At 39.0% G+C, this 57,271-nt stretch overlaps 1 long non-coding RNA gene across 2 annotated transcripts; it reads right to left on the reverse strand.

Annotated features, from left to right (window-relative positions):
* Positions 1-504: 504 nt before the first annotated feature.
* On the reverse strand, positions 505-49,381 carry LOC117079385. Of its 2 annotated transcripts, none has more exons than XR_004435412.1 (3): positions 49,164-49,381; positions 25,773-25,914; positions 505-912 (listed from the first exon to the last, which is right to left on the reverse strand). It is a non-coding gene; the product is annotated as an uncharacterized LOC117079385 (long non-coding RNA). The 2 variants fall into 2 exon arrangements; XR_004435413.1 differs by lacking the exons at positions 505-912; positions 25,773-25,914 and adding exons at positions 44,575-45,997; positions 47,010-47,097.
* Between the last annotated feature and the right edge of the window lie 7,890 nt (positions 49,382-57,271).

Here is a 57,271-nt window from a genome sequence, read left to right on the forward strand (position 1 = left end):
CCCAGTGGAATGCCTGGGCTGTGACATGATTCTGAGTGCATGCTTTTTGGCCATGTCTCTTCACTCTTTATTGTATAACTCATGAGGAGCCTGTGAAAAATGGGCATGTGTTCATTTACTCGCATTTATAGACACCTGCTCTGTCTAGTAGATATATAAGTAGTGATAATATAATTCTTATACTCAGTATTAATGCAATTCACCTGTTTGCAATCATAATTGAGGATAATATAATTTTTATACTTAGTATTAATGCAATTTGCCTGTTTGCAATCATAATTGGCAGCATGATAGCATGTCATTTGGGAGCTGTGAGAAGATGAGCTTCAGCATTCTAAACTACACTAGACAACATTACTGTCTAGTGGCTAATACATAAGTGCACACTATAAGATAAAAATAAGTACTAATGTGTACATGAAACTCTAATAAGTATGTTAACCTAGACTACAAACAGAGAGAGGCTCTCTAAAAGAAAAAATATTTATTTGGAATACAGCAATGTAATGGGAACACACATGCCATAGTAAACAATGTGCATATTCAGGAAGACAAAGGAAGACAAAAGTTTTTAAAGGAAAAAATGAGGAGGACTTGATAACTGTTTCGAAATCATTATCTTTCACTACAAAGACCAAAGCCAAGAGGGATGAGTCTGAGGTTGGAGAGGCAGATGCTGGGCAGATGTTCTTGCAGAAGGATCTTTCATGTAAGGTTGTGGTGGCATTTGTGCAAAGTCATGGTTGTTGCAGACTCCTTCTCATTATCAAGCATATATGTGTGAGAATCCTCTCTTCATGGTCTTCCCTGGCTCTATTTGTCAGTTTTCTTAACGTTAATGACTTGTTAACGTTAATGACTTCTTTTTGATTCTGACAACTTTCACAAGGATAAACATTTCCTATGGGCTTTCTGTAATGCACAAGCAGTATTATTGGTAATTATGAATTCTAGAAACAAATAAATGCTAGACTAAGTGAAACTTAACAAGTTCCTCTATTGCAGAAATTCTCTGAGCCTTTAATATGCTTATGTGAATGGTTAAGCTTCCAAAGGGGGCCATAGAGGTCAGTATTTTCTAAACTTTATTTTAGAAACTTTTACTTTCAAAAACAAACCTGGCTGATGTTCACAAAATATAAGGCAGTGTTCTTTTGTAGTCGAGCTATGATGTTAGGAACAAAATGTTGGTACTTTCCCTGCTGTTCTTTCTCATTGTTGAAATGGAGTTAATCACCCCTGTCTGTCAAAGACTCAGGACGCCTGTTGGTAAGTTGGGTTTGCATAATCACATAAAAGCATTCTAAGTGTAAGGTATAACAATATTTTTGAGCTGTACATCTTATACAGAATCCACTTTATAAAACATACTCACAGCTTTATAATCTGTAAACTTTGCTTGCAGATTGAAGGCCAAATTTTCAAAGAGTAGCTTTTCATTTGCATCCTAAAGGAAGTGCAGTGGCAAACATTTCATGTGCAGCTTGCTGGATTGGCAATTCTTACCAAGGCAGCTGAGAGCTGCTGCTTGTATCTAATGAAAAAAGACTGCTTAAAATTATCTCCAGTTATACAGTCTTAATCTTGAAAAAATTACCTATTAGCCAAATATTTGCATTCCTTTTCACTTGAGATATTTCATCAGAATGTGATTTAAACATTTAATGACTCACAATAGAAAATATCCAGAGTGTTACTGTTGGAATCAGATTTTGAAGCCTGCTCATGTAAAGGTCTAGGAGCTGAAAAGAGCCCATTTTACAGATGCATGTCCCACCTATAGGTTGCTGAGTAAACTCTGTTTAGGGATGGAGAAAAGAAAGACTTAGGGGTTGAAACATTTTAAGTGAATAAGAACAATAGAATACCAGTGCCTACGTATTTACAAGAAGGAACTCTGGGCCGGGCGTGGTGGCTCACGCCTATAATCCCAGCACTTTGGGAGTCTGAGGCGGGTGGATCATGAGGTCAGGAGATGGAGACCATCCTGGCTAACATGGTGAAACCCTGTCACCACTAAAAAATACAAAAAAAAAAAAAAAAAAAAATTGGCCAAGCGCGGTGGCGCGCACCTGTAGTCCCAGCTACTTAGGAGGCTGAGGCAAGAGAATGCCGTGAACCAGGAGGCGGAGTTTGCAGTGAGCTGAGATTGCGCCACTGCACTCCAGCCTGGGTGACAGAGCCAGACTCCGTCTCAAAAATAAATAAATAAATAAATAAACAAACAAACAAATAATAATAATAATAAAGAAGGAACTCTGAAGGACGCGAATTAAGAAACATTACCATTTAGTTTTTGAAATTGTGGTAAAATACACATAACACAAAATTTATTATTTTAACTATTTTTAAATGTTCCATTTAGTGGCATTAAGTACATTCACAATGTTGAGCAACCGTTATCACTATCTAGTTGCAGAATTTTTTATTACCACAAATGAAAACTCCTTACCCATTGAGCAATGACTCCCCATTCCCCACTCACTCAAGCCTTTGGTAACCATTAGTCTTTATTCATTTTTCTGATTTTCTTGTTCTGAATGTTTCAAATAAATGGAATTATACATTATGTGGCCCTTTGTGATTGGTTCCTTTCATTTAGTGTACTATTTTTAAAGTTTATCCAGTATGTTAGGAAAAAACTCAAACTGTTTCCTCTGCTGTTACACCACAGCAATCATCAACACAGAGGCTTAGGTGACCAAATTTGGGGGAGTTTCTCCTCACAAATCAAGCAATCAGTTATCTAGCAGACTCCAGTAGGCTGTTCAGGTGTCTTCCAATTCAATTCTGACACTATCTACCTGGAGATAGCATCAGAGCCCACAGGCTGAGGAGGTGTCAGTCCTCCTGCCTCTCCACTTCAAGACATGTTGCAAGTCCAGGCCTCTGGAACTTCTGACTGATTGGCTTTAACTTGGGGTCTCACAGCTCCTTCTTTGGGTTCCATTAATTTGCTGGAAAGGCTCACAGAACTCAGGGAAACACCTACTTAATGTTTACTGGCTTATTACTAAGGACATTTTAAAAGATGCAAATAAATAGCCAGATGAAGAGCTACATAGGGCGAGGCCTGGAAGGGTCCTGAGCGCAGAACTTCTGTCACTGTGGAGTTGGGGTGTGTCACCCTCCCAAGCACATTGATAAGTTGTTGTACACCTTCTTCTAAGCCTCCATTTGTTCAGCTATCTGGAAGCTCTCCAAATCCTGTCCTTTTAGGTTTCTATGAATCTTTATTATACAAGCATGATTGATTAAATCATTGGCCATTGGTGATCAAGTTACTTTCAGCCTCATTCCCCTCTCTGGAGGTTGGTAGGTGGTACTTAAAATTTCAGCCTTCTGGGCACTGAGCTGACTTCCCTGGCAACCAGCCCCTCATCCTGTGGTTTCTAGGGGTTTTTCAAAAATTGCCTTATTAATGTAAGCTCAGATGTGTTGAAAGGGCTTGCTGTAAATCACAGAGGACTCTTTCACCTTTATCATTCAGAAGCTACTTTAGTAACCGAAGTCAAAGGGCCAAATACTTTATCAAAAGATACCCGTATTGCTTAAGTCACTTACGAAATGACAAAGCTTACTGGAGCTGAGGGCCATGGGTTGTTTTCACCTTTTTGCTATTGTGAATAGTGCTGCTATGAACATTCTTGTTTAACATTTTGTTTGAACACTGGTTTTCAATCATTTGGGTATTCTGCCTAGAAGTAGAATTGTCAGGTCTCATGGTAATTCTATGTGTGACTTGCTGAGAAATCACCCAACTGTTTTGCACAGAGGCTGCTCCGTTTTACATTCCCATCAGCAAAGCATGAAGTTTCCAACTTCACTACATTCTTGTCACCACTTGCTATTTTCTATTATTGTTATTACGATTATTACTATTTGGAAATAGTCATCCTAGTAGATGTGAAATGGCCTCCCATTGTGGTTTTGATTTGCGTTCTCTATTGACAATTGTCACTGAGCACCTTTTCATGCACTGGTCATTTGTATAACTTCTTCAGAGAAATGTGTATTCAAATATTTTGTCAACTTTTAATTGGGTTGTTTGACTTCTGTTGCTGAGTCCATTTTATTTTTTAAAAAGAGAGATTTATTGCCCATCTATTTCGGATACTTTGGTAGGTGGAATGATCTCCTGAAGATGTCCAAGTTCAAATCCCCAAACCTGCAAGTATGATGCCTTATATAGAAAAAGGGACTTTGCAGATGTGATTAAGTTAAAGATTTTGGGATGAGAAGATTATCCTGGATTACCCGGGTAGGCCAAATCTAATCCCATGGATGCTTACGAGAGAGGCAGAAGTGTCAGAGTGAGATTATGTGACAATGGAAGCAGAGCTTGGAGTGAAGTGCTTTGAAGATTCAGGAAGAGATCACAAGCCAGGTGGTCTCTAGAAGCTAGAAAAGGCAAAGAAATGGGTTATCCCCTAGCACTTCCACTATGGAATGCAGCTCTGCCAGCATGTAGATGTTAGCATAGTAAAACTCCTTTCTGACCGCTGACAGTCAGAACTGTAAGATTATAAATTGATATTGTTTTGAGCCATGGAACATAGGGTAATTTACTGCAACAGCAATCAGAAACTATCCGGTATTTTTGAAGACAAGATGTATATTTTGAAAGTGTAGTAAAAAATTTAAAGCTCTTTGGAAAGAGATGGGAGAAAGATTTGCATGGTTATCCTGATCCTACAGAGTCCTCTACTAAGCATTTTAATAGAAATGTATTCCTTAGATGCAGGAGTTTTAAATAAAAATGTACATTTGTGGAGAAACAATAAGTAGGAGGAAGGCAATCTATTAAGATAGGGACTTTTCAATTTTGTTGTAAAATCTACTTACTGCTCAGTAGAGGTCAGTAATGGAACACGACAGAAAAAGATAAAAAAATGAAAACTATAAATATGGAAAATTTGGAGACATTAATATTAAAGTTTTATGTATGATTCTCAAAAAATCAAGTTAGAGATATGCCTTGTCTTAAACTATACATTCTTAAAATGTGTGTGCATTTGGTTTTTAAGAAGCCATTTTTATGAAAGCATAATTTACTGTCAATAAAATTACCTCTTTTAAGCAAAAAATTCAGTGACTTCTGAATAATGTACATGCCCATGAAACCACCCCCACAATCAAGATGTAGGACATTCCTATCACCTCCAAAGTTTCCCTGGGTCCCTTCTCAGACAACGACTAATTTCTTGCCAGGACGATATATTTTTTCTTTGGGAGTTTGTATGGATGCACATTAAACCTTTAATTTTATATCTTAAATAATTTTAAATGTGATAAGAGAACCACCCATTAAACTATGACCAAAATCCTAGGTGAAATATATCGTAATTTAAAAAATATTAATCCTCTGAATTATTCTTTGTGAATTAAAAAAAGACATATATATTTGTCTTGCTAAAATAATTAAGTTGTTTTTTCTCTTTTCCATATTTCCATATTTTCTACTTTAAATTACCTATCTATAAAATAGCAAAACAGTAAACTAATAGTTTAAAAGTTCTATTACATTTTTTATTTTTGAGACAGAGTCTCATTCTATCACCCAGGCTGGAACGCAGTGGCACAATCTTGGCTCACTGCAACCTCTGCCTCCCACGTTCAATTGATTTTCCTGCCTCAGCCTCCTGAGTAGCTGGGACTATAGGTGTGCACCACCACACCCAGCTAACTTTTGTATTTTTTGTAGAGACAGGATTTTGCCATGTTGGCCAGGCTGGTCTTGAACTCCTGACCTCAAGTGATCTGTCCACCTTGGCCCCCAAAACTGTTGGGATTACAGGCATGAGCCACTGCACCCAGCCTAAAAGTTCTATTAATATTTTAATATGAAAAATTTCCTTGGTTGCTTTAGAATCAAGGTTGATGCTTATTTTTCAAGCAGTCATGGTTGTTTACAGAGCAAATGTGGATTATAGGTAAGCAGAATGGAACATTTTGGAATGATTCCCAGCTAAGGTACATGAAAATGATGTTTAAACAAGCCCTGCTATTTCCCAAGAAATGCTGCTTAAAAGTTAAGACAAACAATCTAGTAACAGGCTAGATATGTGGTCTATCTTAGAAGGGCACTACACTGATCAAAAAGTAGACTTTTAAAATTTGTACCCTGTGTATATGCACACATTTGCACTTCACATCTTCCAGCTGTAAGACATACTGAATATAGTAAATGCTAATGCTCCATTTGGCTGTTACTGGTTTCAGCAGTTTGGGGGCTATTACTTTTTAACTTGAGAAAGAGGTTATACAGTAATATGTATCATACATGGGGCTTAATTGTAAACTCATTCTAATTTCTTTTCTAAAATATGTGTTTTTATTCAAAGTTATACATCTTTGACCTCTGATTTGTTTGGATCACCTTAATAAATGAATTACAGAAAAAAGTATTAAAAAGTGTGCACTATTAGACTTTGAACCACTTTACCACTATTTGCCCTTCCGTCATTCAGGATGCAGAAGGGAGGGTCAGCAGCTTTCCTAAGCTGACAACCGTGACTGCCAACAAAGCTCTACAAAGTAATCAGTAAAACACACGCAATTAACAGACCACGGAGAAGGGACTTTCATATACTCATCAAATAAGAGTGCTCAATCCTCTTGGACTTCCCTGAGAATCAGAGCTACTTTTCAGTAACCTGGCAGTTCTCAAAGATAATCTGTAAATTCCAGCTTCTGAGAAAATGACCGTTTCTGACATCAAATGTTGGAATGCTAAAGTTAAGAAAAGCAGTGAAAATAGAAGCGGCAGTTGAAATGGACCACTGAGACCCACAAATGATGAAAGTGTCAAGTAAAAAGTTGGCAATATTGAGTAAAAGGCTGGGCTGAATAACACAGCGTAAGTTCAATGCTACATGAGGGACACTGGAAACCTGCAGTGATGCTGGTGATGGGCTAGGTCTGTGTTGCTTTGGTGGGTGGTAGTCCTACTGTGTCAAACCACTGGAGTAGCTCCGTGGGGAGATGTGTGTGTGTAGACAGTCCATGATGGTCTGGGTCTTTCAGCCTGAGCACCAGGAACGCTGATGGCAGGAAAAGACTGATGTCCCAGCTGAAGAAGTCAGGTAAAGAGAGAATTCAACCTTCTTCCACCTTTCTGTTCTCATCAGACCCCTCTGTGGATTTGATAACGCCCCCCTACACTGCGGAGGGCCATCTGTGCTACTCAGTTCACCAATCTAAATGCTAATCTTGTTCAGCAGCACCCTCACAGACAAGAACTAATGTTTTGGCAGTTATCTGAGCGTCCTTTAACCCAGTCAAGTGGACACCTAAAATTAACCATCACCATGGATAATCTACATTTTTCCTCTCTCTTTTTAGACTAGACGAAAGGGCCTTTTGTCATCAGTAGAAATGGCACCAGGGTCTGACCCAGTGCAGGGGAAGGGGCATGCTCTGACTAAACTGCTAGTGGGAAAACCATCCAGTCTGCTGGCCTCTCAACACTGCAGAACTTCTGCTACTTTAAATGTTTCATAAGAAGTTTGTGGCGTTTAATACCCCTCCAAGTACTTCTATGCACATCATTGGAGATGGCGTAGTGAGGAAGTGATTTTCACTTTGTTCTTCAGATCCCATGGTGAGGGAGGGGTTTTCACTTTGTTCTACAGATCTCAGTCTTAGCATCCACACATGACTTATACCACACCAGCTGGGGTTGTCAATCTATTTATTATGAAGCTGGGTACTCTTTAGATAAAAGGCTTTAACTGCTGAAAAAAAAGTTTGGAAAATATGAATAAAATGCCTTAAAAACCTGTATTTTACTCCTGACTTTGCCCTGTCTAGCCCTGTGACCTTGGACGTTTAGCTCATCTAAACCTTAAATTATCTATCTATAAAAGAAGAGTTATAACGTCTCACAGGGCTCTTATGAGAACGAGAGTTGATGAACATAAAACTTTTGCTGCAATGCCTGACACTTAAGTGATCAAAACACAGTGGTGGTTGTTAATACTATTGTAATTTTATTAGATCTAGAAGTTTACGAAGGGTTTGGAGTGGTCCTCAGCATTATGAGGTCACAGTTATCCTTGTGTCCAGCTTTAGCATAGAGCAGAGTCTGCTCCTTAATGCATCCCTGGATCATTGCAGACCCTGCCTATAGAGGCCTGGGGTCACTTTGGCAGCACTTTTGTCAAGAAAGTAGAGTTGTGGACAACCAACTGCACAGGTTGAGAGGTAAGAACTTATTATTATTATTATTTTTTGTATTGAGAGTAAGCTCTGGGGTGACATAATGGTGTAGTTTGCTTTAGATACTAATCTTTTTAATAAACTAAGCTGGGTGAGCAGGTGTTTTAGAAAAATATCTTAGGATCCTAGACAGCTAAAAAAGCCATAGAGAAATCATTACAGGATGCATTTTGGTTTTGTGAATTATATTTAACACAAACTGATTAGTTCATAAAATGATTTACAGATGTAATAATAGCTATCATATTTTATCACTTTACTTGCATTTTTAAATTCCCATTCCCATAACACACTGCAAGGCAACATTGTAGATACGAAAACACTGCCCTAAAATCAGAAGCACAAGGTGAAAAAGGACCCAAGTCTTTCTGAATCTAAAACTCTTACAATTTTTGCTTGACGCCTGAATGTGTCAACATTCTGGAGGATGGGAGCCCCTTATTGGGCATAGATGCTCCATGTCTATCTGTTTAGGTAGGACTGACACTTCACTTTCCCTGGTGCCTTGCCCCAGTGCCTCCTCTTCACAGGAGATTTGATCACATATGGGCATCAGACAGGTAGAGATCACAGCATCTTCCTCTGTGCCAGTCTTGGGACTACAAGAGATAGACTCACCTCTCTTATTTTCTCCCACCCATTCCTCCCCTACCTAGTCCTTAATTACAGCATAATCAGACATACTGTTACAGAGAACACCAACATTTAGAGTCAAGGAAATATATTTATACTGGCACCATCCCTGTGGCTTATCCCTGAAGACGTCCTCATAAGGGTTGCTATCTAGTTAATATTGTAACGTCAAAATTTAAACTAAAAGGAGATGTGCACTCTCCTAGATGCACTTAGATTTGGTGAATATTGAGCCACACCCTTTCCTTTGTTGTTGGCACAGAGGCACGATATCTCTGTAGGAAGATAATTGCCAATGATTGAGTCATTTTTTTTCTAGGAAATCTTACAGCCTTCATCACTCGTCAGGAGAGTGGCAGTCAAGGAGTAAGACTCAATGAAAGGTTAGTGCTCGGTTCAGAGCCTAAATCCTTACTTTGGTTTGCAAGTGAATATTTGGGAAGAGCCCATGGCCGGGAGAGAGAGCTAGTGGCCCGAGAAGAGCAAACAAACAGGGATGTGCCACCTATCACATTGGGCTGCCACTGGCAGAGCTGCTGAGTCTGCAGGTGCAGTGATTATGCTGTGAAAGATTCAAGCAGGACAATCCTATGTAGCAGTGACCAGGGGGCAGGCGAGTGGTGTGACTCTGGAAGGGGTTCTTATTTTCAACTGGGATTCCAACAAGATAATGACTGTTGGTACTAAAAAGAGCTTGAAACAATTATCTTTCCAAAGTTTTCCTAGAAAACTGATGAGAGCAGGATGTTGCCATAGAAAACTCTAGACACAGGTCAAAAGGCATTTGGCTTGTAACTATCACTACAGAACCAAGTAAACAGTCAAGAATAATAAATGCCTGGAATAATAAATAGCAGCATAATCAATTGGTAAAAAGCTTCCTAAGAAATCACTGTTGAGCATTTGCAGATATAAAGGTTGAGAATTTAGTACAAATAATAGTAAAGTCCCTAAGGGAGCATAGAAAGAGGGGATAGCATTGTGTTCAAGATCATGTTTCACAATTATTTTTCCACTAGGTGAGTTATCATTATCCACAGCTTGTTTTTCTTCTTTCTTCCTTCAAAATATCCCAAGTTAACATACTCATATGAGCCCCCTTCTTGAAGAACCAGGGTCCAGGCATTGTGTATCTCAGGGATCTGGTCAGGTTCAACGGGAAGTTTCAAAGATTCAATGGGTGTGTATGAAGAGGGCCAGTCCTCCATGGCCTGCACTTTGTGGAACCCAGGAGGGTGACCTAAATGGCAGGTCCATAGGGAAAAATTTCTAATGAAAATCAGGTAAATTATGGAACGGTTGGCTTGAGGGAGCCAGACAAAGTGGGAGGATCCAGGTTTGAGGAAAAGGCACAGAATTTTAGGGAAATGGATGAGAGCAAGTGGATTGTGAGCAGTGGGTGGTTGGGAGAGCCTGAGGAAAGTTCCTAACCTAACAAAGTAGCCGCAGCCTAGTCACAAGGACACTGGGCTTCGGGCATTGGTGGTAGGAGGAGAGGTACTGGCAACCTGGACACGGTAGAGTGTTTCAGTGCTGCACTGGTGGGTGACTGCCCTCTGACAAGGCAACAGTGGTTTACTCTTTTTCATAATTCTGTGGGTTTGCAGTCTAAGTGGTTCTTCTGCATATCATGAATGGCTTGACTGGAGCTGGTGGCCAGGCTGGCCTCACTCACATGCCTGACAGTTGGTTCTGGCTGTTGACTATGACAACTTTGTTCACCCCATGTGGCCTCTCATCTTCCACTAGGCTAGACTCAGCTTCTTCACAATTACTGGTAGCAGCCTTCCAGGAGAGCAAGAGCAGAATCTGCCAAATTTTTGAAGGACCAGGCTTTGTGATTTGTAGGATGCCTTATTTTACATTTTGTTGGCCAAAGAAATTTTGAGTCAGTGCAGATTCAAGGGAGCAGAGCAGTAGACTATCTTTTGATGGGAAGAACAGCAACCACACATTGCAAAAAGAGTGTAGACATGGGGAGGTCTGGTTCATTGGGGATCCTCATTGTAACAATCTAACACATAGAGTATTTTTCTTAACATGGCTTATCTCTTTTGGGGTTTTCATTATGTTACATAGATCATCCTGGTCCTTTATGCTTATTTTTGATGTCACATAGGCCTTTCAAAATTTATTCAGTAAGCATTTATTAGGCTCCTGATATTTTCTTGGCAGTGTGCTAGATTCTGGGGATATTATGGTGACCAAGATTAGAGGCAATGTTAAAGGAATTTTCTTTTTTATTTCCTACAAAATCAGGGAACAGTAAGTGTATGGGTGGGGTAGGAAGGGGGAGAAATACAACAGGCTATAACAGGATAGAAGGGTGGCAGTAGAAAGCCAGCAACATGGTAAAGCTGGTTGGAAGAAGCAGGATTACATTCTCTGATTTTTCTAAAAGCTACCAATATGGGATGATCTCATTGTTCCAGACATAACATTAATTTTTCTTTTTTTTCTTTCGGGAATAATCTGACTTTAAAAAAAGGAGTCAGTGCTGAGATTTCTTGGTTCTAGTGGAAAGTAGTTTTTAAAAATTTAATTGACAAAAGATATATATTCAAGTACACAATGTGATGATTTGATATACATGTACATGTATAATGACAGCCACAACCAATTAATTAATGTAACCATCACCACCTATAGTTACCCTTTTGTGTGCATGTGTGTGTGTGTGTGTCTGTGTGTGTGTGTATACATGCATGCATTGAGGACACTTAAAATCTACTCTTACAAATTTCAAGTAAACAATACAATATTATTAACTCTAGTTCCCATATTTTACATTAGATTTCCAAAACTTATTCATCTTTTTTTTTTTTTTTTTTTTTGAGACAGAGTCTTGCTCTGTCACCTAGGCTGGAGTGCAGTGGCGCAATCTCGGCTCACTGCAACCTCCATCTCCCGGGTCCAAGTGATTCTCCTGCACAGGTGCATGCCACCACGCCCGGCTAATTTTTTGTACTTTTAGTAGAGACTGGGTTTCACCGTGTTATCCAGGATGGTCTCCGTCTCCTGACCTCATGATCCGCCTGCCTTAGCCTCCCAAAGTGCTGGGATTACAGACGTGAGCCACTGCGCTGGGCCAGAACTTATTCATCTTATAACAAACTTTGTACCCTTTAACCAACATATCTCCATTTCCCCTTTTCCTGAGCCCCTGACAACCACCATTCTACTCTCTGCTTCTCTGAGCTAAAAACTTTTTTAGATTCCACACATAAGTGATATCATACAGTATTTCCACATATAAATGAGACCACATAGCATTTTTTTTCTGTGACTTTTTTATCCCAATTACTATAATTGTCCCCAAGGTTCATCCATGTTGTTGCAAATGACAGGATTTTCTTCCTTTTTATGGTCGAGTAATATTCTACATTTTCTTCATCCATTTATAAATTCATGAACATTTAGTTTTATTCTATACCTTCGCTCTTGTAAATAGTGCATCATTATTTATAATATCCAAGGTATGGAATCAAACCAGATATTAATTCAACATACTAATTTCATTTTCTTTGGATACATACCCAGAAGTGGGATTGCTGGATCATATGATCTGTGCAGCTTTGTGTTGGTGCCTATGCATTTCAAGTACCAAATACCTCTTTCGATCTATGTAGCTGGTTTCCGTAGATAAAGGACTTCTTCTATTGGGTCATCAGGCTGACTCTGAGATTTCCTCTGGGATCCCAGTTGAGCAGGGTTAGAGCTGGGTCATGTGGCTTCTACTGAGTGCATAGTGAGGTATAGGGTAGGTGAGCCTATTACCAGGGACTCAAGCAAACATGGATCCTGTCTGGGCTCTGGGTGGACTGGGCTGCCCCCAGAAGCATGGCCAGTAGGACTGGTGCTGAATGAGGGTCTACTTCAGAGTCTGCAGATGGCAGGCCTATAACCTGGTATATGGATAGGTGTGGCTTCCTCCAGGTTTCTGGATTGGTTTGCTCTGGGTCATGGGGTGGGTCCCTGGGCAGGCAGTGCTGACCCTCAGCCATGGCTGAGAGGGGCTGGACCTGAGTCACGGGGCTGCTACAGGGTCCACAGATAAGACCGAGGTCTGCAGGGCACAGATCCTTTGGGGACACAGATGGGTGTGTCTCTCTCTGAGGTCCTGGAAAAGCAGGCTGCTTTCAGACTGTAGCTGAGAGGAACTAGAGCTGAGGCTCAGGGCTATTTCAGGATCTGTTGATAGTGGAAAGTAGTTTTAATGCCCTGGGCTGTCTCCTAAAGAAAGAAAATGTCCAGTGATGACTCAGAACTACAATAAGCCAAATGTGGGTTATCCACGACATTTCCCAAACTCAGAGTTCAGGCCAAACCTGTTCATCCAAATAATTGTGCCCTAAGCCTGCACTCCTGGAGCAATCCCATATGGACATGGAGCCATGGCCTATTTCCTGGGTATGGCAGTGAGAGGAGAACCTCCTGCACTGGCAAATCTGATTGGTGCAAATGCGCCATCTGTCGCTTGTCTGGCCCACAGCTACCCCTCCAAGCATGCCAGTGTGGGATGAAACATGGAAAACAGAGCCCGGGTCTGTTCAGTCCTTTGTTATGCTGATATGGCTGCCAGGTTGCTTCACACTCAACTATGAACCACCAGGGCTTAAAACAAGCAGAATCTCATAGTTTCTCAAATCTTATGCCTTATGTTGTGAAAAAAGTCAGAAAATACACTGTCAGCTGGCACAATGAAAATCTAAGTGGATTTACTACTTTTTAAATAAGATTAAAACTCTGATTATGATAATTTAAATAATCTATTTTCATAACACTTCATCGCAAAAAAAAAAAAAAAAAACAACTCAATGTTTTCTGGACTTTCTTTGTGAATTCTTTTTTTTTTTTTTGAGATGGAGTTTCACTCTTGTCGCCCAGGCTGGAGTGCAATGGCCTGATCTCGGCTGACTACAACCTCCACCTCCTAAGCTGAAGCAATTCTCCCGCCTCAGCTTCCTGAGTAGCTGGGATTACAGGCAACCGCCATTGCTCCTGGCTAATTTTTATATTTTTAGTAGAGATAGGGTTTCACCATGTTGGTCAGGCTGGTCTCCAACTCCTGACCTCAAGTGATCCACTCACCTTGGCTTCCCAAAGTGCTGGGATTACAGGCGTGAGCCACCACACCCAGCTTTCTTTGTGAATTCTGTCAATATTTTTCTGAGGCAGATGGAGAACGAATACCTCTATTGCAGGTGCTCAGAAAATCTACTGTGGGGAATCACATTAAGAAGAACCTAGCACATGTCTTGCTCTACACAAGCACTCAGGTACCCTGTACTGATGTTAGAACGGTCCTAGGTGGGCATTTGCTTTCTGTGAAACTGCAGCTGCCTTTCCCACAATCTTTCAGAACATCTGCCAGTGCTACCCAAACAAATCCTGGTGTAATTAGGCAGTCCTAATGTAAATGCTTAACAGAGGCATGGCATTCTTGTTTGATTGCTTTGCTGCTGCAAAGAAATAGGGCCTAATTTAACATTAAGCCTGTCATTAGTGAACAGTGCTCTTTTGCTAGTGTAAACAAAATCCCTTGCATTTTGATAACATATTCAGAGTTAAAATTAAACTAAGCTAGAAAATTATAACTGTAGGGTAACAACTAAATCATTCTCACAGAGAGTGTTTGTAAAACGTAAGGTGAGGGCTGGACATGATAGCTCACACCTGTAATCCTGGTGCTTTAAGAGGCTGAGATGGGAAGATTGCTTGAGCTTGGGAGTTTGAGACCAGACTAGGCAACATAGTCTGGCAAGACCCTTGTCTCTACAAAAAATAAAAAAATATTAGCCAGGCGTGGTGGCGTGCACCTGTAATTCCCGCTACTTTGAAGGCTAAAATGGGAAGATCACCTGAGAGGAGAGCAGAATTGTATCACTGCACTCCAGCCTAGGCGACAGAGTGAGATCTGTCTCAAAAACAAAACAAAATAAAATAAAATAAAATAAAATAAAATAAAATAAAAAGTAAGTTGACATCACAGTGTAGTAGGATTGACTTTATGGGAAGGGGGTAGGGGCACCGGCTGTAAAATCTTTTTGCCCTTTACATTGGGGGATCTCTCATGGCTTCTGGTTATTTATTTATTTATTTATTTATATTTGTTTGTTAATTCTAATGCACTTGTGGGGAATGTGAGTGGATACTAGACAGGCTATGTATTTTATTTAAGAGAGGAATGGTGTAAATAATACAAATAGGCCTTGGTGTTCATCTTCTTGTAGTCTTATAAACCAAAACAATTCTCCATCTTTTACTTTCCAAGTAGGGGAAGTGGAGTTGGTCAGTGTCTCAATGTTTGTGGACATTTATTCCTAAGTGTTGCTGTAAGGGCTTTTATTGATAACCAGGGCAGCTCTCTTCTCATATATCTCAGGCTGTAGACTGAGGTCTGAGCAGAGGCTGTCATTCTGTTTAGTAGTTACTGACAATGACAGACCTAGTATATCACCATGGGAGGGAGTGGATAACATATGGTGAGTGAACAAGGCCATGTAAGGAGGAGACCAAGAAACCAAGGGATCAGGGTGTTGTAAGGATCATCTATGTTGTAGATTAAAACTTCCAAGAATGAAGTCAGGAGAGAGTCTCAATTCTAGGGAAGAATGATGGAAGCTAGAAGCTCCCATCACTAGGAAATGTAGAGTAATGACCTGGTGGTCTATAGGTGACAGGAAAAATAAGGAGTTAAAATGGTGTTATTTTATGACATAATCTTCAAAGCTGCAGTGTTTCAGAGAAAAAGGAGGGAGAGTCGTTTAAAAGTGGGAAGGAGGAACAAGAAGAATATCCTCCCCACCTTTCAGTAGAACTGTATAAGGATGGTGGCAGAAAAATAGGCATTTCTTAGAAGGATTACAGGAGAAGTAATATTTTCAGGGAAAGCCAGGTTTTTGTTCTATACAGAAGGTGAAATGAATATTTACTAAATGAATAGTTACAGATAATTGTAAATTAACACTTACAATTAAGTGTTAATTCACTTAAATATGGGGGATTTAAGTGAATTAACACAGGAACAGAAAATTAAGTCCTGCATGTTCTCTCTCAGAAGTGGGAGCTATAGATTGAGCAGACATGGGCATTAATATGGGAACAATAGACACTGCAGATTATTGGGGGTGGGAGGGAATGAGAGAGGCGTGGGTTGAAACTACCTATCCAGTACTATACTCACTACCTGAGTGCAATATACCCATGTAACAAACCTGAACATGTATTTCCTGCATGTTAATAAAAGTTGAAATTTAAAACAAAAGGAACATAGGGAATTTGCAGATAATGGATGGTGAGTTCTAAAAAGCACAGTAGAAGGATTTCTGGAATTTAAGATGGAGAAAGGTGAGAAAAGAAGAAATAAAAGGGTCAGCGAAAGGCTAACAGGGATTGGAGACTGGCGGATGGTTGAGGGATGACTGAGTCCAGTCTTGGGTGACAAAGGGAAAAAAGGCATGAGTTTAATTCCAAAGCATAATCAAGGCAGAGACTATGGTATTGGGGGATAAAAAAGTGTTCATTTCAGCAGCTTCCTGTTCATCTCTGATGAGGTGTAGAAGGTCTAAGGAGGAGACTCCTGTTTGATTTGTAATACCTGTTGGTGGAGAAGGAAGTGTGTATTTTCCATCTTCCTCCCTTTGGATGGAAGGGAATCTTCTGGGGAAAGCCTGATGTACCCCACTCAGCCAGGCCTTTTCACCCCGATGACAGAGACAGAAGAGTCGTGTGGGGATGGTCTCCTCCCAGTTAGCTGGTTCATTTAAGACCCTGGGGTAATATGATGTACTACCTGAACTGTCAAGGATTTCAGGTATTCTCTAAATTCACAGGAATGTAGAATATTGACAGTAAAATAAATCTAAGATAATTTCAGGCTCAACCCTTCAGTTTCACAAGAGAGAAAACTGAGTCTGAGAGGGTCAAGCACCTTGGCTGAGGTCTCTCCTACTAATAGAATTGGGAGGTGAAGCCAGCTGGACTTCCTGGGTCGAGTGGGGACTTGGAGAACTTTTCTATCTAGCTACAGGATTGTAAATGTACTGATCAGGGCTCTGTGTCTAGCTAAAGGTTTGTAAACGCACCAATCAGCACTCTGCAAAAATGGACCAATCAGCACTCTGTAAAATAGACCAATCAGCACTCTGTAAAGCGGACCAATCAGCAGGACGTAGGCAGGGCCAAATAAGGGAATAAAAGCTGGCCACCTGAGCTGAGCCCGCAGGGGCAACCTGCTGGGATCTCCTTGCATGCTGTGGAAGGTTTGTTGTTTTGCTCTTCACAATAAATTTCGCTGCTGCTCACTCGTTGGGTCCACACTACCTTTATGAGCTGTAACACTCACTGCGAAGGTCTGCGGCTTAGCTTCAGAAGTCAGCCAGACCACAGACCCACCGGGAGGAACAAACAACTCTGGACGCACCAGCTTTAAGAGCTATGACACTCACTGTGAAGGTCTGTGGCTTCACTCCTGAAGTCAAGTGAGACCACGAGTCCACTGGAAGGAAGAAACTCCGAACACATCTGAACATCTGAAGGAACAAACTCCGGACACACCATCTTTAAGAACTGAAACACTCACCACGAGGCTCCGCGGCTTCATTCTTGAAGTCAGCGAGACCAGGAACGCACTGGAGGGAACCAATTCTGGAAACGGAATTATAACGGAGATATCCTGATTTTAGGCAATGACTCCGGCATTTCAACAGCCCTGTGTCGGCGCTGAGATGTTCATAGTTTTAATTCAAAAACAATCTTTGCCAGTCAGAATATATACAGACATTTTAGTTTATAAACTATAGTAAAAACTTTACTATAAAACTTTTCTTTTTAAAGCTTATGTTTTGATAACAAGGATAAAGACTTTGCTTATATTTCAAGCATTTTTCGCAATATATGAAATATCATTCCATAGACAATTTGGCATATGTTCAAGAGGATGGTCTTCCAGGGCACAAAAGCTTTCTCTCTGAAGTTGAGAAAACTGTTACATGGACAATGACTGTACCTTCAGAAGGGTTTCTAAACTTCTGAGGATAAAGTAAATTCTCTCCTTCAATGTCCTTAGAAATACGAAACACGTTAAGTCATCAAGATTTCTGAATTTTATAGCTGTGTTTCTTTAGTCAATAGTTTTTGAACTCTCTTTTTTTTTTTTGAGGCGGTCTTTCCTGGGTAACTTGGGACCCTACTTCATCTCTTTAGAACAAAAGTGGACAGTCCTCCACAGATACTGTATATCTGAGGACATTTTATATCAATGTAGCTATACAGTAGGTGGTCTTTTGTGACTGGTTTCTTTCACTTAGCACAATCTTTTGATTGCATTCCTTTTGATGGTTGAATAATATTCCATTGCTTGGATATGTCCCATTTTGTTTATACATTCATTGGTTGATAGAAATTTGTACTGTTTCCACATTTGGGTATTGTGAGTATTACTTCTATGAACATTCTTGTACAAGTTTTTGTTTGACACTTGTTTTCATTTTTTTGTGTGTGCATATACCTAGTATTAGAATTTTTGAGTTATATAGCAATTCCATAAATAACTTGTTGAAGGTTTGCCAAATGTTTTCCAAAATATCTACATCATTTTACATTTACACCAGCAATGTATGATGGTTCTAATTTCTCTGACTTCTTTCCAATACTTGTTCTTGTCTTTCTGATTTTAGCCTTTCTAGTGTGTGTGAAGGGCTATCTCCTTGTGGTTTTGATTTGCATTTCCCTAATGACCAATGATGTTGATCATCTTTCTGTGTGTTTATTATCTATCTATTATCTATCTATGTGTGTATATATATTTATATATGTGTTTATAGATATCTTTTTTGGAAAAATGACTATGCAAATCCTCTGCTCGTTTTTTAATTGGATATTTGTCTTTGTATTGCAAGTTGGGTTAATTCTTTGTATATTCTGGAAACTAGACTTTTATTGGAGATATGATTCGTGAATATTTTCTACCATTCTATGTGTGTTGTATTTTACTTTGTTAATATGTAAGTGTTATATCTTCTTGATGGACATTGACACTTTATAATGATAAAATGTCCTCCTTTGTCTCTAGTACAATTTTTTGAAATTAAATTTTATTTTGTTTTCAGTTTTGGGACATATGCACAGATGTGCAGTTTTGTTACATAGGTAAATGTGTGCCATGGTGGTTTGCTGCACCTGTCTACCCATTGCCTAGGTATTAAGCCCAGCATGCATTAGCTATTTATCTTGATGCTCTTCCTCTCCCTGGCCTCCCCAACAGGTCCCAGTGTGTGTTGTTCCCCTCCCTGTGTTCACGTGTTCTCATTGTTCAGCTCCCACTTATAAGTGAGAATATACGGTGTTTGGTTTTCTGTTCCTGTGTTAGTCTGCTGAGGATGATGGCTTCCAGCTCCATCCATGCCCCTGTAAAGAACAGAATCTCGTTCCATTTTATGGCTTCATAGTATCTTGTGTTTCTTTTTGTATGATATTATTATAGCCATTCCAGCCTTCATTTGGTTAGTGTTTAGATGATACATGTTTTTTTTTCAGAAATTTTGCTTTCAAACGATTTGTGTTTTTGGATCTAAAGTGTACCTCTTTTAGACAGTGTATAGTTGTATCATTTAAAAAAATTCATTCTTCCAATCTCTGCCTTTTAATTGGAGTGTTAATTCATTTACATTTGATGTAATTACTTGTATATTAGGATTTATGACAGCCATTTTGCTGTCTTTCCTATATCTTTTTTCTTGGCCTTGTATTTTTCTATTACTGTCTGTTTTGTGTTAAATAGATGCATTATTCTATTGTACTATTTTACTTTTCTTATTTATTTTGCTGAAATTTTTCGAGTTATTTTTTAGTGCCTACTATTACAATTAGTGGATCGGGTTAACAAATCTAGTTAACAATAAAATCAGCTAAATTTCAATAACATACAAAAACTTTACTCCAGTCTAACTCTATTTCTTCCCTCCTCCTTTTTGCTATTATTGCCTGTAAATTATATCTTTATACATTGTAAGTCAACAGGCACACTTGTGTAATTATTGCTTTATGCAGTTGTCTTTTACATCAGATAGGGGAACAAAGGAGTTAAAGACAAAAAATACGTTTACACTGTCTTTTATTTTTACCTATGTAGGTACTTACTGGAACTATTTATTTCTTCATGTTGCTTCAGCTTACTGTTTCATTTTAGCCTGAAGATATCCCTATAGCACCTCCCTTTTTTTTCTAGGCCAGGTTTGCTAGCAACAAAATTCTTTCAGTTTTTGTTTATCTGGCAATATCTTACATTTTCTTTTATTTTTGAAGGATAGTTTTGTCGAATATAGAATTCTTGGTCTAGGGTTTTTTTTTCTTTCAGCACTTTGAATGTGTCATCTCACTGCCTTTTGGCTTCCAGTTGTTTTTGATGATAAGTCAAATGTTAACTTATTGGGGAATTTTTTGCAGGTAATAAGTTGTTTTTCTCTTACTGCTTTCAAGATTTTTTTTCCTTTCCAACTTTTGACAGTTTGACTATAGTGTGTGTACATGTGGATTTCTTTGAGATTATCCTTCTTGAAGTTTGTTGAGCTTCTTAGATTCATAGATAAAACATTTTCATCAGATTTGTAAAGGTAGCCATTATTTCTTCAATTGTTCTTTATGCCCCTTTCTTTCTCTTCTCTACTTTTGAGACTCACATTATACATGTGTTGAGATATTGAAAATATCCGAAATGTATCTGGGGACTCTTAATTTTTTAAAATTTCTTCAGACTCGATCTAGTTTCAAATTTACTTAATTCTTTCTTCCGCTAGTTTACATCTGCTCCTGAGACCCTCCTATGAATTTCACATGTCAGTTATTGTACTTGTCAAGTCTGGCATTTCTATTTGGCTGTTTTTTTTAAAAAAAATTCTATATCTTTATTGTTAGTCTCCATTTGGTTATTCATATACTCCCTTTTAATTCTTTAGACATAGTTTCTATTTATATATTACTGTATTTGTAATAGCTGGTTTTAAGCATTCGTCTACTAAGTCCAATATCTGGGCTTCCTTGCATAATATTTCTATTGAATACATTTTTTCCTACTGTGCATGGGCCATACTGTGGTTTTGTATGCCTCATAGTTCTTTGCTTAAAGCTGGACATTTAAAATAACAATATGTGGCAATTCTGAAAATCAGACGCCTCCCTTGTCATCATTTTTCATTGTTGCTATTTGTTTTGGTTGTCGTTATTTACTGTTTAGTGACTTTTCTGGCCTAATTCGTAAAGTCTATAAGCTTTATCACGTGCAATCACTGAAATCTCTCCTTGGTTAACTTAGTGGTCAGCCAATAATTGGGCAGAAGGTTGGTTAAGTGCTTTTAACTAATAAGTGTCCTATCCTTTCCAAGGGTCTCTCAGTGAGTATGTGTGTGTGTGTGTGTGGTGTGTGTGTGTGTGTGTTCATGTATGTGTGTATGTTAGAGTATGCCTCAAATGGAAGTTGACAACTTTAACTTAGCCTTCACCCCTGCTTTCAAAGAACCTAAAGGTCGTGAAAAGGGATATATTAAGGCAGTCTTAGGTTTTTCCTGAAAATACACATAGCGTCACACATGCATGTGACTTTCTAGATCTCCATGAATATGTCAGAGCTTTTCCAAGAACTTTGTGGACATCTTGTCCCCTGGACCTCGTTTACGTTTTTGTTGTTGTTGGCCCACCTTTTAAAAATCTCACTTTTTTGAGTTTTAATTTTAAAATAACTTTTATGTAATAAAAACTGAAAAATACTCTTTGGTTGAGTGTTTTTCCTAGGCAGAAGCTACTCAGATAATCTGTTGACATTTTCATAGACACATTTACTCACATTTTGTATGTATAGATGATTAAAAATCATATAAATATTAGTCTTTTACTTGTCCTTCTCTACTGGCAAGTCTTTGGAGACAGGAATTATATCTTGTTTACCATTCTATGTACAATAAGCTAGCACATTGGTTGATGCATGTTATTCGGTCAATAAATAGATAGAGGCAAATTTTAGCAGGATAATTTGTTGAAGAAAATATTATGATTGATTTTCTTTTAAAGAAATGCCTAAACAACTAAATGCGTTCATACTTGGTGATAACTGCAATGTGAGATAAATTGCCTTTGTCATTTCTGTAAAAAACCTATCTGAGTGACTCATGCCTATAATCCCAGCAGTTTGGGAGGCCAAGGCGGGTGGATAATTTGAGGTCAGGAATTTGATACCAGCCTGGCCAACATGGTGAAACCCCATCTCTACTAAAAGTACAAAAATTAGTCAGGTGTGGTGGCACATGCCTGTAATCCCAGCTACTCGGAAAGTTGAGCCAGGAGAATCACTTGAACCTGGGAGGCAGAGGTTGTAGTGAACCAAGCTTCCGTCACTGCACTTCAGCCTGGGTGACAGAGTGAGAGTCCGTCTCAAAACAAAACAAAGAAACAAAAAAACAAAAACCAAAACCATCTGAGCTAAAATTTTCAAGTGTGTGTATTATTTCAAACAACTTCTGATGCATTCCATAGAAGTTCTCATGTTTCAGCATGCATTGTTTTCATGAGATATTTCTGTGCACCATGGAAGAAACTCCTTGCTAGCCAGCATCGAGCAGTTCAGTTGATAACTGAAAATCTTTAATTGTCAGAAGAGGAAGGTATTTACAAGACTAACCTGTCACTAGTCTGGCATACAAAAATTCACATGATGCTTCTGTCAAGCGTTCCATTGATACCTTCAATAGAAATGTTTTGAAATTTGTATGTTATATTTTGTCATTCTTCAGATAGAAAATCCCTATGTGGAAAATAGTACTTAACGTTATTACTGTATTTCGTACATGTCTAATGATGTTTTTCAAGTGAAATCAATAGGTATCTAAAATCATCTTTTCTTTTTGTAACCTCCAAATTTACTTTAAATTGAATTCAAAATTTGCATCTGTGCTATTTTCATTATGCATATAAAAGAATGTGCATATTAGCTTGTGCACCAACCTAAGAAAAATGTAATGTAAAGTTCCATACTTTTCTTTTTATCAAGTGACTGCTTTAACTTTACAGGAATTGAAAATTTGCAAGGGAGGCATTTGTTTTTATGGAAAACTGTGGGAAGATATACTTTCTTCATTGCTGATATATTTGAATGATATTTTTGAGTCCAATTTCTTAATTGATTGAAAATGAATACACCCATATATACAATGTCAAGAAGCGAAACATCTCATTTAGATACATTACGGGAGAAATTGGTCCTATTTTAATGGATATATCATGAATAAATCTGAATTCGTTAAATGTTTGCCACTCCCTCAAAATCTTCCAGACTTAAAAAGTTCAAGTCATATAATTTCTATAATATGACTAACATTCAGAGTAATTTTATATTAATTATATAAGATATAAACCAGAATGTCCTCCAAGCATATACAATGTGTGGTGCTTGAAGCCAGAGAGATTGTAAAATAAGAGAAGAAATTCAGTCATAGGGCTGACCTTTTGCTCCATCAAATATAAACTGTAATTTCAGCAGTCTGATATGGCATTCTTTTCTGGATGAGACTTTATGCCATTATCAATATAGAGTACATTGATAACAACTTAGTAGCACTCAAAGTAGATGAATATTTAAGTAGAAAAAATGAATAGTAAGTTGTTTAACCTTATTAAAAATACCAGTTTGCTGGGTCCATTGGCTCATGCCTGTAATCGCAACACTTTGAGAACCTGAGGTGAGAGGATTGCTTGAGCACAGAAGTTTGAGAACAGCCTGGGCAACATGAGGAGGTATCGGCTCTACAAACAAAACAAAACAAATAAACAAAAAAGTAGCCAGGTGTGGTGGTGCATGCTTGTGGTCCCAGCTCCTCAGGAAGTTGAGATGGGAGGATAGCTTGAGCCCAGGAAGTCAAGGCTGCAGTGAACCGTGATCACGCCATTGCATTCTAGGCTGAGCAACAGTGAGACCCTGTCTAAAATTTAAAAAAAAAAAAAAAAAAAAAAAAAAAAAAAGGGCAAATTGATTGGAGGCCTATTATCTATCTAATTTTTAATTGATTATTATACCATTACACAATCCCAGCATGATTAGCAAAAGCAACTGAGAAAATATCCTATGAAAGAAAAAGAAGTTAATTCTCAATGTTTGAACTTAATACATGATATGATCAATTCATCAGAAAATACATGGAATACAGCATCGATTTACTTATTTTTTTGCCAGCTCTCTCATTTAATGGCTTCTGTGGTGAAAGTTAAGCTTCTCAATAGCAAAGAGACTACAGAAATAGATGTTAGGCACATACATTTGAGAGTCCTAGTACTTGGGTTTAAAACCCAGCTTGTCTACTGACTAGCTGTGTAACCTTGGGCAAGATGACTTAACTTCTTTATTCTCAGTTTCTTTTTCTGTAAACTAGGGATAATATTAAATACCTCACATTGTTGGTATGAAGGTTAAATGAAAAAAATACGTCAATCATTTTGAACAGTGCCTGGCGTATAATAAGTACTATATGGGCTTGTCAATATTACTATTATTAAATTATTTTATAGAAGAGAACACATTAGAAATTAATCTATTGTCACAGCTAAATAATATCTTTATATATTGCTTTTACTTTATCTACTCACCACTAATTTAAAAATAGATACTGTTTTTATTTCTTCTGAGCTTTTTGTAGAATGGAGGCATCTGGGACATTTTCACCAAATCATTCATCAGAAGGTCCATTACCATTAGTTGAACTAATGGCTACTTGCACCATTAGCTTAAATCAACTAACAGGCAGCAGCAATTTCCTCAGTCTTTTTTTATGAGTGACTTTTTTTTTTTTTTTCTGCTTGGACACTTATTTGGGTTTAAATCTAAAAGAGTCATTAAGGATTTTCTGTACTCATATATTGTAAGAAATCTTGACAAATACTCATATTCTAGCTAATTTCCTGCTCCAAATTCATTTCCTGCTCCAAATTCAGTGCATATCTTTTAACAGCTTTTACTTAAAGAACAGAGGGAGAAAAGCTAAACTATTGGAGGTCAGGGCAGATGGAGAGTACATATGCACTGTTTTTCTGATTGTGGTGAAGTAATAGATTTAAATTTTTTTAATTTCTAAAAATTTCCACCTTGTCGCTGACTAATACTTTTATAAAATACAATAGAATTGAACTTCTAACAAAGGTGATCATGTGAGTAGATGACATAGTAATGCCAAATTGCCATAAAAATTTCTAAGCTTCTACTTTTAAATTCCATATTTTGAAATGCACTGGTAACAAATACTTTATGTGCTGGTACCTTGGGGAGCGCTCATATAGAGCACATTAAGATGGGCATATTGCCAAGGGTTACTTTAGGACATTGGCTTCTTAGGTAAATGGTAACAAATTTCCACCATCTTCCACAGAAGTGGCTTTATATAATCACTTACTACTCATTCAGTATTTAAATTCTAATTTGAAACTTAAGTATAGTAACAGAAAACAATTCAGGATTTGCCTGTGTACTAGGGTGGGAGGATATAGACTAGAAAGGGTCATAAGGAACTTTCTGGGGTACTGAAAATGTTCCATACCTTCTTTGTGTTGGTGGATTCACTGATATATACATTTTTAAAACTTTTTGAATTATATGCTTAAAATGAGTGCCCTTTATTGAATGTAAATTGGTGGATTCACTGATATATACATTTTTAAAACTTTTTGAATTATATGCTTAAAATGAGTGCCCTTTATTGAATGTAAATTATATCTCACTAAAGTTGGTTTAACAATACAGATTTTAGAAAGTATGTTGTTTACTTTGTGAGGAATGAAGAAATTGAGGAATAGACCTGGTTCTTTACTTACTTCCAAGATAAAGTATTGCGGACATACATCTTTTTCATTTTGCTTCTTACCATAACCCTGTTGTCACTCACCATGCATCAGGTGGCACTACCTGGTGACAAGAACCCCATGGCGCTGGCAACTTCTGCATGTGATAAAAGTGGCTGTTGTGCTCATTGCATCATCTTTCTTGGCCTGAAGGAAGTTCCCTTTCCATTGTCACAGAAGTTATTTCTTTAAAATGAAAATATCCTAAGTTTTTTCATAAGAAAATTTGAACTCCTTTTAGAACACATTGTTGTTTGAAGGTGAAGTAAATTTGGGTTCTTCTCAAAGAGTAATTTTAAATTAAAATTTTAAAACACCCAAATAAAATTTTAACAAATTACACAAAGTATAAACATTTTTTGGGAAGGAGTAACCGTGCATTAAAATATGGAAACTTCAGATTGATCTGTTAAGAAAATCACGGAATAAATATACAAAGTTTCTCCGTAGTTTTTATATCACAGACACATTCATGATTTTGTTACTGGCAAAAGGCTATTATATATCCAAGTTGACAATACTGATTGGTTACTCAGCATAGGCTAAGAATAAAGTTTTCTCTACATAATCACTAAGGATTTTAAGCAAGTTTCTTCTATCATAATAGCATATGATACTAAGCATTGAATGAGCTGTAAAAGTCTTTTAACAAACAAATATATCGTGGACTACCTAAAACCTCAGACTATATGGCGAAGCGATTCTTCTTCTAAATAGCATATAGGAGTGCTCATTTTAAGTTGCCGAAATTTCTTATATTCTGTCTCTGTCTAACTATCTATACATCTATCTTTCTATCTTCCTGTCATCTATATACACATAGGAGAAATATTTTCTCTATTTTGGTGGGTTGTTGCCCTAGTTTCAATAATTGAGTTTTGTATTTAAAGTAATACTTGCTTTTTTCCTGTTTATTACATAGAAAAGTGTAAGAAAAATTGATATCACTCTTAACCCATAATACAGAGATAACCAGTATTAACATTTTACTATGTATCCTTTATTTTTTCCCCCACCGACCACATACACATATGTAAGTAGCAAATATGAGGTCTGGCTTTCTTTAGTCAGAAAGCCAAATTTATTATTTGATAGGGCTTGGCTTCATTCTCACCCAAATTTCACCTTGAATTGTAATAATCCCCACATGTCAAGGGCAGGGCCAGGTGGAAATCACTGAATCGTGGGGGCTGTTTCTCCCATACTGTTCTCATGGTAGTGAATACGTCTCACAAGATCTGATGGTTTTATAAATGGGAGTTCCCCTGCACAAACTCTCTTGCCTGCCACCATGTAAGACGTCCCTTTTCTTCTCCTTTGCCTTCTGCCGTGATTGTGAGGCCTCCCCAGCCATGTGGAACTGTGAGTCCATTAAACCTCTTTTCTTTATAAATTACCCAGTTTTGGGTAGGTCTTTTTTAGCAGTGTGAGAACAGACTAATACATTATTATATATCAGGGGTTCAGATAATGGAGAAGCGTTGAATAGAGGACAAGAACCCAGGGAGCTCTGGAGGACTAAACAACATGCTCTTCCACCTTGTTCACATAGCAAATGCCAGCTTATGAATCAGACTCCCAACTGTTGCCTCCTCCTTCAGTCACTTTAATTGCAACCAAATAATACAATTTTCTGTAACCCAGAGAGAGAGAGATGGAATCAGCAATTCTGGCTTCCACAATGGGAGGCCACTACTTCTCTCCCTGGACTCTCATGGTGGAGAATTCCCCAGAGGAGTTTGGGATGCTGGAGGAAGTGGGTGGTTGGGTGATAAATAGCTAGAAACTTACCAGTGACCACTATGGGCCTCACATTTGCCCATCCAACATCCACACACACTATCTTAATATATTCATACATTAAAACCTGTCTCCGCCTAGCAGACGGAGACATCTCTCACACAACTAACAGGAAATGATCCAAAGTTGAGTTGGTTCCTACAGGTAGATCTGAATAATCCCGGGATAATTATGTGCAAAATGGCAAACTTAACTACTCACAAGGTATGTATATTGAGAGACTGAAAAAAGAGGAGAGAAATGATTAACAGTAATATAGCCATGACATGAAAAGGAGGGAATGTAGGAGGAGGGTATAGTCTCTGCTTCTACAATTTATCACAAAGCTTTTCCTGATAGCTTTTATGTCCTTTCTTTACTATTCGTTCGCTGTTCCTCTTGCCTTCAGTCTTCACCTCAGCTAGTCTGGGTTTTTCATAATGGAGTGACCCAAACATTCATTCTTGAGGTATCTGCATTCAAGTGGATTACACTCGTGTAGGACTGCCCATGCCTCCTACTCAATTATGTGTTTAAACCTGGCAGTACAATGAGGCACCTCAGGATTTCCCTGGTTTCTCTTCTCCCTGTGCTCAGTGTGAAATAATCACTGCATCTTTTCCCCCTTTATACTCAGAATTTTACTCAAGTCAATTGCTGACCCCTCCCATACTTGTTTTTTCAGTGGCATAAGAATCTTAACAATGGTCAAGCGTCAATAGCAGAGATCTGCCTCCATTAGATATTTTGACAGAGTGGGTTTTCAAAAACGGTCACATAAATATATCCCCTCTCCCATGCTCTTTTTATTTTGTAACTTTGATAGTCCTCGATCAAGATGTGGGGGTCTATGTTCCCTTCCCTTGAATCTCAGTGGGCCATGGCTCCCAGGGAAGTAATGCTGCGTGACTTCTTGGACTTGGATATGAAAGGCAATAGAGATTCCATGTGGCTTTCTCTCTTTCTCAAGACATATGCTTGGAAGAGGCACATATCATGCTTGGCTGGGTAAAAGAGGTCCAGTTATTCTGAAGCCACCATGCAGGAGTGATCTTGTAGAGAGACCACAGAGCTAGAAATGCTCAATGAGTTCCAGCTACTCCAGTCCTCACCTATTTGTGTCTTCCCAGTTGAGAGTTCAGACACGTGAGTGAGTGAGGTTGCAGATGATTTCAGCCCTTAGCCTTTGGACCTCTTCAGCTGTCGCTTTTCCTGAGAAGCCCATTCTAAACAGCACAGTCATGAGGAAAGTAAATGTTCTTGATTTGTAAAGCCAATATATACTGGGGAAGGATTTATATGGAGAAATAGATAACTCAAGTAGATATTATAATCTGTAAACCAGCAAAGCCCAGAGTTTCTGGGATAGAAGGCAAACATTTTGTGAAAGGGTAATTAGATGTAATTGTGAGTGGTACAACCTCCACTTCCACTCCTTGGCACCTGAATCTGGATATTCTAGATATGGGAGAAAGCATTATATTACCATATTATGTTCACTGGTTCAGATAATTTTCTATATCCTGTGAGAGAGAACCAAACATTTAAAATTAGAGCTAGCATTGCTACTGATAACTTGATAGATCATTACAGGGTTGTACAAAGCCAGCTACTTCTGGAGAATGAAGATGCATATGAATTCCACGTGTGTTAGTTCATGCCGTATTTCTATCATTGTAAAGTGAAGTTCTTAGAAGCAATGCTGTGGCCAGTACTGTACTTCTGTATCAGGTACTTGTTATTCTGCAGATGGTGGTGTTGGCTCTGTTGTGAGAGGTGTGGAGAACAAATCTAAACCCAGAATAAGTGTTTATTCCATTTAATGCCAGTGACTGCCTTTTTCATGGTGGAAAGAGTCCAGTGTAAACAATTGCCAAGCAGCTGCTTAGTTACCTTGAAGCACGAGATCTTATCAAGCGTTCAAGATTAGTCACTACTTCTGGTAAGCTGTGTATTTGGCAGAAGCTCTGGTCAGGTAAGCAAGTTATGAATGTATTTATATCCTGTGTTCCTTTGCCCATGGCCACTGCTTTCATGAGTCTGTTGAATAAATAGGTGGGGTGGGGGGGGAATACTGAAGAAGAAATTAATAGAAATAGTAGTTTTGTCCACTTGATTCATGGAAGACTTCTCTATAGTAGTGGTCTTTTGGCAGGCATTCATATGAGACACAAATATTCTCACACTCTCTCACCTTGAACCCATTCTGAAAGGTCCAATTGCGTGCTCCTTCCCCAAATCACTTTGTCATCAATCCTCTCTTCTTGCTTTTTCCAAGCCCTTGACCCTCTGGTCAAATGTTTTCCATTGCTCATAATTTAATGTGGATATTAACAATTCATCTCTTCTAGAAAAAGTGGACATTGAGGTGTGCTGTTCAAAGTTCTGCTCAGTGAAAGTGTTTCACTTCACCATTGTCCTCTAAGCTCAGCCTGAGTGGCCTGTACCACTGCACAGGTCTCCTCTGGCCTGTATCAGTATTGGAGGCAGACCTATCTGTAAATTAAAGTCATGTTTCTTCAGGTGAAAGCAAAATATTTAAAAATGTTGTATTTAGTGCAAAAGAGAAGCTACTATTTTCAGGATAAACAGCTATATACCAAGTACTAGAGTCTGTGTAGATTTACTTCAATGAGATAAAATCTGAAATAGCAGCTTTTGTTTGTGTCATCACCCGATAAAGTTTAGGACAATTCACTGTCGTTCTCAAAAACCCATTTATCTTTGGTGTACTGCACGGGAAAAGTAAATGGAAATGAGATAAATTACCACCCTGGTATTATTGAAGTTTTAATGATGTCCTATCCCTGTGATTTTTCTGGGAATGTGAGAGTTTTTGTTGTACTTTTAGTGGGAATGAGAATTCCAAGGGCTTCCACTTGACCTTTTCTACCACAATACCTATTGATGAAGGAGTCAATGCAGGAATTCTGACACTTTTTACAGATACCCGTCCAAAATATATGACACAATGGGGTTTAACTGCAGAGTTCTTCCCAAAGAATAGTCAGTCTCCTGCTTATTCAAGGGCCTCTTTGTTTATGAATTAATTAAAGCCTAAGAATTGAATGAGGACTACAATTCTCTATTGTGGTTGCTGTAGACTGAATTCTGCTCCCCAGATCAGGTTTTTGTTTTTTGTTTTTTCTATACAAATAAAACAGGACCTTATTGGGCTGCTTGTCTCTGGCTCCGGAAAATCCCTATTCAATCAACTGTGATGGATATTACTGTGCTCAGACCGTGTGATTACCATGTGGCCAGCTGGTTCTTATTAGCATAACCACGTCCACTTTGCTTTTACTTAAATGCTGCTACTTGACTTTTGATAGCCTGAAGTTCTTGAGTTTATTTATTTATTTATTTATTTATTATTTTTGAGACAGGGTTTCACTTTGTTGCCTAGGCTGGAATGCAGTGGCATGATCATGGCTCACTGTAGCCTCGAACTTCCGGGCTCAAGCAGCCTTCCCTGCTCAGCTTCCTGAGTGGCTGGGACTACAGATGTGCACCACCATGCCTGGCTATTTAATTTATGTATTTATTAGAGATGGGGTTGCTCTATGTTGCCCAGCTAGTCTCAAACTCTTGGGCTCAAGCGATCCTCTCATCTCAGTCTCCAAAAGTGCTAGGATTACAGATGTGAACCACTTCACCCAGCTTTCTATACTCTTCATGTCAGCAGGAATGCAGCCACCCAAAGCCTTACCCTAAAAAGTACTTGATTTGAGGGAGCCATGGGTGATAATTTAATTAGTTTTGTAGCTACTTTGTAAAGTCCTGCATTCCCACCTTCGGTTATTATTGAGAATTCCATTGCCTCTGCTTTACCTTAGACAGGTGACAAGATTCAAATTCTCCCTATTCCCTTTGGAGCCTGTTACCTACCCCTCACTTTTTGGAAATAATTTCTGTATCAGGTAGGATTTTTGGATGCAATTAGCAAAAATAATCTCTTAGCAAAAAGAGGGATATATCAGAATGTTATTGGAGCTTGCAAAATTGATGGGGGCTAGACCATGGGCTTAACGGGCATGCTGGGATCAGGAAGTTCAGAGGACCGGGCAGGAGAGGTGACAGTGTTTTAAGACAGGGGCAGGGCGGCCAGAGTCCACTGTGGTTCACAGTGTGAGAAGTAGGTCTACCCTTAGAAGTGATTATTCTTAGCATGTATTTACTTCTTTTGGTCCTGTCAGACTTCCAAACACAAACAGACTTCTCAGCAAACAAACTTAAATGTACATATACCTTCAAAATATTTGAAGAGTTTAATTAAAAGTCATTTCCACTACCTCTAAAAAGAGTTTTTATATTCAAAATATCCATCCTAATAGACAAACGTACAAGAGAGGAAAGACGTTAAAAATTTTCCCATTCCCAAGCATGAATGTCTTTGGGTCATTTATCAAAGTTCTCAAAGAAAGAATTGTATGTAATTGAGATAATAGATACATAGACATATGATAGATATTCATCCTGATTATATGATAATAAATCAACCTGAACATTCATGATTCAACATATCCTAGAATACCCGAGGGACAACATCTTGGTTCAGAATTAGATAAATTAATTAGGACAAATGTTCTTATTAATTCAGAAACAAAACGGGTTATTTGAAGATTTAAAACCAGACAAACACTTTTGGAAAAACATCTATGAGCTGACTGAACTCCGCATCCAATGAAGAGGATAAATATTTGAATTAAGAGTGTTTTCAGAATTCAGATTGTGATGGCCTGGTGTGGTGGCTTATGCCTATAATTGCAACACTTTGGGAGGCTGAGGCAGGTGGATCATCTGAGGTCAGGAGTTCGAAACCAGCCTGGCCAACATGGTGAAACCCTATCTCTACTAAAAATACAAAAAATTAGCTGAGCATGGTGGTGCATGCCTGTAATCCCAGCCACTCAGGAGACTGAGGCAGGAGAATTGCTTGAACCTGGAAGGCAGAGGTTGCAGTGAACAGAGATAGCGCCATTGCACTCCAGCCTGGGCAACAAGAGCAAAACTCCATCTTAAAAATAAATAAATAAATAAATAAATAAATAAATAAATAAATAAAATGGGAATTCGGATTGTGGCAATTAAATGGAGAATTAAATGGAGGATGGTATGAAGTACAAAGAGGCAAAGAGACTGAAAGTCATAGATGCTACTTATGGGAAAAAATAAACAAAAACCCTAAACAAACAAACAAACATTCAAGAACAATAAGCTTCATTTTCTTTTTCTATTTTTGGAACCATGGAAAAAATAGAGCCTAGTGTTTGATAATTTCACGTGGTGTGATGGTCCATGTAAACCCTCAGAGGGCTTCCAATTGCAAAAAGAGATTATCCACAAGCAGAGAAAATGATGAAGAAAACTTAATTGGCAGAATTGTAAAGATCCCTCTCTCAAAAAGGAAAGCCTTAGGTCAGGTGCAGTGGCTCGCATCTGTAATCCTAGCACTTGGGAGGCAGAGGAAGGAGGATGGCTTGAAGCTAAGAGTTTGAGATCAGCCTGGGCAACATAGAGAGAACATGTCTTTACAAAATAATAATAATAATATAATAATAATAATAATAATAATCCAGATGTGGTGACAGGTGCATATAATCCCAGCTACACGGAAGGCTGAGGAAGGGGGATAGCTCAAGCTCAGGAATTCAAAGCTGCAGTAAGTTAACACCACCGTGATCATAGCTGTTGCCCAGGCAGACGTTTAAGCTGTCTTAAACCTCAGCTTCCTCTAACCTGGGCAACACAATGAGACACTGTCTTAAAAAAAAAAAAAAAAAACAGAGAAAAAGGACAAAAAAAGGACAGCCTTGTAAACTGTAGTTGGGGCAGACAATTAACTGAGTGATTGCTTCAGTTCACCATAAGGGAAGCAAAAATGTTTGATTTGGATTGGGCTAAGAAAGAAATAATTCTGTGCCTGTCTCTGTCTCTTTCACTTTGCTCAGGTAACATCTATTTGTCCTCAAAGCCTCAGGGAGGGGAGACCACCTGTTTCTTGCTCCCAGCGGGTGGTCATGGTCGACAAGGCTGTTGATCCTGGTGGCGGCGGTGATGCTGCCCGGAGTGGTGGTCGGGTAGTGCTGGAAGGATTTTAAAACCCAAAGATTATTTTCACATATTTGTAGAACAGATTTGAGGCCAGTGTAGCCAGAGAGAAAGAAGTGGTTCCCACCAAACAATTCAGATGGTGTTCCATAGCCCTGAAAAGTCTTCCTCAGATTTACCCTCTATCAAAAGCAGAAGCTGAATTTGAAAATATCTGTTTCATTCTCTATGTATGTTTCTGTGCTAACTATATAATTTACTGGAGGTGAATTATTTTATTTTGGAGCACATTTTTTCTTTCTTTCTTGTTTGGAATGAAACAAAATGTCATTTCTCAAGCTGCCATGTTTTTCCTTTGGGATTTTTAAATTCCACATTTACTTGCTGTGGACACTAGGGGTCAGCAAAGAATAGATGTATTTTCCACTAGCGCTCAAACTTAGGCTACTGCTGTCTTGTCCTGTGTAAAGAGTCAAAAAAGGCCTGCGCGGTGGCTCACGCCTGTAATCCCAGCACTTTGGGAGGCCGAGGCGGGCGTGAAAGCCTGAGGTCAGGAGTTCGAGACAAATCTGGTCAACATAGTGAAACCCCATCTCTACATACAAAAATTAGCTTGGCGTGTTGGCGTATGCCTGTAATCTCAGCTACTTGGGAGGCTGAGGCAGGAGAATAGCTTGAACCTGGGAGGTGGAGGTTGCAGTGAGCCGAGGTTGCGCCATTGCTCTCCAGCCTGGGAGACAAGAGCGAAATTCCATCTCAAAAAAAAAAAAAAAAAAAAAAATTCAAAAAAACAAGCCATGGTATCATACACTATGGATATTTAGATATCTGTTTTCGACGGAGTCTTTTGAATGATCATTTTTATTGCTTTAACCTACATTCACTATTTGTTCACAATGAAACATCTTTCCTAAAAGCTTAAAAATTAAGGTTTTGAGTAACATACTTTTAATACTTATTCCAAAGGTTTTCCTGATAATATCACACAATACAAATAATCTTTTGAGGAAAGTTTAAATATAAAATTCACAATCAAATGAATGATAATTAGTAATCTGCATTGTTTTAGCCTAAATAGGCAATGCAGCTTTTCTTATGCTTACTGTCCCAGTTCCTTTCTCTTCCCTTCCTCTCTTTTTGTATTACTTAATAATAAAAATTATAAGTACAAGAATAGCAATGATGACTTCCTACAGTCTCAGAAAACCCTTGAAAATCAAATAAAAATAAATTATAACATGGTAGAATTAACAAAATTCTTGCTGGATTTTAGTATCCAGGTTGTGGCACACTTATCAGGATGTATTTTATGAATTGCACGTTACTAATAAGTTCGGCTTCCTTACTTATTCCAGTGTGCCATATGCATACACACACACAGGAATAAACAAACACTGTGTTAAATTCCTCATTGTTCCATTGCTAGCCAAGGTGAGTTAATCCATTGCCAGTTAAATTAACTACTTGGAAATAGCAGTAGGAAAAATATTCAAAATAAGTAAAAGTACAAAGAACAATGTTTAAAAAATGAAACTAAAGTTGAAACTATTACAAAGAACAAATGGGGAGCTTTCATATTCCTGTGACCCCCTATAACCAATGATGTTAACATGGGTCAAGTTCACATGAAAAGAATTTCTCTGCAGATAAAATGGACTTCTTCTTACCTTATAAGAAAATAACTTCAAGACTGAATAAAAAAATTAAAAGCATCTTTTTCCCTTTAAAAAGTATGTATATTTTTTCTTCATTCAATTTTATTAGTTTATACCTTTCTAGAGAGCAGTCACTAAATTGTTTTATGTTTTGCTTAACATGACACTCCACACATATGGATCCTTAAGAAGACTGCACTCCTCTAAAAGAGAGGATTAATAAAGGAAATATTCTTGAATTTCCAATTATATCTATTGCCCAGTGTAGTCAATCATTTTCAAATTACAGGGTCTTTACCTGCTGAATCATTTAATAAAGAAGTGTCAAGTCACAGTGCAGAGGGAAGGTGTCCTAATGAGGTTCCTGGCGTTGAGATACTCTGAGCCCAGGGGAGTTCTCCCTGTCAGTCATCTCCAGCTTGCTCTGACCAGGCACTTTGTGGACTGCAGCCCAGCTCACCCGTTGCGGAGAAGTCATATGCTCTCACCGCCAGACAGTTCGAATCAATTGACCTTTAATGGTTTTTATTGTTTATGCTGCCCTTTAAAGTAGCCATCATCTTTTTTTTAAAACCTCTAGTTCTGGCCGGGCGCGGTGGCTCAAGCCTGTAATCCCAGCACTTTGGGAGGCCGAGACGGGTGGATCACGAGGTCAGGAGATGGAGACCATCCTGGCTAACATGGTGAAACCCCGTCTCTACTAAAAAAAAATACAAAAACTAGCCGGGCGAGGTAGTGGGCGCCTGTAGTCCCAGCTACTCGGGAGGCTGAGGCAGGAGAATGGCGTAAACCAGGGAGGCGGAGCTTGCAGTGAGCTGAGATCCGGCCACTGCACTCCATTCCGGGCGACAGAGCGAGACTCCGTCTCAAAAAAAAAAAAAAAAAAAGAAACCTCTAGTTCTGAGGATTTTTCCTAGACAGATAGAATGCCTCTTTGTCTAGGAAAGAAAGTCAAGATTCTTCTCAGGGTTTAAGAGGTGGGGATAAAAGTCCTGGGTTGGAGAAAATCCTGGGGCTAAGAACAGGGCACACATTTCTTCCTCTTCTTTTTTTTTTCTTTTCTTTTTTTTTTTTTTTGGAGACAGGGTTTCACTTTGTCGCCCAGGCTGGAGTGCAGTGGTGGTGTGATTTTGGCTCACTCCAACCTCTACCTCCTTAGCCCAAGCAATCCTCCCACTTCAGCCTCCCGAATTAGCAGGCCACCATGCCTGGCTAATTTTGTTTATTTTGTTATAGAGATAAGGTCTCACTATATTGCCCAGGCTGGTTTTGAACTCCTGGGCTCAAGCAATCCTCCCACTTCAGCCTCCCAAGTTTTGGAATTATAGTCGTGAGCCACTACACCCAGCCTTCTACCCTCTTTCTGATGCTGCTGATAGGGAAGAAGAAAACTCTCCATATTTTTGCTTTTGGACAGACCTCTGTCTTTTCTTTTTTTTTTTAATCCTAATGGCAAGGTCATAATTCTAAAGTGAAGGAAAAAAAGTACGTGTGTATATGTGTGTATGTGTATATGTGTTTATGTGTATATGCCAGCCAGGAACATGTTTTTTAGCACATTCCCCATCCACACTTGTTATCCTCCCTCCTCAATATGATAACAAGTGAGGAGCTTTTATTTTACTCATGTCCCTCAGCAGTCCCTCTACCATGACCTCTGAGTCTTGAGGGCCATGCTCTTCTCTTTAAATCCATGAGGGCCTATGGCCACTGAGCTGCAGTAAAGAACTCCAGCTTGCAGGGAGGCAGAAATCAGAACAAAGTGCTACTTAGAATTGTTCTTCTTTGCACCTTCCATAGTTAATCTTTAGCAACCTAAAACACATCAAGTGGGAATGTTCACCTCAGTGCTTTCTTTATTTTATTTTATTTTTTAAATTTTTGAGACAGAGTCTCACTCTGTTGCCTAGGCTGGAGTGCAGTGGCACGATCTCGGCTCACTGCAGTCTCGAAGTGCTAGGATTACAGGCATGAGCCACTGTGCCCCGCCAGTGCTGTCTTTAATATAAGTAAATATATGACAAAGGGGGACAGCAAGTGTCATAAATTCTGATTTCATTTCTGGTCTTAAACCTCAGCTTCCCTCAGAGAAAAATGAACTGGCCAGGTGCAGTGGCTCAAACCTGTAATTCCAGCACTTTGGGAGTCTGAGGCAAGTGGATCACCTGAGGTCAGGAGTTCAAGACCAGCCTGCCCAACATGGTGAAAGCCCGTCTCTACTAAACATACAAAAAATTAGCTGGGTGTGGCAGTGGGCATCTGTAATCCCAGCTACTACAGAGGCTGAGGCAGCAGAATTGCCGGAACCTGGGAGGGGGAGGTTGCAGTGAGCCGAGATGTGCCACTGCACTCCAGCCTGGGCAACAAGAGCGAAACTCCATCTAAAAAAACAAAAAAAAAAAAAAAAGAAAAAAGAAGAATGAACTAACTTTTCCTTCCTTCCTTCCTTCCCTCCCTCCCTCCCTCCATCTCTCTCTTTCTCTTCTTTCCCTTTCCCTTTCTCTTCCTTTCTTCCTTCCTTTCTTTCTTTCTTTTTCTTTCTTTCTTTCTTGCTTTCTTGCTTTCTTGCTTTCTTTCTTTCCTTCTCTCTCTCTTTCTTTCTTTCTCTCTTTCTCCCTTCCTTCCTTTCTTTCTTTCTCTCTCTCTCTCTTTCTTTCTTTCTTTCTTTCTTTCTTTCTTTCTGTCTCTTTCCCTCCCTCCCTCCTTTCCTTCCTTCCTTCCTTCCTTCCTTCCTTCCTTCCTTCCTTTCTCTTTCTTCTTAATGTCTTTGCAAAGTAAAGCTAATAGCACTCAGTGTATAGGTCTGAGACATAATATGAATGTCTAACATATCTTCTACTCATTTCATTCTGAGGGCATCCTTCATTGAAAATCTCTTTCCTTCTGTCCACTCTCCCAAATTCCCTTCTCCATTGAGCACATTTTTCATTCTGCCCCTTAGCTTAATCCTCCCTCCCCCGATTACTCCCTTTGTAGGTTCTTAGAGACCCCGAAGTTATCGTTGGTGCTTATTTCACTGGCCCGTCAAGTGTGGGGACTGCACATAATAAACACTCTCCAGTCAGGTAGGCACCTTCAATTAAAACTTCATCTTTCATGCTATCCAGTCCCACTTCAATAGCATCTCTTAAACAACAATCACATATCACAACTTCCAGGGCTTTCTAAAACAGGTAAGAGATGCTGCTAAGACCTGGCGGGCTCCCAGAGTGTAGCTGTCAGTGGCCAAAATTTAGCTGCAAAGGTCCCAATATTCTTGGGTTCAACAAAAATTTCCCTCCAGATGCTTAGATTTTAGAAAATAAATCCCCTCCGTTCTAAAGCTTTAGGTTTCTTTCCTCTCTATTATGAGGTAACAATATGGTGGAGGTAAGCAGGCTTGGCTATTGTAGTGGGTTGAATAGTGGACCCCGGAAAGATATATCTAAGCCCTAACCTGCCGTCTCTATGAATGTTATCTTATTTGGAAATAGGAACTTTGAAGACGTAATTAGGTTAAGAATCTCAAGATGAGATTATCTTGGATTCAAGGTGGACCCTAAATCCAATGGCATGTATTATTATAAAAAGAGGAGCAGAAAGAAGGACACACAGGAGAGACCATGTGAAGTCAGTGGCAGAGACTGGAGTGAGGAGTCTATAAGTCACGCTACTCAAAGGCTCACCAACAACCACCAGAAGAAGCTAGGAGAGTATGGAGGAGATCCTCCCTTAGAGCTTCCAGAATGAACCAAACCTGTTAACATCTGATTTTTGAGTTTTGGCCTGCAGAACTATGAGAGAATCAATTTCTGTCATTTTAAACCACTTAGTTTGTGATAATTTATTGCAGCAGCCCTAGAAAAGTAATCAAGCTATTGTAATTTCAATTAATGAGGAGATTTTCTTTCTTTTGTACCAGCTATGACCCTGACAATGGGTATAGTTGTTTCTGCAGCCCAGAGTACTAAGATTGTTATGCATTACCAATGTCCTTTCCATGCCCAGTCTGGATGGGAAGGATTGCTTTTCTCTGGGACCACTCTTCTTGAGATAGTGGTATGACTCTTAGTGGCACACGTGTAACCAAATTCATCAGTTAAATTTGGACATGGCAAATTTTACAAACTGATCCGTACTGTTATTCGTGTGCACATTTTATTGGTGTAAATTGATTTTAGCTCTTTGAACAACAATATTATATATTTTGTCCTCCCCTGCCCCGCTCATAGGCCCTGATGTGGTGTCTTTTAGAGAGCCAGGGCTCAGTGGGGTGTGAGATGCCAAATGACCAAACTCTCCAGGGTTCAGCAGCATGATTATAAAGAGAAGAATGCTTTCAAAGGATTCAAAAAGGCAGGGATAGAAAAGTGAGCAAGGAGGTTAAATTTACGTCCCATGTTAAATCCCCTAGTGATCCCTTTAGGAAGCTGGAATTGAAGATGAAAGTGAGACGTAAAGATAAGCATTGTCACTTCTGCTTTGCTGCCCCTCCCTCTGCTTCCTCAGTTTCTCTGACTTGTCTTCAGTTATCATCTCAGGCTTGGCTCTATTTCTTAGCTAATCCTGAGACCCATCTCTTTTATTCCACTTTGCTGTCTTTATACCTCTCTCCTTCCTCCTTCAAAATCCTTACCTCCAAATTAAGTTGAGATCTAAAGCCTGATCGAGGAGTAGTCTTTTCCAGAACATAGACTTGTTCTCTCTCTGCAACAGTCACATAAGTGAGTGCACCACAATTCAGTTATGTAGGCCCAGTCTCAGCCCCCACCCTATCCTTCCAATGGTCCTCACTTAGAGAAGTGGCATCTGCACAGACCTCTGACTGGTCTCGTTTAGAGGCTCATCCTGAGCTCTCATGCACTCATTTACTGCCTTAGTTCCTTGTTCAACCCTTCAGCAGCCCTCACTTCATCCTGTTCCTACGCTCCAACCAGACTTGGATACCTAGAACTTTAGGGCAATAACACCTGTTCACCTGGGTCCCTGTCTACTGGTAGCTACTTGGTTGGAAGTCCTAAAGCTGACAACTCTAGAAATGGAACTGGGAATCTTGGGGCCCTTTGGACACCTAGAGACTTGATCTTGTCTGCACCAGGGCCAGCCTTTAAGGCCAAATTAGCTCTCTTCAGACTATCTCCAACTCCAAAAATGGAAGATCTGTGGAGGCCTGGGTTCCTCTTCTCTGTGATAGCACTGTGTGTTTGGGCACCCTTCTTATATGTTATCAAAGCATCCCCAAGTTATAATAAGCATTTAAATATTGAAAAGAGTAAAACAGAATGATATGACAAAGATAAAAAGTGATTCAGGTACTGACTTATTGGGCTGTGGAACTAAGCAGATGGTGCTTACTGTGAACATTTTGAATAATAAATAAGAAAGGTTAATCATTAGTTAACACCCCACTGAAAATAAAAAGAAGTAAGGCTTAATAGCTGTGGTCAAATACCACTATTCAATAAGAAATGCTAAAGACAATATGGAAGTGTGGTTTTAGGACATAAAAGGGGAGTGTACATTATTCTTGGCTCACTCACCCTTTGTGTGGGTGATGTTAAGAGAAAACAATGCCAAATGAAATCTAAAGGGAATTGGCGTTATAAAGCATCACCAGGTGCACTCTACTTATCCTCACAGAAACTCTAACCAACAGGTATATGAGGAAAGCAAGTTTGCAATGGCCTTGCAAAATAAGAACTCAGTATTAAAGTCTTCAAAGAAAGGATGCTATGAAAAGATTTATATTAATAAATCCAAGAAGATCAGTAAAAAAGTGTAGAGAAGGAAAAGCCTTCTTCAGCTCCATCATTCTAAGTTTAGGCACCAAACACAGCTGTTTGAGAGGGTCTTTGGGCTAAGGGAGGGAGTAATTTTGTTGGGAAGTGAGAAGCCTTTATAATGGAAATGTCTTAACAGGGCTTAGTACTGCTTAGCATATTTACAAGACTCAAAATTGTCTGGTTTACCTTTACCAACACTATCTTCAGATATTTATGAACCTCTTGTTAAAATCATGGCTCAGTAATGGGAATTGCTTGAGGGACTAAATCCCAATGCAAGGCTATCATACTTAAGACGGAAAATTAGCATGGAAGGTATAGGCTTGGAGATCAAGAAGTTAAAGAGATGTGAGAGAAATTACTCTGAAGAAAATAAATAGAAAACAGAATGAGACAGATTGTCTTGCAAAATGCTGGAGGGAAGGGAAATTGGTAGAAAATTTTCCAGTCAGTTATTTTGTAAAATACACAGAATCTTAAAAAAAAAAAAACCATTTCACCTACTAATTCTATTTTTCCCAATTCTATTTTCCCTACTATATCTATTTTTCTTAATATAATATAATTCGAACAATTATTTAGCTAAAAACAATACAGCTAAATATCATCTTTCACTGTACTGTTTTAATAAAAATCACCAAAAATAAGAGGTACTAGAGGGCATAATGCTTGCACAAATAAACATTCATGGTGTTAAAATAATTATTTAGGAAACAAAACTTTGGAAATGTTTAGATATTGGTTGTTGTGCCTAAGTGGTGTGTCCTTAAGTGGAGATTTGAAACTTTTAGATTTGGTTCATTTTAATACTGAACAAAATTAAATCAACCAGCTAGTAAAGGATGGCCAGGTCTTGTACATTTTCTAGCTCGCAGTATTTCCATTCACAATGTGAATGGTGCCTGTATCAATTAGGGTTCAACCAGAGAAATAGAACCAGTGGGAGATATATATTAACAGATTTATTGCAAACGACTGGCTTACACAATTGTGGGGTTGGATGGACAAGTCTGAAGTCTGTAGTGCAAGCCCTCAGGAAGGGCAGGCTGGACCTCTTGGGCATGAATTGAATGGCTATCCACTGGCAGAATTTCTTCTCCTTCTGGAAAGCCTCAACTCTGCCCTGAAGGCCTTTCAAACACATTTAGTCAGCCCAACCCAAGTTTTCTACACTTGATCTTAGCTAAAAGGCTGAGAAGCAATCTACCCAGGTTTTCTAAGTCAAGTTTGCTTACGTAAAGTCAACTGACTATGGACTTTTATCACATCTACAAAATTCTTCAATGACAGAAACACTCTAGATTAAGTTTGACTGAATAACTAGTGATTAACACAAAAACTGTCCATCACAGTTCGCTATGGGTCAATTTGGCATTTAAACACATGTCCTTAGTTTATACATAATCTCCAAATACAGACAATAACACGAACATACTTCTGCCATCTATGGCAAAACTATCCCATATACAACCAAAAACATGCTAACCCTTTCCCCAGAAAAGGATGCAAAGTCCTCGGGTGATGTTCACTCTTCTGTAATATAAAGTTAGTTTTCATTCATATGTCTTATGTTAGATAACAAGTGAATAAGAGGAAAGAAAGCAAATATAATTTAGTTCACAACAACTAAACACATATTTAATTCAAAACAAATATCCACAAAAAATAAGGAAAACATTCATAACTATCATAGTCTTCATTTATGCAACTGATTATATGGTCCTAGCTGATATTGAAAACTATGCTATATGTTCCCACACCCATTCAATATTCCCTTTGCCCTCAACAAGCATCTTAGCTGGTCATGGTTTTGCGCCAGAGGGGGTGACTCTACCTTCATTCCTAAAGGGTTTGGGACATTAGAAATCTAACCTAAATTGACTTTTATACTTTTCCATAGACATTAACTACAAGACATTCTAGTACTATAAGATTCCCTAAGGAATCTCTTGTGTTCTATAGATATTCTTCATTACCCCCATTGTGTACTAGAAGACTATTTTTTTCCTTGGTTATCATAGCCAAACTGTGATAAATATAGTAACCCCATTCTTTTACTGTTCTTTCAGAGGCATGAAGAATCAAAACTGTTTGTGTGGCAGTCTCAATTTGTAGTTCAGTGGGATCATGTTTTGTCTTCTGGTAGAACCATTTATTCCTTAAAAACTAGAATCTCTAGACCAGCAAAACTGAAGGTCTTAGAGATGTTTTAGAAAATTGCTGGTAGTAAGTGGAACCACTCCCATTTCCCTGCCTTGAATTTTGGTTATTTGAATTATGACTATGGTAGTAATAGCAGTATATATTGAACACTAATTTAGAGCACATACAGCATCCTGGAGGATGCCTCAGTCCCTGCCCTAGTTTTTCAATTTATTTCCACCCAACTATTACTGTAACTGAGTCTTCACAATGTTATTTCATCATTCTATCAAGCTAGCTGCTTCAGAATGGTAGGGAATATGATGGTGGACAAGTCACTCTGTAAGTTCATAGTTTTGGCAGAAACATTGCATTCAGGAAAGGCAAATCCATATCCAGACTAATTGTCTATTTCTTTAAGAAAAAAACACCACCTATATCATGGTGGAAGTGGTCCAATGTAATTAAGTTGCTACTAGGTTACATGGATGATTACCTTAACAAATGGGTCCATATAAAGCACTCAGGATTGGTCTCTCCTGCTGGTAGACTGGGCACTCCACAGTGGCCATAGCAAGGTTGGCCTTAGTGAGTAGACATATTGCTGAGCCCATGCATAGGTTAAACCCATGTATAACTGTCACCAATGGGTAATGAAAAGAATGGCTGGGAAATGAAGCTGACTGGTATTGATGAGATGGATTATTCTATTCAGTTGATTACTAAAACCCTCCTCTAGTGAAGCAACCCATGATGAGTCTTCACATAAGACATAGATATCTTCAGATTTGGTGCCCGCTAGAGGGTCTGCATCCACATACCTCAGCAATTTCCCAACCATGTTTTTTCCAAGCCCCTGATCTTTCAGCCAACCCATTGGCTATAGCCTATGAATTAATGTAGTCTTAAAGCTCTGGCCATTTCTCCTTCTAAGTAAATAAACAATGGTACACTGCTCAAATTTCTGCCCACTGGGATGGTTTTCCTTGTCCATTGTCCTTCAGAAATGTCCCAGAATGGGCTATAGTGCTTCAGCCATCCACTTTTGGATAGTGTCTGCATATTGTGCAGAACCATCTCTAAACCAAGCTCAAGTTTTGTCTTCCTCAGTCACTAGTTGTAGGGAACTTGTTATGAGGCCATATGTACAGACTGGGAGACAGAGTAAGTAATGCAGCAAGAATTGGGGTCATGAACATTTGACTCACTTCCTGATAAAACTTACTTGTGCCTCCAGGGCCAGCTTAAGCCCAATTTTATATATAGGACTTCCACATACGATAATGGAATATTTTTGTGCATGCCAAACTTTATGGCTTGTAGAACAGACAACATCCAATATGTGATAGAAAGCTCAGGTCATATGGTTACTTGGTTGGCCATAGCTAAGTGTTCAGTTTTTATTTAGGCTTAGTAGCAAGCCAAAAACTTTCTCAAAAGGAGAGCAGTAATACACAGAGGATTTCAGGGCTTTGTTCCAAAATATGAGGCATCCACTGTATTTCACCGATAAGTGTGTGCAAAGGTCTTCAAACAGCATCTCTTTCTGCTGCTGACACATCAAACACCATTGCATCTACTGAATCATATGAACCAAGTGGCAGAGCAGTTTGCACAGCTAACTGGACCTGTTTCAGAGCCTTTTCTTTTTCTACACCCAGTTAAAACTAGCAGTTTCTCAAGTCACTCAGTAAATGCTGGAGTACCATACCCAAATAAAGAATATGTTGTCTCCAAAATTTAAAGAGGCCTTATAAGCACTGTGCTTCTTTGTAGCTTGTAGACTTGTGCTCATGCAGACTTATAGGAGAAACCAGATGAAACAACTTATCCTTCACCTTAGAAGGGATATCCTGACATGCTCTACACCACTGGACCCCTAGAAGTTTCACTGAGGTAGAAGGCTGTGGCATTTTTCTAGATTTATTTTTCATCCTTGGACATGCAATTGTCTTACAAATATGCCTAGAGTAGGTAGTTGCTATTTCCTGCTTCACAAGTCCAGTCACCATAATTACTTGTCTGTAATAGGCCAATGTGATATCTTGTGGAAGGGAAAGGGAATCAAAGTCCCTGTGGACTACATTTTAGCTGAATTAATTTATATGGATGAAATATAAGTCTGGAGGGTTCATATACCCTAGAGGCAGAATAGTGCAGGTTTATTGGTGGACTTGCCAGCTAAACAAACTGCCTCTTCTTGTCTATATTTTCAGATATCAAGAAAAAAGCGTTTGACAGATCGATGACTGCACACCAGGTACCAAGGGATGTGTTAATTTGCTCAAGCAATTAAATCACATCTGAAACAGCAACTGCAATTTAAGTCTACTTGATTCTGTTTCTGGATCATCTATTGTTATTCTCCAAGATCCATCTGTTTTCCACATAGGCGAATAGGCAAGTTGAGTGAGGGTGCAGTGGGAATTGTTACCTCTGCATCTTGATGATGGCATTAATGTTTGCAGTCCATCCAGAAATATGGTATTGGTTTTAATTTGCTATTTTTCAAAGGAGAGGCAGTTCTATTGGCTTCCTCTTGGTATTTTCTTACTATAATAGCTCTCACTTTAGAGGTCAGTAAACCAATGTGGGAATTCTGCCAGTTACTGACTATTTCTATTCAGTTATTTGATAAGTAACTGCAGGATGAGTTTGCCGACCCACTGAGTCACTATAAGATGGATCTAAGCTAAAACTCCATTGATCATCTGACCTCCGTAAGTTCTTACACTGACTGGTGGACAAACCCATGTTTTGTTTCCAGAAATTAGTATTAATTCACAGCTGGTGTTCAGTAACTCTCCAAAAATTTCATCATTTTCTTTTCCTCATTGCACAGTCACCTTGATAACAGGCCATGAGTTCCTTTGTGGAAGGCTGAGAGAGAAAGATTAACAATATAAAGTTTTAACTGTGTAGCGGGCGTTCTCAAAAGGACCCAGCCTCCCTTTCATTCAAGGAGTTCTGGGTCTATAAACTGACTCAAGTTGGGAAACTTGTTGAGGAACTTAATCTGTCTGTTTTGGTGATTCATGCTAGACTTCTGTTCACTAAATACAGATCTCTTCTGCTAATATAGATCAAGTACTAATTTAGTAGACTGCCCATGTATTCCTTTTCTTTTCCTTTTTTTTTTTTTTTTTTTTTTTGGTGAGATGAAGTCTCACTCTGTGGTCCAGGCTGTAGTGCAGTGATGCTACCCTGACTCACTGCAACTGTCACCTTCCAGGTTCAAGCTGTTCTCCTGCCTCAGCCTCCTGAGTAGCTGGAATTACAGGTGCCCACCACTATGCCTGGATAATTTTTATATTTTTAGTAGAGATGGGGTTTCGCCATGTTGGCCAGACTGGTCTCAAACTCCTGACCTCAAGTGATCCGCCCGCCTTGCCTCCCAAAGTGCTTGGATTACAGGCGTGAGCCTCTGTGCCTAGCCCTATTCCTTTCCTAGGGACATCCAAGATGTCCAAGAAAACCCCATGGGTCTTGGTGAATCAGATTTTTTTACTACTACCTTGGCTCTGCTGTCCTTCACAGTAGCCACATCCACCTTGTCTGAGGCAATGAAGAGTCACCACTTGGCCCCTGCCACCCTGAGATACTGTTATACCCATTGCACTTAGAGATCCCTTTTTTGGTCAGGGGGTGGCGGGCGGGGGATGGAGTCTTGCTCTGTCACCCAGTCTGGAGTGAAGTGGTACAATCTCAGCTCACTGCAACCTCTGCCTCCTGGGTTCAAGCGATTCTCCTTCATCAGCCTCCCAAAGAGCGGGGATTATAGGCACCTGCCACCACACCCAGCTAATTTTTGTATTTTTAGTAGAGACGGGGTTTCACCATGTTGGCCAGGCTGGTCTCAAACTCCTGACCTCAAGCAATCTGACCACCTCACCTCCCAAAGTGTGATATTACATGTGTGAATCACTGCACCAGCCTGAGATCCCATTTTGATGACGTCAGTTGCCACTGTACTTTCTGACCTGAAGAGAGACAAGAGAGCTCTTTAAGGAGGCTGGGACATCCTTCAAAAATCTATTTCTCAAAGTTGTGGTGAAAAGTGTGTCTTATGGACCCTATCAAGTTAGTTGAGCAGATCTTTCTTACATGATCTTTCAAACATTTCCACTTTTCTTAAGTCTTTGGATATCTTATTATATAGTGTTACAAGACAGTTCTAACATTTAGCATTATTTGGCATAGGCCACCTTCAGGTTCATGTTTCTGTGAACCCACCAACCAAACCAAGCCTTTTCTAACCACTCAAGCTAACCCAAATATTTGATTAGTGGTTCATATCAAGAAATTTGGCCAGATTCAACCTTATATTTCTTCCACTACAGTCTTACATTTTTACAATGCATCCCCACATGAATTCTCTGGTTTTCTGTCTGTATATATTAGAAACATCGTGCAGTTCTTTTCTCATATGGCACATCTCACAGATTACACTTTCCACCTCACCCTTGGGGACCTGCTGGGGTTGAGTCTAATTACAGGTCTAGAAGCAAAGAGGAGTACTGGCAGCGGGTCCTAAGGAGAATCAGCAGTATCTTTCAAGGTAGTTACCTCAGGGGAAGCCATTACAGTTTCTTCAGGCTAATCTCAGGCAGGGGTAGAAAGGCTGCTTCTACTGACAAAGAAGACTCAGCTCCATTGTGATCTACCCATATGTCCCCCTTCAAGCTTTCAAGGTCCCCCTTCCTTCCCAATCAAAGCTCTCTGCTTAACAAAAGACACCCTGCAATGTTGAGAATCTAATTTGCATTTTAATTTAGCCACTCATGGGGTTAGACTCTGAATTTGGTTTTCAGAAATTCTTGCCCCTGGGCTACAGATGATAAAGGTTTCTTTCAGGGCAGACAAAGAAGCTTTCAGATTATTTAAGTAGAGATTGAACTGAGAATTTGAACCCCTGAGTTTATCTTATTCTTTCCCCACTTAGTACAATTAGGAATAACCAGCCAAACACATTGTACTCTTTGGTTTTACTAAAATGTTCTAAGGTAGAAAATACATGGTAACCCAAATCTCACCTTTCATAGGTATTTGATTAAGAGTATCCAGTGGCTATATTTTGTATATCTCTATTGTTACACTGTGACATGAACCACTAATGCCCTTTTTACCACTGGAATAGATCCATAGGTGTCTTTAAATCTAATTATATTAGGGAACCAATTTCAGAAACCCCAGAACCAATGCAGAAAATTCACCCATAAGGTTATAGTCCTCTAGAACCTCTTCCAGTATCAAAATCTGTATCAGTTAGGGTTCTCTAGAGAAACATACATGGTAGGAGATGTATATTAACATATTTATTACCAGTAATTGGCTTATATGATTGTGGGGGCTGGCTGGTCAAGCCAATTGTATTTGTCCATTCTCACACTGCTATCAAGACATACCCAAGATTGGGTAATTTATCAAGCTAAGTGGTTTAATTGACTCACAGTTCCCTGGGGCTGGAGAGGCCTCAGGAAACTTAGAGTCATGGCAGAAGTGGAAGCAAACACTTCCTTCTTCACAAGGTGGCAGGAGAGAGAAGAATGAGAACCGAGCAAAAGGGAAAGCCCCTTATAAAACCATCAGATCTTGCGAGAACTCACTATCACGAGAACAGGATGGGGAAAACCTCCCCCATGATTCAGTTATTTTCAACTGGTCCCTCCCATGACATGTGGGGATTATTGGAACTACAATTCAAGATGAGATTTAGGTGGGGACACAGCCAAACCATATTACCAATGTCCTCTAAAATCTGTAGGGAAAGCCACCGGGAAAGGCAGACTGGAACTGCTGGGCATTAGTTGAGCCTGTTGTGTACAGGCAGAATTTCTTCTCTGTCTGAAAGTCTCAGCACCTCTCTTAGGGCCTTTTAACACAATGAATCAGGCTACCCAGGTTTTCTAACTCATGTTCACTTACAGAAAGGCAACTTATTATGAACTTTCATCATGTCTATTAATTGCCTTTACAGAACATCCAGATGGGTGTTTGATTGAATAGCTGAGGTTTTAGCCTAGTCAAGTTGACAAATAAAACTTACCATAACAGTGCTCATTAGAAATGGTGCTGCCTGAACTCATGAAAGGTGTCTGACCATCCTTCTGTCATATCCTGGTAACACTGATGAGAAAATTGGGAATCTAAGAGAATGTAAGGACAGTGGTGGTGACATATTGAACCTAAGGTGATACTACATGATCCCTGTTTCTGGCATTATACTCTTATTGCACCCTCCTCTTCAGTGTGTGTAGGACCTGTGACTTGCATCTAACCAATAGAATATGACAAAGGTAATAGGATTATATGATGTCATAGAAGACTCCGTATCACCAGCTGACTCAGTCTAGAATCTTGGTGTGCTCACAAGCTTTGAAGAACAAGCTGCCACAAATCCTACAGCTATAAGGAAATGAACTCTATTAACCTGAGTGAGCTTAAAACTAGATCCTTCCCCAGTCAAGCCTGCATGTGAGAATTCAATCCTGGCTGGCACCTGGATTGCAGCTTACAGAGGACTCACCTAAGGCCATGTCTGGACTTTAAATCCACAGGAACTGTGAGGTAACCAATGTGTGCTATTTTAAGCTATTAAGTTGTGGTGATTTGTTACACAGCAGTAGAAAGCTAATACCGTGGAGTTTGAATCCTGTCCTGCCTAGTCCCATGCCTTGTCCTTTCTCTGCTAAGCTATATGGTTCCAAGTAGAGTCCAACTATACTGTACTGCTTTAGATGAAGGGACTCACAGTCAGATGCAGGTGACCAAGGACACAGGGTCTGTTACCAGCAGAGTGCTGAACTGGAAATTCTCTTCCACTGAAAATTTAAGGAACCTAACAGAGGGGTTTGTGAAAAACTTGAAAGCAGGAGTTAAAGTGGTTCTGCAGAAGCAGTTGCTGTTAATGGTGTTAAAAATGACCAGAAGGCAGAGAAGGCAGAGAAAGATCGAGGTAAATGATCTTGTTTCACAGCATAGAGACCTTTGGAAAATGAGAAAAGGATAGTTTCTATGGCCTAAAGGGAGATAAGTTAGATTATATCAGGGAGAAAACGATGAGGTGTTCAGTTTAATGTTTATAAGAATGCAGACATTTGAAATCTTAGGAAACTGTTATTGGAGACTTAATATGGTTTTTACTTGTAATATATATCTTTTTATAAAACAGTATATTAGAAAATACGATGGCAATTATGACTACGTAAATTCTTTTCGTTTAACTGAAGCCCATGGGGATATCACACAATTGTGAAAAAGAAAGTGACCTGTTCTTCATAAGAAATCCCCAGTAGACCAGAGCAAAAGTTACTCTTCCTCACGTGTAAATTTCCAGGATTAGATGGGAAATAGAAGCAGCAGAGATATGGGGTTAGGGATCTGGGAACACCTGTCAGATGGGCACTGGGTCCCACAGGGGTTCTTGTCATTTAGTGCAGACACATTATCATTATTTCGGCAGTGTGGGAAGACCTTTTCTAACATGGAGCATCCGGGAGGGAGGGTGTGGAAACCACCACTCTTAGGACCAGAAAAACCAGTGTCAGATTCCAAGTGAACCACTGGTACAAACTCGGAAAGATTACAGCCATTTAAAAAAAATTGTTATCTTGATGTCAATGGAAAAACAGTGAGGGTATTTACCTTTTAAACATTCTTCAAATAGGTAACTTTCATGTTCTTGACATGGGCTAAAACTTACCCAGTGGGCATTTTATTAAAAACTAACAGCAATGACCTAGGCTGGGCGTGGTGGCTCACACCTGTAATCCCAGCACTTTGGGAGGCAGAGGAGGGTGGATCGCCTGAAGTCAGGAGTTCAAGACCAGCCTGGCCAACATAGTGAAACCTCATCTCTACTAAAAAATATTAAAAAATTAGCTGGGTGTGGTGGTGGGAACTTGTCATCACAGCTACTAGGGAGGCTGAGGCAGGAAAATTGCTTGAACCCAGGAGGCCGAGGTTGCACTGAGCCGAGATCATGTCATTGCACTCCAGCCTGGGCAACAACAGCAAAACTCCATCTCAAAATCAAACAAACAAACAAAGAAAAAACTAATGGCCTAATCCTAATGTTTTCGAAATGGGCAGAGTTGTCTCATCAATATAAATGGTTTATAGGATTTAAAAGTAAATGGAAAAGTATTATGTGTCAATGTGTCCAAGAATAAGAAAGGAAGGTTAATTGTACATTCAAGCATTCAGGGGGAATCTAGTAGAAGAGAACCTAGAAAGCTTAATTGAAGCAGCTTTTTTTTTTTAAAGAAATGATAGCTTAGCCAAAGTGATGATAAACATTTAGATTTTTCTTTTGTTTTAGCTTCTGGGGTACTTGTGCAAATTTGCTATTTTGAAGCAACTTTTATCCTCTAGTAACCTGTGGCTATGAGTCTAGTTTTGTGAATTATTTTAAGTGCTGCATCACTGATACTGTTAATGGCACAGTGTGTGGAAAAGCACAGACATTGATAACTTTGTGTTGAAATGGGATTCTGAATAGTTGGGTAGGAAATACAAAGAAGTCTTTGAAATACTTTAAACAACTTATTTCATTTATGTTTTTCTTTTAATATATGCATAAAAGTACTATATGATAAAAGTCTATGTCTAGTTAAACTTAAATGATACATTTCAATAAATATAATTAAAGTTTCAAAATAATAAGGAAATGTTATTGTTGAATTCATAGCTATTTTTCTTCTTAGTAGTCCAGAATATAATGTTACCCCTGTAAATAGGTTACATCTTCAATTTGATGATCAAATAAGTTCAGTACTTAGGATTTTTCTTAGCATTAAGTAACAGAAATCTTTTTGTAGGAAGCAAACTAAGGTCCAGGAGATTTGCTTGTGTCTTCTTATAGAGAACTGTTTGATAAAGGCAACCAGGACCATATGAGAGGCTGGAAAAATATCTAACAGTACTACTTATCTATAGTAAAGACTTTTTAAAGCTCATTTATGATTGCACAACCTAAATAACCATATATGGCTGGGCCTGGGAAAGGCAGAAAGGCAGATGAGTGAGTATTTGCCTGAACTGAGTGATACAGGGCACAGTGCACTTGTAGGAGGAGGAGGGGATTGAATGAAAACCAGAGGGCAGTTGTTAAGGCAAGTAGAATGCTGAGGTTTAATCAGCAGCATCTCTCATAAGGTCACGACCAAATTTTATCCAACTCATTGGTCAATATCCTACTACTATAACAGGGATTCTATGGACACTTTGGGTGGTGACATCTTCATGGAATTGCTGACGCCTCACTCTAATTTTTGCAGCTGGGTCACCTGGCACTCACTTGCAGTTCCTTCCAAGTGTAGACTCTAGTTCCTACCTGGTTCAGAATACATAGGACAATGACTAGAGCTCAGAGAAAATGTCTTGCTGTCAATCCCATATAGACCTTGGGGCAATTTTATTGTTTTTGCCTGGTACTCGATTTCTTGCTTTTTAAATCTCAAGTAGATCCCTTAACTGGGTTCCTAAGACCAAAAGACAGTGTTTTTCACCTACTACATACATGCTGCAAATATTTTCTCCCAGTTTGCCATCACTTACATATTTCTGATATGCAAAATATATATTTAAACATCATTTAATTTTTAACATAATTATACGTAACATAGGATACATATAAGATATAAAAACCACATATTTATGTAATTAAATATATTGTTATTATCTGTTATCACATCTAGATTTGATAAATGAATAGAGCCTTTCCTTATCCTTACTGGGTTATGGAAGAACGCTTCCATGTGTTCTTCTAGTACTTGCATGGTTTCATTGTTAACATTTATTTCTCAGGTCAGTTGGAATTTCTTATTTTGTATGGTGCAAGCTAAGAATCCAATTTTATCTTTTTTTCAAATGTCTTTGTTTTTGCTTGTTTTAGAATCAGGCTCTCTCTCACCTAGGCTGGTGTGCAGTAACATAATCATAGCTCACTGCAGCCTTGAACTCTGAGAGCTCAGCCAACCCTCCTACCTCAGCCTCCTGAACTGTTAGGACTACAGTTGTATACCACCATGCCCAACTAATTTTTTTGTTTGCTTGTTTTTTGTAGAGATGGAGAACGCTGTTGGCGGGGAAAGATCTTGCTATATTGCCCAGGCTGGTCTCGAACTCCTGGGCTCAAGGGATCCTCCTGTCTAAGGCTCCCAAAATGCTGAGATTATAGACATGAAGTACTGCCCCTGTCCTCAAATGGCTGTTTTTGAATTTTTTGCCCCAGTAATGTAAGACACCGTCATCATCATACATTACATTTTCATTTTTTCTTGGATCAATTCCTGGACTCTGTATTCAATTCCACTGGCCTGTCAGTCTATTGAGATGCCAGCAACACATTGCTTTAGTTATGGAGGCTTCAAAGTCTATTTTCATATCTGGTAGGATTTCATTTCCTTATAGTTTTTCTTCTTCAATGTTGTCATAGCTATTCTAGCATTTTATTTTTTCTATTGATTTTAGTATTGACTGGTCTAGCTCCATAAAAATGCCTGTCATTTATTTATTTTTGATCACGTTAAGTTTTCAAATCAACTGAGGGAGAACTGATATTCTAACGATGGGTTGAATCATTCTATCCCAAAGAGCAAAGGATGTCTTTGTGTTTATTCAAGTCTTCTTCAGGAGTATTTTCAAGTTTTTCTTATAGAGGTTTTGCAAATTTCTTATTAAGCTTATTCTTAAGTATTTTATATTTTATTTTCTTGCTGGAAATGGGGCTCTCTCCTACATTATATCTTCTGATTATTTTTTGTATTGAAGACTACTGCTTCCTGTATGTTAATTTGACAATCTGCTTTATTACTTCACTTTTGTTTAGTCTACTTTAATTTTGTTTGCAAATGTACTATCTTTCTATACTATTTTGAGTTAAATGAACTTTTGGAAGATAGTCTGACCTCAAGAAACACCATTGTTCTTCAGGAAAAATACATTGTGACTTCCAAACAGCCAAGCTACAAGGAAACTTTTAGAACACAACCCACACATAAAAATAATTGCTTCAATATTTTACTTATGAATATAAAGAAAGGTAAAAACACCATATATTATTTATTTATTTATTTATTTACTGGAGACTGGGTCTTGCTCTGTTGCCCAAGATGAAGTGCAATGGCACTGTCATAATTCACTACAGCCTCCCCATCCTCGGCTCAAGTGATCCTCCCAACTCAGTGTCCTGAGTAACTGGGACCACAGGCACGCACCACCATACCTGGCTAATATTTTTGGATTTTAAACATAGAGACAAGGTCTTGCTATGTTGCCCAGGCTGGTCTCAAACTCCTGACCTCATGTGATCTACCTGCCCCAACCTCCCAAAGTGCTGGGATTACAGGTGTGAGCCACTGTGTCCAGCCTAAAAACACTATATGTCATTTTAAAAAACTATATGACATGATATGTGCCACTTAATTTATATATTAATATTCTTTCACAGTTTGGATTTAGTGCTATTCCTTTGAATTTTTTTTTAACTACAGTCTTGTTGTTAAATAAGAATGTGATTAGAGAAATTTGATATTTCCTTTAAGGAAAGACTTTCTTCATTTTTTTCCACATTAAATGATATATTAAATATTCTGTATATTTAAAGATTTTTCCAAGTTTGTTGCATTTTTGCAATCTGGGTAATTTCCTTTGCTAAGGCAACAACACTTATTTAGTGCACAATGAATGCTTACCTAAAATATTTTAGGTTCGCTTTCTTCACCAACTGCTAACATATCATCTTTTTCAACTCAGCATATTGATTTTATGGCCCCTATCATAGCATCCCAGGTTTGGGAAACACCTCAAGAAGTAACTATTCAGAATCCCTGGCTCCATAGAGAACCAAATAACTTGACAAGAAGATATCCTGCAATTTTTTTCAGAAGCACATTTTAGTGTTTAATAACCCATAATTTTCTCAGATTCTTTTTCTGTTATCTGTATTAAATAACCGAGGGTGCACAGATTTTGAATTTTAGTTCTAAATGACTGGAAAAACTGATCTTTTCTAGGAAAACAGACCTCCACATAGGATCTGAAGAAGTGTTGTAAAATAAATGGAAAATATGACCTCTCTGGTTGGAGTACGAGATTTTCAGTTAAGTGCCCATTTCCACAAAGTGTTTGTGCTGTAGTAAGCTGGGCGATTATCATCAATTGTCTTGGACTCAACCTTCTTGGACTCTCATGAGTAATATTAGCACCGGCATCCAAACTGACAGTACAAGACAGACTATGATATGGAGTCCGAAGATTGTAGTTGTGCTGTCAGGGTGATGGGCTATGCACAGAAACAGGCACTCCAGGCATGTCTCAGTAAGCACACTGGGTCTGGGTGGACAAGGACAGGCTGACTTATGGCATCTGTTGTGCTTGTGCTGCTTGAGCAGAAACTCCCTCCCTCCCTCAGCAGCATTGTGAGTCTCTTCTGGGGCAGGGTCCCCTGTTCTTTTGCTTATCCTTTAAATGCTGGTTTGTCTGATGTTTGACCTTGACATATCTGATGCTATCTGATTGTGGATAGTCATGTGTTCACAGGAATAGGCAGAAACTCTAGTGACTGTATAGCACGGTGGTTAAGGGAGCAGTGGCATTCACCACCTGATTCCAACCCAACAGGAACGCGTGTGGACAGTGTCTGGGAGAACCTCCTGAACACGCAGCAGCTTTCCTTTTTCTTTTTAAAAATAAATGTTATTGTGTATATTTGAGGTTTACAACATGAGGTTATGGGATTCATGTAGCTAGTACAATGGTTACTACAGTGAAGCCATTGACCATACCTGTCATGTCATATGGTTACTTGGCATGTATGTGTGCAATAAACAAAGGCTTATTGTGCTAAGCTGCTGGGAGTTTTTTGGGTTTTTTTTTTTTTTTTTTAACTTTTAAGTTCAGGGGTACAAGTGCAGGTTTGCTAGATAGGTGAACTTGTGTCATTGGGATTTGTTGTACAGATTATTTTATCACCCAGGTAGAAAACCTAGTACCCATTAGTTGTTTTTCCTGATCTTCTCCCTCCTCCCACGATACACCCGCAAAAGGCCCCAGTGTGTGTTTTATCCATTTGTGTAACCATATTGTTTCTTACCGTGGTGTGACTTTGGCTCTCCTGACCAATGTAATTTTGAATCACAACTAGAAAGTGTTGCTTCTTCTGCTTTTTAAATTTAACATTATGTCAAAAGCATATGGCAGTATTTTAAACTGATCACCCTTTTAAAATGAGGTAAGAGTCCCTCAAGTTGATGCATCATCATTTACTCAACTAATTCCTTAGGGTCAATTATTTAGATTTCCTCCCCTTTCCCAATTCATAGAACTTCTTCAGATTAATTTTCAAGAATGAGTTATTGATTTTAATTAAATTACAAATTAACATATTTCTTCCTAATCTCAAAACAAGTAAAAATTTGAACATTTGTAGTGGGTCACGCGGAGTGGAGCCCATACACTGGGCCTAACAGATGAACTTCACGAGGGTTGTAAATGTGCCATTGAATATAGCACAGGAGACAGGCCTATGCCAAACACTATGCTGGAGTCAGTACCCTCCCTCCAGGGCTGCGGCGCTAGTCTAGCTTTTTGGCCAGAGAGGCCTGCGCAGTGAGTCGGGCACGGTCACTGGCTTCACCGCTAGGAGAGACTTCCGTAGGGCTGCAAAGACTGGAAGCTCTGAAGGATCTGATTGGCACGGGAGGAGGAGAGGCCTTGCCGCTCCCTAGGAGAGCTCGAAGTTTCGCCCTCCCTCCTTCCCGGCCTTTCTGCATTTTCCCTTCACTCTTGCTTCACTGGGATGGAGCTCCTCTCAAACATCTTGGTTTATGAAGTTTTGCTCAGGCTTTGTCTTCTAGGAAAGCTGGCCATACAAATTACTATAACCTTTCAGGAGAGGGGAAAAAAAGGCAGATATGTTGGATGATGATTAGGTGCTAGGGGAGACTACCTTGTATCTACTACAATTTTTTAAAACTGTTGCTCTAACAAGATACGCAATTATAAGTAGAAAGTAGAAGTAGTATATCTTACATAAACTAATAAAGAAAATATATTAAATATAAAAAACACAAATGTAATGCATTTTGCCAGTGGCTTTTAGGTTCCTTGAACAAATTGTTTGTTTATTTAAAGTTTATGGCTGAAAAAAAA

Source organism: Trachypithecus francoisi, unplaced genomic scaffold, assembly GCF_009764315.1.
Source record: "Trachypithecus francoisi isolate TF-2019V2 unplaced genomic scaffold, Tfra_2.0 Lachesis_group7, whole genome shotgun sequence".
Taxonomy (NCBI): domain Eukaryota; kingdom Metazoa; phylum Chordata; class Mammalia; order Primates; family Cercopithecidae; genus Trachypithecus; species Trachypithecus francoisi.